The sequence below is a fragment of the Somniosus microcephalus genome, chromosome 14 (assembly GCF_052327205.1).
Source record: "Somniosus microcephalus isolate GS21.2 chromosome 14, FLI_Smic_1.0, whole genome shotgun sequence".
Taxonomy (NCBI): Eukaryota; Metazoa; Chordata; class Chondrichthyes; order Squaliformes; family Somniosidae; genus Somniosus; species Somniosus microcephalus.
In genome coordinates, this window is record NC_141000.1 from 102,158,467 (window position 1) to 102,230,555 (window position 72,089).

At 46.0% G+C, this 72,089-nt stretch overlaps 1 protein-coding gene across 3 annotated transcripts; it reads left to right on the plus strand.

The window, feature by feature from the left end:
- Positions 1-8,702: 8,702 nt before the first annotated feature.
- Positions 8,703-58,772, plus strand: LOC147107775 (exosomal polycystin-1-interacting protein-like). 3 transcript variants are annotated; one of them, XM_086007076.1, is made up of 2 exons: positions 8,703-8,848; positions 50,934-58,772. In XM_086007076.1, exon 2 carries the CDS (start codon positions 50,990-50,992, stop codon positions 51,641-51,643), a length of 654 nt encoding a protein of 217 aa, XP_085863202.1. In that variant the 5' UTR covers positions 8,703-8,848; positions 50,934-50,989; the 3' UTR covers positions 51,644-58,772. The 3 variants fall into 3 exon arrangements, with proteins under 3 accessions (XP_085863202.1, XP_085863204.1, XP_085863203.1); XM_086007078.1 differs by lacking the exon at positions 8,703-8,848 and adding an exon at positions 25,835-26,109; XM_086007077.1 differs by lacking the exon at positions 8,703-8,848 and adding an exon at positions 45,864-46,487.
- The last annotated feature ends 13,317 nt before the right edge of the window (positions 58,773-72,089 follow it).

Below are 72,089 nucleotides of genomic sequence, written 5' to 3' on the forward strand. Positions count from 1 at the left end.
CAACCACTGTAACTGTAAGTGTGCAGAGAATGGAGGAGTCCATCTCAAACATGAGTAATGCCGTGGTGCACACAATGGCGAATGTAGGTGCCACCATGGAAAGGATGGCAACCTCCATGGAGGACATAAATCACCAGATGCAAATGAACATGGTGACTTTTCTAAATAGATGAGTTGCTATGGAGGATAGATGTACATCTATTGAGGAGAGGAACCAGAGGTACATGGACGTCCCCGTTTTGAGGACTGTCAGTACAGAGATGGGTCCTCATGGCCCCAATGATCTGTAGCAAGGTGCTCTCCAGCTGCTTGCTAGCAGTGAAGTGCAGCCGTCCCATGAGAGGGACGTTGGTGGTCGACAACAAGGAAGTGTGGGCTCCTCCCCAAGCGCTCACACTCCCATGCCACTGCGGAGCCCTCGGCCAGAGCCCTAGATTTCTCACCCAACTGAGGTGGCCGTCTCAGCCCCTGCACAGCCGCAGGAGGAGCAGACTGTTGCCGAGCCCTCCCAGACTCCCAAACTTAGAGGACGCCCGCCAAAGGTGTCGAAGCAGGAGCAGCATGAAAGTGAGCAAGGGGCCTCAACATCTGCTGAAGCCACAGGGGAAGCACCACATAGAAGTAATGTAATAAAACTCACTATGCACTTGGTTCGGGTATAAAGCAAGACTTTAATCAACTTGTTTCAAAACATGGAGGTCTAGTTATCTTTCACTAGTTCCTGTTTACAAAATGCCCTGGGCAAGCTGGGCCCACGCCCGAGTATTTATACTCCTTGGACGGCGCCACCAGCTGGCCATCCAGTGTTATTTCATGAGTCTTTCTTCATGGATCATAAGATTCATAACAGGTAGTCACTTGGGTGTTTTGATGTAATACAAAGTGAAGATTATCATTGTTATTTTAATTGTAATAAAGAAATGCGATGGCAAAGATTCAAAGAGTTGGCCTATGTGTGCCCAGAAATGGAAGTGTCACAGTGAGGTGTCAGGGCATCTTTCATCTGTAATGATGGTGGTGAGAGTGATAGGAACCCACAGTTTATTGTACAGATGGTGTATAGTGTGTTAAGAAGGTCGGCCAGACACTCATTTCCATGTGGCAGCCATATGTGTTTGCTTCATAAACTTAAGCGAATCTGGCATAGATTTGTGCATCTCTTGCCTCACGGTCAGCAATGTGCTCACGTGCTGGTGGAACTGGCACATCTGCCTCCGCAAGGTCTTCCTCCTCCTCCTCCACCTCCTCCCCTGAGGAGGCTGTGCACTGAGCCACTTGTTCCTCAGGCAGCAGTAAACCACGCTGCTGTGCGATGTTGTGCAGTGCACAGCAGAGCACGATGATTCTGGAGACCCTGGCTGGTGAGTACTGTAGGGCTCCACCTGATCTGTCGAGGCATCTGAATCGCATTTTGAGCAAGCCGATGGTTTGCTTGATGATGCTTCTGGTGGAAATGTGGCTCGCATTGTGGCGCTCCTTAGCTTCGTTTGATGGGCTCCTCATCTGTGTCATTAGCCACGTCTTCAGGGGATAGCCCTTGTCTCCAAGTAGCCATCCGGAAAGTTGGGTTGGCGGATTGAAGAGCTGAGGCACAGTAGACTGCCACAGGATGAACGAGTCATGGCAACTGCCAGGGAACTTGGCGCAAACATGCATAATATTCTTCCTGTGGTTACACACCAGCTGTACGTTAAGGGAGTGGAAGCCCTTGCAGTTGACAAATACAGCTGGGTTATGATGGAGTGCCCTAATAGCCACATGTGTGCAGTCTACGATGCCCTTCACCCTTGGGAAGCCTGCTATATTTGCAAAGCCAACCGCACAAGCGGTTACACTTGCTTCATCCGTGGAGAAGTGGATGTAATTGTGCGACTTTGCAAAGAGGGTATCAGTAACCTGCATGATGCAAGTGTGTGCGGCGAACTGGGAGATGCTGCTGATGTCTGCTGATGATCCTTGGAAGGACACTAAAGCAAAAAAGTTGAATGCGGTGGTGACTTTGACAACCACTGGTAAGGAGTGTCCACCCGCTCCTCTGGGCTCCAGGTGTTGGTGCAGCATCGTGCAGATGTCAGTGACTACCTCTCGCAAAAGTCTCAGCCTCCTTAGGCACTGCTGCTGAGTCAGGTTGAGGAAGTTCATCCTCGGCCTGTAAACCCTGTGTTGGGGGTGTCTCCTGCAGCGCGGTGCAGCCCTGCGCTGATGCCCTCTGCCCTGTGCCTTGTAGGCGGTGAAGGCACAAGTCAGGAGTGTAATGGAATACTATCCACTTGCCTTGTAGGTGGTGAAGAGGTTTTGGGGAGTCAGAAGGTGAGCCACTCACCACAGAATACCTGCTTTAGTAGCCGTGGCACTTATGTGGCTGCTGCAGTTGAGTTTCTGGTCAATGGTGACCCTCAGGATGATGATGGTGGAAGATTTGATGATTGTAATGCCATTGAATGTCAAGGGGATGTGGTTAGGCTCTCTCTTGTTGTAGCTGGCCATTGCCTGGCACTTGTGTGGCATGAATATTATCTAGCCTACACCTGGATGTTGTCCAGGTTTTGCTGCATGCGGGCGTGGACTGCTTCATCATCTGAGGAATTGCAAATGGAACTGAACACAATCATCAGCAAACAGACCTACTTCTGACCTTGTGATGGAGGGATGGTCATTGATGAAGCAGCTGAAGATGGTTGGGCCTAGGACACTGCCCTGAGGAACTCCTGCAGCGATGTCCTGCTGCTGGGATGATTAGTCTCCAGCAACCATGGCCATCTTCCTTTGTGCCAGGCATGATTCCAGCCACTTGAGAATTTCCCCCCTGATCCCCATTAACTTCAGTTTTACTAGGGTTCCTTGGTGCCACCCTTGGTCGAATGCTGCCTTCATGTCAAGGGTAGTCAATCTCACCTTGCTCCAGGAATTCAGCTCTGTTGTCCATGTTTTAACCAAGGCTGCAATGAGGTCTGGAGCCGAACGGCCCTGGCGGAACCCAAACTGAGCATCATCGAGCAGGTTATTGGTGAGTAAGTGACGCTTGATAGCACAGTTGGCAACTCCTTCCATCACTTTGCTGATATTTGAGAGTAGACTGATAGGGCGGTAATTAATTGGGTTGGATTGGTCCTGCTTTTTGTGGATAGAACATACCTGGGAAATGTTCCAATTGCAATCAGCAGGTTTTGTTTTAAATAGTATGAAACAATGGGAGGAAGGTTTCCTCCAGTCACTATGTGTTATAGATATCATAAACACAGTGGGAAGATTTCCTCTGAACACTATTTCTAGTGAGATCATAAAAGTGTCTAAAAGATCAATTTTCCAATTTTGCTAGAAACAGTGATGAAAGGAAATCTTCCTGCTATGGTTATATAGCGAGCAAAAGTAATCACCCCCTGTTGTGTATGTACCTTTAAGGGAATAACTGGTCTCAGACTGCAGTACCGGCAGTGACCACCCCTGTATAAAAGGCCCTAGCGGGCTTCTGTAGTTTCAGTTTCCAGGTTGTCTCCATCCAGTAAAGACTTGTTATAATCAACTCCTGCAGTCCGTGTCTCAATTATACACGGACATAATATTGGCGACGAGCAGATACGAACTTACCTACAGTCTGCACCACCTCATGGGGATCCATCCCTGAAGCGAAGTTAGCAGAGGTCGAGGCCAGAAGGAAGAAAGAAACAGTAGAAACGGGCGTCGACTGTGGGCATCCGCCTCTGAGTCAGCGGAGTTGAAGATTTGCAGGAGAGGCTGTCGAGAGCGGGGCTTGGTTATCCTGTCGACGGTGCTTCAGCTAATCGGGCTGGTGGCAGGTAGTACACTGATCCTTCCTGGGCTGCGGCGGTCTAGAACTCGAGCGGGTGGCTTGCAACGGGGCCGAGCAGCGTTGTCGGGAAGAGGAGAGAGAGAGAGGGTGGAGCACACAGGGTGCTACGAAGCCAGGCAGCGTACAGACCCGAGAAGAGGGAGGCAAGAGTCCCGTAGGGTTGTTCCGACGACGGGAAAATAATAAAATAAAAAAATTAAACGCGCAGAAAGCCGCGAGGAGCTGCAGTTTGCCACGGAAACCGCGGAAAGCAGCACTAGCAACAGCGGAGAAGAAGGCAAAGCGCGGGAGGCGCCATCTTAATCCAGCACCATCTTAGATTTTCAAGATGCCAAAGACTGGCTATATCACTGCCTTCGATAATGCAATAGAAGACTGGACCACGTATGTGGAAAGAGTCGAGGTATATTGCGAGGCAAACGAAATAGCCGATGAGAAAAAGGCATCGGTATTGCTAAATTTAAAGGGCGCAAGAACGTACGGCCTATTGCGGAACCTGATTACTCCAGCCAAACCGAAGGCAAAGAGTTTTAACGAAATTGTTGCTATCCTACAGGAACACCTAAACCCTGCACCGCTGCTGATAGCAGAAAGATTTAAATTCCACAGGAGAAATCAGCATAAAGATGAGAGCAATGCTGATTACCTTACGGAACTACGCAAGCTATCAAAACACTGCCACTTCGGAGCAGGACTGGCAGATACCCTACAGGACAAATTTGTCTGTGGACTCCTGAGTGAAGGAACCCAGAAGAGGTTACTCTCAGACAAAGAGCTGACACTAGATAAGGCTTTCAGCGTGGCAGTATCATACGAAGCAGCAGCCAGGGGAGCTGCGGAAATACAACAAAAGCCACAGGAATACGGCACCCACGAAATGACACAGGGATTTGCAAAATGTTATCGCTGCGGCAGAACAAACCATGACCAGAAGGACTGCTGGTCCAAGGACAAAATATGCAGGCAATGCGGAAAGATGGGACACATTGCATGAGTTTGCAGGTCTGGGAAGAAGACCAACGACAACAAAAAGGCTACTAAGGAACCGTACAGGAAAGTACAAAAGATGACGGACAGTAGTTCCGAAGACCAGATGAGCGATAGTGAATCCGGCAACAAGAGACTAAGCTGTCTCAAACTTCACAACGTAATCGCAAAAGAGGATCACCGAACCATTTGGGTCACCCTCACGATAGCAGGGTCCCAAGTCAAAATGGAATTGGATACAGGATCAGCTCTAACCGTCATGAATCGATGAGACTACGAGCGACTATTCTCACACATACCCTTGAGAGAGACATCCATTGTCTTGAGGACGTATACGGGGCAAAAAGTATACCCCAGAGGAAAAATAAGGGTGCCTGTCGAATAAAACGGCAAGAAAATACGGAAATTGTATCTCTACATACTGCAAGATGGTGGACCACCGTTATTGGGACGTGAATGGATCAGAAAGATAAGTTTAGACTGGCACTCCATTCAGGCACTGACGGTGGCTGGTAAAAAGGATGACGACATCACTCCTGGATGATTCTCAACAATCTTAGCTGACGCCAAAGAGGTATTTCAACAAGAACTGGGCACTCTTAAAGGCGTAGCCGCCTCGATAAAAATAGAGGAGAATGCAATTCCCAAGTTTTTCAAAGCAAGACCGATAGCATATGCAATTCGCCCAGCCGTCGAGGCAGAGCTGGAGAATCTGGAGAATGCAGGCGTGTTATCTAAGGTAGACTGGAGCGAGTGGGCGACACCCATCGTTCCTGTCAAGAAGAAAACGTTAAACAATAAGTCTGAGGAGCCAAGGAAGGTTCGCATCTGTGGGGACTTCAAGGTGACGGTGAACCCAGTCCTTCACACAGTACAATATCCTCTTCCAAGGATAGAAGATATCTTCGCTTCACTATCTGGAGGGAAGCGTTTTACAAAAATTGACCTAGCACAAGCATATTTGCAGATGGAGGTTGAAGAATCCTCTAGGAAGTATCTCACGATAAACACTCACAAAGGTCTTTACCAGTATAATCGACTGGTATTCGGAGTAGCATCAGCTCCGGCGATATGGCAAAGAGCGATGGAACAAGTCCCGCAAGGGATTCCGGGGACTCAGTGTTACTTGGACGACATCCTAGTGACAGGTGAAGATGACAGTGAACACCTTGCCAACCTAGAGCAGGTGCTCACTAGACTACGTGAACATGGGCTACGAGCCAATCGCCCCAAGTGCGAGTTTTTTAAGAAACAGATATCGTATTGTGGCCACGTGATTGATGAAGAGGGGTTGCATAAGTCCCCGGACAAAATTGAAGCGGTAGTTAAGGCTCCAGCGCCTGAAAATGTGTCGCAACTGAGGTCATTCCTCGGATTGGTGAATTACTACCATAAGTTTTTGCCGAATTTGTCCACAATTCTGCACCCACTGAACGCCCTACTACGAACGGGAGTAGCATGGAAATGGAGCGATGAATGTAAGCGGGCCTTTCAGAAGAGTAAGGACCTAATCACTTCAAGAGAAGTATTGGCTCACTACAACCCATCACTACCGATAAGACTGGCGTGTGATGCGTCTCCCTACGACATTGGGGCGGTACTGTCACATAAATTCCTTGATGGTTCAGAGAGGCCGATAGCTTTTGCGTCACGCTCGTTAACTTCAGCCGAGCGTAACTATGCCCAGATTGACAGAGAGGCCCTCAGCCTGGTGTGGGGGGTGAAGAAGTTCAATCACTACCTGCACAGTCAGAAATTTACTCTACTAACTGATCATCAACCTCTTGTCTCCATTTTCAACCCTCAGAAGGGCGTACCGATAATGACAGCACAACGGCTACAGAGGTGGTCCCTTTTCCTAGGGGCACACCAATATGACATCGAGTACAAAAGAATTAAACAGCATGGGAATGCTGATGGATTGTCGTGCCTACCGTTGCCGACGGTGGAAGAAGAACTTGCAGTGGATCCAGTGGAGATATTCCACTCGACCATAGTCGAATGTCTCCCTGTGACGAATGCAAACATAGAAAAGGAAACACGAAATGACCCGACACTCTCCTGGGCCTATGATTTAATGGTGAAGGGATGGCCAGCACATGGCGAACCACTGCTGCCAGCATTCTCGCCGAGAAGAGAACAGCTGTCAGTGTGCAGAGGAACCTTGATGTGTGGATCCAGAGTAGTAATTCCACCCAAATTGAAGGATAGAGTGCTCAATGAGCTTCATGAGGGTCATCTGGGAGGGGTAAAAATGAAGAACTTAGCCAGAGCGTTTGTGTGGTGGCCGGGAATCGATAGAGAAATCGAAGAGGTGACCAAGAGCTGTACAGGATGCCAGAAGGTCCAAAACGCCCCACCATAAGCCCCTCTACATCCATGGGAGTGGCCCTCATCTCCATGGCAAAGGGTGCACATTGATTTTGCTGGTCCCTTTATGGACTCGATGTTTTTAATTGCGGTGGATGCACATTCAAAGTGGCCAGAGGTAATAAAAATGTCCTCAACCACCACAGAAAAAACTATCACAGTCTTACGAACCATATTCGCCAGAAATGGGCTGCCTGAACAGATTTGCTCTGACAATGGACCACAGTTTGTGTCTGAAGAGTTCCAGAGGTTCTTAAAGAACAATGGTGTTAAGCATTACACATCCGCCCCATATCATCCAGCCACTAATGGATTGGCCGAGAGGTTTGTTCAAACATTCAAGAAGGCTATCAAGGCAATGTGTAATGAAGATATACCCCTACAACACAAGGTGGATAACTTCTTGTTTGCCTACCGGAATGCGACACATGCGGTTACCAACCAAACTCCAGCCATGATGTTCTTCAATCGAAGACTACGATGCCACTTGGATTTGTTTAAGCCAAACATCAGAAGAGATGTGGAGAACAGGCAGTTTCAGAATATGAATGAAAGGCCGACCAGGAGTTTTAAGATAGGTCAACCAGTTTTGGCCCGGGACTACCGCACAGAGAAATGGCAGCCAGGAACGATCTGTACACGGCAAGGACCTCTAATGTATACCGTGGACGTTGGAGAGAGCATTGTAAGACGCCATGCTGACCAGATTCTAGAGTCACTGGAAAACGTCAACTCCACACCACGATCTGATACACCTGGCGATGAAATCGAAGTACCAATTGCATCTACCGCAGAATCGGTGATATTGGAAGCAGATGAACCAAACAACGACATTGATCCCGACTCAACTTTGCCAGAAGAACCTGATACCCCAAAGAGGCGTTATCCAGACAGAATCAGGAAGCCTCCTCAAAGACTGAACTTATAATTGCTTAAATTCAACCAATGTATCTAGCAACCGTAATTGTAATTGTAATTAGTTATCATTTCGTTGTTAAATGAATGTTATGTACTGTTTATCTAAAAGGGGAGGAATTGTTGTGTATGTACCTTTAAAGGAATAACTGGTCTCAGACTGCAGTACCGGCAGTGACCACCCCTGTATAAAAGGCCCTAGCAGGCTTCTGTAGTTTCAGTTTCCAGGTTGTCTCCATCCAGTAAAGACTTGTTATAATCAACTCCTGCAGTCCGTGTCTCAATTATACACGGACATAATACCCCCTGACATTGTTTATTAATTTCAGACATGCTGATATATTTTATTGCTACTGTTCTCTTTATCTTTGTGACTATGTGTTTTGACTGAGTTCAGTTAGTAAAATTGTTATGAGTACTGTAAACTCTGAATGAACTTCAGATGTTTAATAGTCTGAGGCAATGTAAATTAGGAAGTTAGAAGCAGTTAGAATAAATGAAGGATACTTGTCACCCTGCTGTGTTAATAATTAAATTGTGGGCTTTGGACTGCCCTTCTTCTCAAAACTGTAGCTATGGCAACAGCTGGGGGTTATGGCCTCCAGTGAGCATTGAAAAAAGCAAGTCCAAGATCACAAAGCACATTCCATTCACTGCTAGATTTATAAGACTGTCAAAGGGGATAGTTGGTGTGAGGCATGAGATAATATAGTTGAAGAAACTGATTTAGGTTGACTAGATAGAGAAAACTAAACATAACGAAAGGTAAGTGAAGTACATTTTTTTTGTCTGAATCTACTACCTCAAGTTTTATGGTTTGAATGCTTTTATTAGATCGTTTTTTATTACTGTTACTTTTCCTTCATTCGTAATCAACATTTCAGAGTTAAAAATGAGAAAATGCTTTCTTCGAGGAGAAGGCAGAGGGTTTAAGTGGATTCTGTTGCATCTGGATCTAGGAATTACTTCTTAAAACAGTAAATATTATAAGTGTCTGAGTTATTTATGTGTTGTAAGTTACATAACAAATTGTTAAATGTGTGACTGTCATCACGGATTCTAAGTGGGAAATCCTTCTGGGATAATAACATTAGTATAAAGTAAGGGCAAGCAGGTTCCTTCTTGGCTCATTTGTGCTCCAGATTTTGGGAATATTTTCACTCATTGTGGTTATTTGAACACCATGGTGTAGTCCAGATGGCTTGGCTCACCGTGAAGTTGCAATGAGTTATCCTCAGTTCCCGTGTGTGCAACCATTTTATACTGCAGTTAGTGTTCTATATAAAGCAAATTGCGTGTTGCTCAAATGCATCGAGTTATGTTGGCTTGGTCAGCCAACAAGTAAAAAGATTGGTTTTAAGTGAGCGACATGGCATTGCTATTCGATCATCAACAATCCGCCACTTTCTTTATTTATTAATTTCCATCACACTAGTGCTCCTTGTATCCTGTTGTGGATAACATTTGGTTACGGATGGGTTTAGCCGATTACAACTGCAAATTCACGCCAACCTGCAACCTGACCCCATTCCCAAGCATGCATGGGACGCATTCAATAAACTCACTTTCACAGAAATGACTACCAACTTATGGTGAAACTTTGAGAGAGCAGGTCTGAGGTTCACTGACAAAAGTAATTCTTGCCACTTGTTACAATTTTCTCCCTGGAAACAAACTCCTCAACTCCTTGAAGCATCCACGGGAGATCTCGATTTTGATGCCGAATTCCTGAAACTTAAGATGGCAAATTCACTTCGTCTTTTATAAGCCAGCCCACCATTTCAAATTTCCCATGTTTCAGAGAATTGTACCATCAGTTAAAATGGCTCCATAGAACATAAGAAATTTAAATAGTCTGTTTTAATCCTTGCGCATGCTGCCAATGAGTTGCTTTGCCACCGACTCTCTGACTCCGAAGCAAGCTATCAATCTATGAATGCGTAAACCGATTAGGAAATATTTTTCCTGGTGATACTGGTAGGCTGGCTTACTAATAAAGGTTTTGCACAGTTTCCATGCCAGCTTGACAACATTAAGGTCAGCAATCCAACAAATTAGTCCTGGCTGCGACTGAAGGTGCCCAACAGTTTACCACTAGGAGTGGGTGTGGAGCTAGGGGCCAGTATCCACTGAGTGCTCAAATCAAGGCAACGGTCATCCTCTCAAACTGGAGAGTGCATTACACCCCTAATACCAACACTAGGGGTGCAGTCGCTTGCCTTAGGCCAACCAGGTTTAATCGCAGCCGTCACTCCAGTCGATCTGAAAGAACACATGATGAACTGGTTCAACAGGGTACCAGATTAGTTATGAAAACAAAAGATTTAACAAGATATTTCTGCCCTCTGGAAAAATCAGATACAACCCACTCTTAAGTAGCTGTAGATCGCAATCACATTTCTTTACAGTCTCTACTCAAATGTTTGTTTATACATTACTAAATCATCAGTCTGTCTGAGTCACTACATAAACTCCTCTCAGATGTCACCTATGCAATGCTAGGGAGTTTATCAGCAGTGTCATTTCTTGGAAGAGCATGCTTTGCATATGCCATCACTATGGCAACACTGACAATCCATGTCCATGGCACATTTTCAATACAGTTTTTCTCTAAAAATAAGATAAAAATAATACATTTGTAGCACAGGACATGACCAAAACTATACCCTCTCTGTATATAAACACGATAAAGTGTCTTACCAGACCATTGCCATCTGTTTAAGGAATTCAATTTTGTAAAGGCTGATAGAGGTTTTTGACATTAAGCATGTAAAGGTTAAACCACTTTAAAGACTTTGATATTGCTACTGGGGGGTAGTTTGTAGGTATTATTGTAGATTTAATTATATTTGTCTTGCACCAATCACATCAAAATTTAAATTTACAAACTGTCTGGGGAAGCTAGGGTCGAAAGGAATGGGGTTCGAGAAAGAGCTACAAAATTGGATCCCAAATTGTCCTACCTGCACTCCCTCCAAGTACAACTGTCACTGGGAGCACAGAATCTCAAAATTAGCCCTTTTAAGTAAGCATTGTGGCAACTATTGTTGCAGTGAGCTGTCCGTGCCAGCAAAAAGAGAAAACAGATTGATAGGTTACTGATGCAGCAACCTTTCCCCTTGGAGCAGACCACCTGTATCCCAAGCTCCACTGATAGTTCTCTATATAAAAATATAAACTTGGAAATTAGTGCAGCAAAATTGGTTTTGCCGACAAGAATTGTGCACATGGGGGACAGTAAATCCTGATTTCAAGAAACCACTAGCTTCCTGCCCACTCTGTTCTTTATGTTATTTTCCTATCCCTATCGACTGGCAGCAATGCACTCTCTTGCACAGAATGTGAGAGCCTTCTTTCAAGTACAATGCAAATCAGCTGTTAATAGGAAACCAATAAAATTATTGTTTGCTTGCAGCAATTGGCAGTGTACCCAGGCCATTTAAAATAAGCACTAAAGGCCAGCCAGGTTTTGTCCAATTGAGAAAGAATCCCATAAAGCTGCCCATATCATTTAATTTTGTTACCATTCAATTGTAAACTATAGGGATTGCTTTTAGTGCTCCCCTATAACTGGATATAATGCATGGGGATGAGGAAGAACAAAGAAGGCTACCATCTTCAACCATGGCTAATAATGCCCTAACAGCAGCCATAGACAGAAGCAAGGGCCCATGCAACTACTAGGTTCATTATTGAGCATACCACTGATACCACTGGTACCTTAAAGCAGTGCTTCAGTTGTCTTGAATGTCAGGACGTACCTTATAGTGGAGCTCCATCAGGCTCTCCCAGCAATACAAAGAGACCTAACCATGGAGAAGGAAAAGACCAATGCAAGATCAAGGCCAAAGTAGGACACAGACACTGACCAAAAAGGATGTTGCTTCAGAAACACCAGTGAAGCCAAGAAGACTGGTTTTCCAGGAGCTCATCTCAGAATACTCCATTAAGTGTCAGACCTACCTCTTCAAGAAATCCTATTAACCAGATTACACTGAAAATGTGGCTCTATCAACATTCTAAAATACTGTCCTCTGAACATCCTCAACTAACATTAATGGCCATTCTTTGCTGTGCTGCCACCTTCTACAACCCAATTAGCAAGAAAATCTCTGGACCAAGTTAACATACAGTACAAGCAATTTATTAACCTATTTTATGTCATGTGTCAGTGATGGTTGTGTCTTTTCCCATGGTTCTTTGCTTTATTGCTAATGTATCATGTGTAACTTCGAATTCAAGGTACAATAGTTTAGTATTGGACTAGAAGCCTAGAGTAGAGATCCCATCTTAACAAATTGTGAAATCGAATTCAACAATTCTGGTAATTTGTAGGCTGCAAGATTGTTGTAAAAACCCAACTGGTTCTCTAATACCCTTCAAGTCTGACCTCCAGATGATGCCAGTGCACTTTGTGCTTGACTCTTAATGCCCTCTTACGTAGCGAGCAAGTTATTTAATTGTAAAAACACTCACTAAGAAACACAGGGCTAAAGATTCAGGGGTTTAGCGCCATCCGTTACCGCCAAATTCGGGGTAAAAATGGTGACTGCGCGCATGCGGCTTTGTGGGCGCTACATAACAATCCTGAGGTCGTCTGCAACCGCAAAGGCTACCACACACTTAATGTCCAGTTGGTGCGCGACCACGTCCAGCGCTTCCTGATGATCAATGCCCACTATCCTGGCAACAGCCATGATGCCTTCATCCTGCGTAAGTCTGGTGTGTCAGCAATCTTCCAGCCACCACATGAAATTCGAGGGTGGCTGCTCAGAGACAAGCGCTATCCGTTCTGCACCTGGCTGATGACTCCCCTCTGCAACCCCAGCACTCGTGCCTAGCACTCATATAATGAGAATCAAGCTTCCACCAGGAACATTATCGAGCAAACCATTGGGCTACTGAAGCAACGGTTCCGCTGCCTTTACCACTCGGGAGGAGACCTCCAGTACTCGGCAGAGCGGGTGTCCCATTTCGTGGTGGTCTGCTGTGTGCTGCACAACTTGGCCATCATGTGGGCACAGCTCTTGCCACCACGGATTGCGGAACCACATCAGGAGGAGGACGAGGGAGAGGAGGAGGTGGAGGAAGAGGAAGATGAGCAAGAGGAAGAGGAAGGGGAGGAAGGGAGGAGGAAGAGGAAGAAGGGAGGAGGCAGGCAGCCAATCCCCCTTCCAGACGGACTGTCCGTGAATGCCTCATCAGACTCCGATTCCAATGAATGAAACCCCAGATCACCGTTGCTCTCCACATCCCCATCATACCATCCCGCTGTCACGGAATATCACAGCATCCTGCTACACACAAAGCTGAAATGAGATCCACCACAAAAGATTCCAAGCAAAATTAATAAATTTATCAATTTACACATACGATATGAATTAATCACCCTTGTGCAATCCCTTACTGCCTGTCTTTGGATGCCGTTTCCTGATCTAGTGCTTCTACAAAGTGCTCCCCCAGTGGCTGCAGCATGGTTGGTAGAAACATAGAAACAACAAAAACATAGAAGATAGGAGCAGGAGTAGGCCATTCAGCCCTTCGAGCCTGCTCCGCCATTCAATGAGATCATGGCTGATCATCCAAATTCAGTACCCTGTCCCTGCCTTCTCCCCATATCCCTTGATCCCTTTAGCCTCAAGAAATATATCCAACTCTTTCTTGGATATATTTAATGAACTGGCTTCCACCGCCCTCTGTGGCAGAGAGTTCCACAGGTTCACCACTCTCTGGGTGAAGAAATTCCTCCTCATTTCAGTCCTAAATGACTTACCCCTTATCCTTAGACTATGACCCCTGGTTCTGGACTCCCCGGCCATCAGAAACATCCTTCCTGCATCTAGTCTGTCCAGACCTGACAGAATTTTATAGGTTTCGATGAGATCCCCTCTCAATCTTCTAAACTCCAGTGAGTATAAGCCCAATCGACACAATCTCTCCTCATACGTCATTCCTGCCATCCCAGGTATCAGCCTGGTGAATCTTCGCTGCACTCCCTCCATGGCAAGAACGTCCTTCCTCAGGTAAGGTGACCAAAACTGCACACAATAATCAAGGTGCGGTCTCACCAAGGCCCTGTACAACTGTAGCAAGACATCCTTGTTCCTGTACTCGAACCCTCTTGCTACGAAGGCCAACATACCATTTGCCTTCTTAACCGCCTGCTGCACCTGCATGCTTACCTTCAGCGACTGATGCACAATAACACCCAGGTCTCTTTGCACTTCCCCTTCTCCCAATCTATTGCCATTCAGATAATAATCTGCCTTCCTGTTTTTGCCACCAAAGTGGATAACCTCACATTTATCCACATTATAGTGCATTTGCCATGTTTCTGCCCAATCACCCAACCTGTCTAAATCGTACTGGAGTTTCACGACATCCTCCTCACAGCTTACCCTCCCACCCAGCTTTGTGTCGTCTGCAAATTTGGAGATATTACATCCAATTCCCTCGTCCAGATCATTAATATATATTGTGAACAGCTGGGGTCCTAGGACCGATCCTTGCGGTATCCCACTAGTCACTGCCTGCCACTCGGAAAACAACCCGTTTATTCCAACTCTTTGCTTTCTGTCCGCCAACCAGTTCTCTATCCAAGTCAATACCTTGCCCCCAATCCCATGTGCCTTAATTTTGCACGCTAATCTCTTATGTGGGACCTTATCGAAAGCCTTCTGAAAGTCCAAATACACCACATCCACTGGTTCTCCTTTATCTATTTTACCAGTTACATCCTCAAAAAATTCCAGTAGATTAGTCAAGCATGATTTACCTTTTGTAAATCCATGTTGACATTGTTCGATCCTGTCACTGCTTTCCAAGTGCTCTGCTATTACATCTTTTATAATAGACTCTAGCATTTTCCCCACTACCGATGTCAGGCTTACCAGTCTATAATTCCCCGCTTTTTCTCTACCACCTTTTTTGAATAGTGGAGTAACATTAGCTACCCTCCAATCCATGGGTACCGTTCCAGAGTCTATTGAGTTCTGGAAGATGACCAGCAATGCATCTACTATCTCTAGGGCCACTTCTGAATTTCCATGGGGGAGACTTCAGATGGCCTTACAGGATGACCTTGAGCAGCTCAGGCCCTAGAAGGCCGGGCTGTAGACTGTGGTGGGAACAGAGGACAGTAGGGTCCTGCTCCACTGACCCACTGCCATTCCCCGGGGCGGCGCCTCAGCATTCCTAGCAATCTGTTGGAGCACAGGTTGCTGGGCTGCTGCGACACACTGTAAGCCCCAGTCAACAGTCGTAAACCCAGCCACAATGGCAGCAGTCTGAGCTTGGGTGGCCGCAAGCTGAGACTGCAAGAGAGCGCTCTGCACTTCCACTGCAGCACTAAGACGTTGGATCACGTCCCGCCTGTGCAATCACGACATCACCCATCACATGTAGCATCATGTCTGGGTTGACACGGTCTCTTCGGGAGTTTTCCATCATTTCCAGCCTGGAAATCCTGGGCTCCAAGCTCCGCACAAAGCCCCATGCAATGTTGGAGGCAGACTCCTCCATGCTCCTTGACATTGCCAAGTGGCACTCTGGCAATCTTGCCATTGCACCTAGAAATTCGTTGTGCAAACTCATCACCCGTCTTCTGAAGGCCGCCCCATCGATGTCATCATCTAAGTCCTATGCAGCAGGAGTCGCACGCAAACTCGCCCGCCGCTTGCGCGTTCTGCTGCACAGGACTCAGATGAGGACCTCGATGGGGAGGTATTTAGAAGAAGGGTGATGGGCATGCACACGGAGATGATAGATGTAATGGCAAGGGTGCCCGAGTGCCTCTTGGAAATGATAAGGAGCATGGAGGAGTCCGCCTCCAACATTGCACAAGGCTCTGCACACACCATGGAGCCCATTTGCAGTCTGCAAAGGATGGTAGACTCCCAGAGAGACCGTGGTGACCCAGACCTGATGCCGCATGTTATGGGTGATCTGGCAGCTTCCATTGCAGCATAGGCGGAAGTGATGCAACGTCTTAGTGCTGTAATGCAGTCTATGCTTGGTGACATCCAATCTCAGACTGCTCTCATGCAGTCTCAGCTTGATGCCACGCAAGCTCTGACTGCCGCCATCGTGGTTGGGTCTTCCATCGTCGACCGGGGCTTTCACGGTGTCACAGCAGGCCAGCAATCTGTGCTCCAACAGATTGCTAGGGATGCTGAGGTGCTGCCCCGGGGGAGTGGCAGTGGGTCAGTGGAGCAGGAAGCTGCTGTCCTCTCTCAGGATGACAGCACTCCTACTCCCACCACTGCCACTCCGCCATTGCCCTTGTCATCCAGCCAGCCCAGACTGCTGCCGCCCATGCTGAGGTGGTGCAGTCTACAGCCAGGCCTTCCAGGCCCAGGGCTGGTCGAGGGCATCCTACAGGGCCATCTGAAGTCTCCCGCACGGACACTCAGCAGCCTTTCACCAGCCCTGCTGCAGCCACTGGGCCAACACTTCGTAGGAGCACTAGAGTAGGCAAAGGCACAGTAACGTGAGGCACTAAGGATTGCACAGGGGTGAATAGTTAATATTTTTGTTGTAAATATGTGTTCACTGATTTTTGCTAAATGTATTCATTCAGTTACCATTCTTTTGTGGTGTCTGTCATTTCAGCTTTGCGGTGTGAAACGGCTTGCGAGAAGGATGAAATGATGGGGGTGTGGTGAGCAAAGGGGATGTGGGCTTTAATTTATCCTGGTGTGAGGCTGCAGGTCTGTTTGGAGGAGGTGGCAGAGTTCTGTGACCACCTCCTTGGTGAAGCGGAGCCATCTAATACACTGCTCCTCGCTTCATTGAAGGTAGGAGAAGTGTCATAGGGGGAAAAATTCAGTTGGTTTGCGCTTCCCCTTAAGGCGCAAAGGCCGAGGAGCGAGGCGCTACCTCAGAGCGCTGGCGAAGCTCATGTGATGTCAGTCAGCAATGGAACACAGACACAATGGCGCCGGCCAGTTCTTAAAGGGGAGGGTTGATCTTGCTCTCCATCCACATCCTGCTCATTGCAGCCTTGAATCTCGGCCTGGAGAGACCTGTACATCAAATCTGCTGGAAAGAACAATGGAGAGGCCATGGGAAAGAGCTCAGATTGCAGCCCCCACAGTCTCTTCTAAATCGATACAAGGAAGGGCAAATCAAAATGAACCTGCAAAGTGCTGCTCAGTACCCAAAATTTCTTCACACAGCTTTGAATCTCTCCAGAAGTCTCTCTCTCTCTCTCTCTCAGAATGCGTGGTGCAAAAATGTCACCAACAAAAAAAGGCAGGAAGCGGTCGCCTTTAAATAGTGCTCCCCAGTCCCTTCCTGACTGCAAAACGCTCCCCTCAACCTGTTGTTGCTAGCGGCAGGTGGTAAGGCAGGGGGAGCCACTCAATATCCGGTCCGGGGCGCCACCAGGGCGTTGCACACTCGATTGATGTCACGATCTGCCGGCGCAGGAGATCGTGGCGGTAGTGTTTAGCGCCGCCGCAAAATGTCTACTTAATTTCATGAGCGGCGCAAACATCGCCGCGCCTGGGCACTAGTTGCTTTGTGCCCTATTAGCACCCTCTTAAGGCACTAACAGGAGGTGCAAACCAATTGAGTTTTTCCCCCATAGAATTATATAGCACAGAAAGAGGCCCTTCGGCCCATCGTGTCCATGCCGGCCATCAAGCCCTGTCTATTCTAATCTCATTTTCCAACACTTGGTCCGTAGCCTTGTATGCTATGGCGTTTCAAGTGCTCATCTAAATGCTTCTTGAATGTTGTGAGTGTTCCTGCCTCTACCACCCTTTCAGGCAGTGAGTTCCAGATTCCAACCACCCTCTGGGTGAAAAAGTTTTTCCTCAAATCCCCTCTATTCCGAAGTGCTTGCGGAATACTATTGGAGGGTAAGGCCTCCTGCTGAGAGCCCTGATGTCTGTGCACATGTTCCCATCATTCTCGCTGCTTACGCTCCCTCTGCCGTAGATCCTGGAGGGTGAGGTGACATGCAAGTACAGCCCCCATTAATGTTACCAAGTGTAGCAGTTTGATTTTTCTTAGAATAAATAAAGCTACTTTTTAGTTGCCACAACACTTCTGATACAAAATAACCTTGAAAGTACTGAATGAAACTGTTGGACTATGTGAAACTGACAAGAAACCACTGAAACTCCACTAATCTGACAGCTGCGAGTCATGACAGATGATCCCTTTAAATAACGTCCCTGGAGCCGGCTTCCTGTTGCTTCACGCCAGCTCTCGCTGTCGCTGTTTCCTCCAGGCGTTAAGATAGGTGGCGACAATCAATTTCGCCGATCGGGCGGTCAATGAGTGTTGCATGCTCACTGATGTCATAATCCAGTTGGCGCTGAGGCTCCGGCGATAACTGTTACCGGCAGCGCTGCGGGGGAACGGGATTTGGCATGCACCGTCGGATTCACCGCGCCCCGATGCTAAAGCTCTAGAGCCCCGTTAGCGCCATCTGCTGGCACTAACGGGAGGCACTAAGTTACCGAATCTTTCCCCCCAAGCATTTTATCATTTTAATGAGGACTGAGCACGAATTTTGCGTGCTACCTAGACCATTTTGACCTGGTGCAGCTTAACATTGTTGGCCCATGACACTGCCCGTTTTGTGGCCATATCAAATTTTTAGCCCACAATGTGGTCAACAAGGGATGGGCAATAATTTTGGCTTTGCCACTATTGCCCAAATCCCAACAACTGCTAATCTGTGGCTTCTTCTAAGTGATTTCCCAATGGAAGGAGTAAGTGTGAGGACCAAAATGCCCACCGACCTGCTGTGTTTCCAGCATTTTCTGTTTTTATTTCAGATTTTCAACATTTTACTGTATTTCTTTTTCATTTTAAAATGTGATGGCCGGCCGCTCACTTTCAGTGGGAATCATTTGGGATTCAGAGCTCTGTACCTCCTTGTACTGGTTCAGTAATGGTCCTGCAACTGTTCTGCTGTGCCCATCACTGCTGTGGGAGTCTTGTGACCTGGACTGCTCTCTGCCACATGGTTTCCAAAGAGACAGCAGGCACAGGAAGCAAAGAGCAGAAAATCTCTCCAGTGAGCAATCTTAAAGTTGCTGCAATACTGGTGTAGCTACAAGTTACTATCAAATATATAAGACAGAGATTCTTATGGCCTGAAACAGTTTGGATCCATCACATAAGCATCTAAATATATTTTGAATAACCTCTGTATTTTACCCTCCATCCCTTTGGTAGATTATGTCAATCATTTTTCAGTTTTGAGAAAAGATGTTTTTCCTGACATCGATTCTAAATTTACTTTTCACTAATTGTCAGTAATGTCAGTTGGCTCTGCTTTCCAAGTGAACTTTTTTTAATTCATTCATGGTATGTAGGCGTCACTAGCAAAGCCAGTGTTTATTGCCCATCCTTAATTGCCCCTGAGAAGGTGGTGGTGAGCTGCCTTCTTGAACCACTGCAGTCCGTGTGGTGAAGGTGCACCCACTGTGCTGTTAGGTAGCAAGTTCCAGGATTTTGACCCAGCGATGATGAAGGAATGGCGATATATTTCCAAGCCAGAATGGTGTGTGACTTGGAGGGGAACGTGAAGGTGGTGGTGTTCCAATGCGCCTGCTGCCCTTGTCCTTCTAGGTGGTAGAGGTTGTGGTTTTGGGAGGTGTTGTGAAAGAAGCATTGGTGAGTTGCTGCAGTGCACCTTGTAGATGGTACACACTGCAGGCATGGTGCACCGGTGGTGGAGGGAGTGAATGATTAAGGTGGTGGATGGGGTGCCAATCAAGCGAGCTGCTTGGTCCTGGATGGTGTTGAAATTCTTGAGTGTTGTTGGAGCTGCACTCATCCATGCAAGTGGAGAGCATTCCATAAAACTCCTGAGTTGTGCCTTGTATATGGTGGAAAGGCTTTGAGGAGTCAGGAGGTGAGTCACTCGCCGCAGAATACCCAACCTCTGACCTGCATTTGTAGCCACAGATTTATGTGGCTGGTCCAGTTGAGTTTCTGATCAATGGAGACCCCCACCCCCCGCCAAGATGTAGATGGTGGGGGATTCAGCGATGGTAATACCATTGAATATCAAGGGGAGGTGATTAGACTCTCGCTTGTTGGAGGTAGTCATTGCCTGGTACTTGTGTGGCGCGAATGTTACTTGCCACTTATCAGTCCAAGTCTTGCTGCATGTGGGCACGGACTGTTTAATTATCTGAGGAGTTGTGAATGTAACTGAACACTGTGCAATCATCAACGAACATCCCCATTTCTGACCTTATGATGGAAGGAAGGTCATTGATGAAGTTGCTGAAGATGGTTGGGCCTAGGGCACTGCCCTGAGGAACTCCTGCAGTGATGTCCTGGGGCTGAGATGATTGGCGTCCAACAACCACAACCATCTTCCTTTGTGCTAGGTATGACTCCAGCCAGTGGAGAGTTTTCTCCCTGAATCCCATTGATTTCAATTATACTAGGGCTCCTTGATGCCACAATCAGTCAAATGCAGCCTTGATGTCAAGGGCAATCATTCTCACCTCACCTCTGGAATTCAGCTCTTTCGTCCATGTTTGAATCAAGGCCTGGAGCCGAGTGGTCCTGGCAGAACCCAAACTGAGCATCGGCGAGCAGGTACCGCTTGATAGCACTGCCGACGACACCTTCCATCACTTTGCCAATGATTGAGAGTAGACTCGTGGGGCAGTAATTGGCTGGATTGGATTTGTCCTGCTTTTTGTGGACAGGATATACCTGGACAATTTTCCACTTTGCTGGGTAGATGCCAGTGTTGTAGCTGTACTGGAACAGCTTGGCTAGAGGTGCGGCTAGTTCTGGAGCACAAGTCTCCAGCACTACAGCCGCGGAGTTGTTGGGGACCATAGATTTTGCTGTATCCAGTGTGCTCAGCAGTTTCTTGATATCACGTGGAGTGAATCGAATTGGCTGAAGACTGGCTTCTGTGATGGTGGGGACCTCAGGAGGAGGCCGATATGGATCATCCACTCGGCACTTCTGGCTGAAGAGGGTTGCAAACGGTTCAGCCTTGTCTTTTGCACTCATGTGCTGGGCTCCACCATCATTGAGGATGGGGATATTCATGGCGCTTCCTCCTCCCGTTAGTTGTTTAATGGTCCACCACCATTCACAACTGGATGTGGCAGGACTGCAGTTCTTTGATCTGATCCATTCATTGTGGGAGGGATCACTTAGCCCTGTCTATAGCATGCTGCTTCTGTTTTTTAGCATGCATGTAGTCCTGTGTTGCAGCTTCCCCAGGTTGGCCCCTCATTTTTAGGTATGTCTGGTGCTGCTCCCGGCATGCTCTTTTGCATTCCTCATTGAACCAGGGTTGGTCCCCTGGCTTGATGGTAATGGTAGGAGGAGGAATATGCTTGGCCATGTGGTTACAGATTATGGTGGAATATAATTCTGCTGCTGCTAGATCTGTTCTGAATCTAAGTTTTTCCCTCGTGTTGATTCTCTCACCACCTGCCGCAGACCCAACCTGGCAGCAAATTCCTTCAGGATTCGGCCAGCTCGGTTAGTAATGGTGCTACCGAGCCACTCTTGGTGATGGACATTGACGTCCCCCATTGAAGTACATTCTGTGCCCTTGCTACCCTCATTGCTTCTTCCAAGTGGTGTTCAACATGGAGGAGTACTGATTCATCAGCTGAGGGAGGGCGGTAGGTGGTAATCAGCAGGCAGTTTCCTTGCCCATGTTTGACCTGATGCCCTGGGGTCCAGATTCAATGTTGAGGACTCCCAGGGCCACTCCCTCCCGACTGTATATCAGGACATACCCAGGGATGGTGATGGAGGAGTCTGAGACATTGGCTGAAAGGTATGATTCTGTGAGTATGACTATGTCAGGCTGTTGCTTGACTAGTCTGTGGAACAGCTTCCCAATTTTGGCACAAGTCCCCAGATGTTAAACAGGGCTTGGTGTGCCGTTGTCATGTCCAAATCTGGTGTCTAGGTTAATGCTGGGTGGTCCATCCGGTTTTGTTCTTATTACTGTAGTGTTTTGGTACAACTGAGTGGCTTGTTAGGCCATTACAGAGGGCAGTTAAGAATCAACCACACTTTGGCCCCGATTTTCTGGCCGCCGTCGGGCGGCTTTTCATGCGGCCGGGGGCCAAAAATCGGTGAAAAAGCGGGTCGGGACCCCCCCCCCGCCTGATTCCCCGCCCCATCTGACTTTCGGACCGCCGTTTCCACGCGCCCCGCTTCAGTCCCGGCCGCCGCTGGCGGGACTGCTCGTCGGAGCACTAATCACCAATGATCACCTTGTTAAGGAAGATTTTCCAGGGCCGTTGCGACTTTGGGGCTTTCCCCACATGAAACACATCTGCGGGGAACCCCGCCAATGAGAGCTGGCGTGAAAACAGCTGGCTTGCTTGCTTGCAGCAGCAGGTCGCTGAGGGCTGAAGAGATTTAAATAGGCAGCATTTGCAGGCTGCAGGACCTTGTTGATCAAGGCTTGGGGGAACTTTTTGAAGCCTTAGGAGCAGCTGTAGAAAGTTGGAGCCTCACACACTTCTCCAGTGTGAGCCCCTGGGAAGCCCCTCTCACCACCCTAACTCAGCGCCCCCTCAACGGAGGCACCTGCCAGAAGCATGGGAGGCCTTTGGTACCTTCCCTTCCTGGCATTAGAGGATCTCCAACAGCAGAGGCGGCAGCAGCAGAACCAGGAACAGCAGGATGAGCACCAGGAGCACCAGGCTGCTGCTCACTCACCTGAAGCTGCACAGGCCAGAAGGGGCCAGCGCATGGAAGTGGCTTGAGAGCACCTTGCTGCGCTTTAGGGGGCCATGGGGACCTGTTTCTGCACTGGCAGTCCTACTCAGAAGGACTTCCATGAAGATCTGGTTTCTCTGTTCAACAGATGGCCAATGCTCCTCAAGAGATGTCATTCTCTTATGAGCACTCACCATGTTTTCCATACCCTGGCGAGTTATCTCCTCCATGGAGGTTGCCAACCTTTCCATGGTGATGCGTTCATGCGCCAGTGACTCCACAAAGGCTCTGCTCATGGTCGCTATGGACTCCTCCATTCGCTCCACACTCGCAGCGAGACAAAACCTGCCAGAGGCTCCTGCATCTGTGCATGGAGATCCATCACCTCTTCTCTTGCGGATGGACCCAGAGGCAGAGGGTCGACATGCAGCGCAGCTGAGCTGAGCTGGCAGAGTCCTGCGCCCTCCGACGAGGACTCTCCACTGCTGTCCCTGTCTCCAGAATCTGCTGAGGCTCACTTGTGAGCTGTGAAACACCAGGTGACAACACTATTCTATGTCCCGAAGGTCCCCCCGAGGTGTGAGTGTCTGCGCTGGTGCTGGGTGCGCTTACTTCTGCTGACGCTGTGCCCTCAGAGGTTGGAGCTTCCTCTGAGGAGTCTGGCTGCACAGCCTCTTCCTCCTCCACAGTGAGGATGGGGGCTCTGGATGGTACTGTGGGGGAGTAAAGGAAGGAGTTTGAGATATAATGCCAAGGTTCTTCTGGTGACTTCCAGCGAGTTGGCATCTGCTGACACCTGCACCCATGCAGCATTGGTCTCAGTGGGAGGCCTCTTCCTCCCTGACCTAGGGAAGAGGACCTCCCTGTGGGCTCTAACCCCATCCAATAATGCCTGCAGTGAAGCCTCGTCGAATTTGAAGGCAGCTCGTGGTCTGGCACTGGCCACAGCTGCTGCAGGCTCCTCTGCCATCCTGTATGGTTCGTTTGGAAGCCTTCAGAGGATGCAGTGCTTGCTATGGACCTTAAAAGCACCACGAATTATGACATCATACTGTGGGGATTTCTGACTCGAATTGGACAATTAGCAAGGCTTCCCACATGCTGGGAATTAATTGGCCAATTGAGGGAAAATTGCGTGGAGCTGGCTGACACTTTTTTATGTGTGTTAGAAACCCCACATTCGGGGAAACCCAACCATTTCCCACACAAGCTGAAAATCGGGGCCAGTGTGTCTGAAAATCTGTTATGGGTGCACGCCAATGAAGCAATTAACTGACTGCCCCAAAATTTCTTCCTAACCATGCATAGCTGAAAATACAACTTTGTCCTTGTGCAGGGAGTAAATCCAAGGGGCCAAGTGGAAACTCTGGCCAGCAGGTCCAGTTTAAAAGAATTTGTGCACATAAAGGTAAATGATTGCATATGAGGACAAATATTAATCAGGCATTAACAAGTCAATATCATGTACTTGCCAACTTTGCTCAAGGCTGGGAGTGGAAGAAGAGGCAGGCACAAATGAAGTGAATGGAAACCCAGTGTGGAGGCACAGAACAAAAAAACAGCGCCCAGTTCTCTGTTTGATGGATGACTCAATGGACATGCAGCTGCAGGGTACTTTCCACAGAGGACACCAGTGCACAAATCTTGGCAGCAGGTAGTGAGCAAGCTCAATACTGCGCAAAAGGACCTGTAGGACCTAGGAACAGATGGAGAAGAAGATGGCACACTTAATTGGAATCTGGCAACAAAACAATAGCCAACAGTATCAGGTATCTCCTGGATGGCGCAAAGGTTACTTCCAACAAAGGGTTGCCTGCTCTACAAGTACTCCTCACCCATGCCAAGCTGAAAGGATCGAAATGGATGCGGATATAGCCCCAGCTAGAAAAAGGGGTCTCAGGTCAGATTGGCTGCTGGCTCTGATGGCACTCACCCAACAGTGCTCAAGGAAGTGGGAGCTGCGCTCCGGGAGCCCCTTGCTCATATATTCAACAGCTAGCTAGGCTCTGGGATGTTCCCAGGGACTGTAGGGAGGCCCATGTGGTGCCAGTATTTAAGAAGGACAATAATTCAGAAATGGGAAATGACAAGCCTGTTAGTTTGACTTCGGTTATAGGCAAATTTTGAAGCGATCATGAGAGATACACTGTGCACTGACAGAGAATGGGTTAATAGAAAAGTTCAACATAGCTTCTGGGAAAGAAGGTCTTGCCTCATCAACTAGGGTGGCAGTTGTAAGTAGCCTAGAAATTGGATCACACCGTGCCCGTTTTACACGGTCCATATAGATAAAGATTCCTCAATACGCGTTCAAGGCGCGCTTGTGAAACAGGGGTTAGCCACTTTGCATATGCAGATAGGGAGCCAAATGCCTGTCTGAGGCTACCGTTGCAAAATTGGATTGTGTATGCTGCAATCAATCACCTTCAAGAAACTGGGTTTTTTAAAATTCAAATATATCCCTGATGCAAGACATTAGCGATGCACAGGCATCCCTTACACTCAGAGTTGCTAGGGCGCAAATGATGGGAAATGCATTGTATGACATGTTTCCTTCATTTGCAAGGCACTGTAATACATGGGCCTATCACGCACGTGCCGCCAGTTCCAACATAATTTTTGACGGATGCAAAAAGGGGGAGGGACCAAGGTGTAACAAGTTCCCACCCCATTTAGCATCCCTACCCACCCAGATTACACCAGTTTCCTGGCACAATGATGGAGGAAGTTCAAGGCAACAATCATTTAATGATGTCCAGTTGGCATGCAGTTTGTGCATATGTCTGTCACTGTGCATGTGTAGCTTCAACATCTAATCACTCGAGACAAATTTTTCTGCTGGTACAACAGGTGCCACCTTGAAGGCAATATACCAACCTGCAGAAAGGCATACTTGGTCAATTGTAGATTCCCAAGGAGCTCCAACAGGGCCTGTGGACCCACCAACGTGAGCAAAGCACCTCAGGTATAGGAAGCCCACCCTCTTAGGAAACCTCCATTGTTTTGTAACTTCTTGCGGGCAAGAGGCATTTTGAAAAGAGTGGCTATCCTACCCAGGTGGCGGATGTGGCATATCTTAGTGAGCCACCCCTTACTGATGGTAAGAAAAAAAGTCTAAATTAAAGTACAATGCAAAAAAAGCAGAGCAGATGAAGAAATGAAAAAGGAAATGAAAAAAGCCAAGAAAAACACCTACCAATTCACTACGCAGACAGCTTTAAGAAAAACAGGAAGCGATTTCTGCTGCCTCTGCACTGTTACTAACTTCTGTGTGTCTTTTTTTAAGTGTGCAGGCACATGATGGTGCTCAAAGCCGAAACGAGCAGCAAAACCATGTCTGGGAGGTACGGCCACTATTTACGTCTATTTGGTCCTATAATAAGACTTGGTCCATGAAGTATTAAGAGCCTCCTATTCCCACCGCACTGCCTGGGCAGAAACCCCCCGTGCAGCTCATCCACAATACTTTTGTTTCACGAGGGCTCTGTCCTTAAATTTCCTCCTGTCCTTTGCGCCCTGTGTACGAGAGCAGGTTTCCAGTCCCAGAGTTTTGTGTTGTTATGAGTGTGGGGGGGGGGGGGGGAGAGATTCAAAAGTCTGTAATGAAAAAAATCATTAGCTTTAGGACAATTGTGGCTCTGCGCTAGTTACCTCTGCACAACCATGGTATAAGAAGTTATGAACAGACTGGTTTTAGAGATTTATGGTCGGGTGTTCTGGTTTTTGCTTTTTTTTTACTCTCCTCTTTGTTTTCCATTCTCCTCATGCCCATCCAGTCAATCAATCAGGTGACCTGCTTCCAAGCCATTGCCCATGTCACCCTGCAGTCAGTACCTGCCAGGGGGCCCATTCAAACAGAATCATTAACAGGATGTCACACAGTATTAAAAAGGGTCTTTCTAATTAAGATTCAAATAATTTTGTGTTTTGAAAATCTTACTCCAAATTTGAATGGCATAACATAATGCATTATTTCACATGATACACATGCATTTATATTGACTAGTAATCCTAACGAATTTAGATTTCCAATCCAGTTTCTTGTTCATTCCAAATGTTTCACATAAGTTTAAGCAACACCAGACTTTGTGAATGGTTAAACGCCGCAAGAAAATTTTGGCTCAATGACTACATGGAAAATACAGAGGGAAATGAAAGAGGCAACTGTTATTAATAGAACGGCTAAACATAAGACCTCAGAAGCACAAAGGCAGCTCTGCCCCAGCTGTAGTTGTACTGTGATGGACACCCAACCTAATGACCACAAATTTTTAAAAAAACAGCCTTGAATGTTATTCAGTATCATCGGCCCTCGGTGGGTGACTTGGTCAGGCTCCTGACCTGTTCATGGCCAGGCTGCCAGTGCGGAACGGTATGCCAGTAGTCTGCCTCACTCAAGGAAAGAAAACTTGGCAGGACCAATTTCATCCCAGGGAGCAATCTGCCAGCCAGACTATCAGACTAATTCTGACTGAAAGCCAAAGGTGGGTGATAAGAGGCAGCTGTAAAATCCCTAAAGAGTGAAGACATACCTAAAAAGAAATAAACAAATCTGCAAATAAAATATTAATTCGCGAGCCTATTGATGTTCGAGTTTTTGCTTTCTTTTAATTAAATTCTGCAAGGCACTGAGCGCTGCATACTAGGCATTGGTGGAATTTCTTTTCAAAATTCTCCTGCATATTCAGAGGAGGCAATGTTTACAACAATGTTCGAATTAGGCAATTATAACCCATCCAAACTTCTTAAACTGTCCAATGTGACCTTCACATAGAACAAAATACATGCTGCATCGACTCAGGCCTTGAATCATGGCATTTTAATCATTATTTTTTTGCTGAGCAGAATTTAAAAGGCTCTCCCAATGAAAAAAATAGTCGTTGGAGTTCTGCATAGAAGCGAATGAGATTTGCACTTGCTACTGATTGTGTATTCGCAAGACAGGCCTCACACTTATCTACTACAACAACCACATAGTGAAATATCCCAAGGAATTTCACAAGAGATGGAGGAGGTGGGGAAACGGACACCAAGCAGGAGTTGAAGGAGGTTTAGGGAGGTGACAGAAGGCAGGGTTGACAAGATTGGTTTTGCAGTCTTTTGAAAGTGGTTAGAGTTGTGGTAAGGTGGAGGGATATAGAGAGAATATTCCCGAGTACAGAGTTCTGATGGCTGATGGCTCTGCCACCAATGAAGGGAGAATGGAAACTCCCATCCAAGTGAACATACCCTAAATAATCTTAGTCCTTGCAACTGATGCACTTGAAATACGACAATTCACGTCATGACACTCGAAGAGACATGACAATTTTTATTATAATTATAATGACATCATTAATGAAATCAGAGGAACCAACAACTTTTCTGGTTTTGCTTTCAATTAGGAATAAAGATGAGTTCTGAGTTCCTTATAAATGTAAATGCTGTCTGACTCAAAATAAGATACAGTTACTTCATGTTTTCTTTTTATTTGTGATTTTTCCTTTTTAACAGCGGGATTGCTCACCTCTATCCATTCTCTATTCACCAGGGTTAAAACTTTACTGTGATATTCACAATTGGTAAACTTATTTCACCATTGCTTGTTAGAGACTTTCCATTTATCGTTATGGGCTAGATTCAAAAACCAATCTCAGATGGTCTGGGAACCCACTGCACTATGCAGGGCGTAGTTTTAAATTAATCTTTGTAAATGTGTTGGTGCAGTCACACACAATGATACTGTCCCACCACTGGCAATGTCACTTTAGTTCCAAGCCTGTTAAATTATCCAACGATGCTGGCTGTTTAACAAATATTGTCAAATTATTTCAAATTTCCAAAATTTCCATGTCCAATATTTTGAGCTGTGCTGTGTTTTTTTTTGTGTCCTTTGGTTTGAGACAGGGTTCATAAGAGTTAGGGAAAATGATAATTTTAGGGAATTCATTAACCACAGCTAAAGGATGATGAATATATGTGTAAGAATGTGGCTGGAGAAGCAGGCCACGTGCAGGTTTTCTCCTCCGCTGTCTGTGTATTCAGCTCTCATACTATGCTTGCTGACTGTAGTTGTAGGGTATCAGCGCATATAATGTTTTTGCTTTCAAAGTTACCTCAGGACATTTTAGAGTCCATGGAGTAGATTTTCCTGGAGCCGTCAGGCGGGGTTTCAGGCATGTGGCGGGGGGGGGGAGAATCCCGAATTCGGGGGTCCCGACACCATCCCGCCCAAAATCCGCCTCCATGTAAGTTTCACAGGAGGCGGGTACCCGCCCCGCACTGGGACCCGCCGACCCGAGGCGGGAAGGGATTAGTGCCAATTAACTGCCTGTTAACAGGTAGTTAACAGGCAGTTTTTAGCCTAATCCCTATTTTGAGGGGTGTCGTGTGGGATTCCCAACGGCTCCAAACCACGCCAGGTTAGAGCAGTTGGGCCATCGGGTTGAAGGACTTGGAGGGGTCCGAGATGTCGGTGTTCAGGTGAGTGATGGGTGCATGAGTGCAAAGGTAAGTGTGTTTGGTGTGTCTAAAGTGTGTAAAGAAGTTTAAATTACCTGTACTTACCTTAACAGCCTTTCTTCCTCTAGGCTGCGGGAGCCCATCACTCAGCCGGAACTGAAAGTTGAACGGCTGCGATCTGTCAAAAGTGACAGCCTTCAGCTTTCATTGCCAGTGACAGTTCTAACTGAGTCTGTGTAGAAGGACTCAGGTTAGAAGTCAGACTGTCAGTGTTTGACAGCTTCAAACAGCTGTGAAACACTGATATTTCATCTGTCAAGAACTCTTGACAGATGAAATTTCAGTCTGTGACGTCACCTGTTGCCGGGTGGCCCTTAATTGGCCTGCTGAGCCCGCTGGGCGGGCTCAACAAGGTCAATCAAGGGAAAATCGCGCGGCTTGGCCGGACGTCGATGTAGGTGGGACTAAAACTCGAAAGTTGTAGTCCCGCCTCCTTCCCAACAGTTTCAGGAAAATCTACCCCCATGCTTTAACTTGTTCTGATGTCTTATACAATTAAAAAACAATCCAATTACTCCTAAAAATGGTTCCGCTAGCGATTTTTTTCTCAATAGCTTTCCATCGAAGGGGGCAAGGGTTAAAAGCAAGTCTTGGCATGCTCGGTGACTGGTAAGTCTTGCTATAAATCTTTAAAAATTCTGTAAGTTCTACACACAGGTACACACTGGGAGCTGTAATGTGCTGGCTTGAATAGGTAAGCTTCTACAGTACTTATTTTAAGGTCTCTTCCCCTGTCTGCACTTCTTTGTTCCAATCTCCCTCCCTTCCACTGTGCTCCACTTCTCGCTCCTGGCTTTGTTCCACCCCTGACCCCCCCCCCACACTGTGCGCCACTCTCCAACCGCGCCCCCCCACCCCCGCTTCCTGTGCTCCACTATCTATATGCACACTGTACTCCACTCCCAGGCCACCTGTCCTCCACTCCCCAGCAACCTCCTGTGCTCCAATTGCCTGCCCTCCACTGGGTTCCACTCCCTGGCCCCTCTGAGTTCCATTCCCTGTCTTGAAATGGGAGCATGCAAAACATCACAATGATGTTTCAGATTCCGGACTGGCCATAAGCAATTTCCTGAGCGATCTGCTAATAATTTGCTAAATATTTTAGTGCAGGAACTAAAATATGTCACATTAAAAATTGGATTTCCACTCGGGAAAGTAAATGAAGGAGGACCAGCAGCAAAAGATCACCATGGTGATGAACATGAACAAACAGCATACCAAGGCCTTCATTAATTGAAAGAAAACAGAGCAGAAAGTCCAGTATGCACTGAACCAGCAAAAGCTGCATGTTTGGGATTTGAACAGATCATTAAAGCATTTGAGCAGTTTGTATTCAATTATTCAAATTGTAAGTCGTTGCTTTAAAAAATAGGATACTTACAGCAGTCTTGTATCTGTAATGCTGGAGTTTTTGACCCAAGCACAGATCTAGGCGGTTGGAAAGTAAAAAGAATTGCAGTTATATATCGCCTTTCACAACCACCAGACATACCAAAGCACTTTACAGCCAATGAAGTACTTTTTGAAATGTTGACACTGTTGGAAACGCGGCAGCCAATTTGCACACAGCAAGCTCCCACAAACTGCAATGTGATAATGACCAGATAATCTGTTTTAGTGATGTTGATTGAGGGATAAATATTGGCCAGGACACCAGGGATAACTCCCCTGCTCTTCTTTGAAATAGTGCCATGGGATCTTTTATGTCCACCTGAGAGCGCAGACAGGGCCTCAGTTGAACGTCTCATCTGAAAGTCAGCACTTCGACAGTGCAGCACTCCCTCAGTACTGCACTGGCATGTCAGCCTAGATTTTTGTGCTCAAGTTTCTGGAACGGGACTTGAACCCACAACCTTCTGACGCAGAGGTGAGAATGCTACCCACTGAGCCACGGCTGACACTGCGAGGAAAGTACAGAGATAGGGAAGGAAAAGGCCATGAAGGGACTGAAATATTAATTTTAAATTGGAGGCATTCGAACCCTGAGCTAATGTAGGTCAGCAAAGACAGGAACGATGGGTAAGTGGGACTTGGTGCAGGAATAGGACACGAGCAGAAGAGTTTTCAATGAGCTGAAATTTGCAGAGCCTGGAGGATCGGAGGTCAGCCAGGAGAGTAGCGGAATGTTCTGGAGGTGAAAAGGCATGGATGACGGTTTCAGCAGCAGATGGGCTAAGGCCAAGGGTGGAAGCTGGTGATGTTTCAGAGATGGAAGTAGGTCATCTTTCTGATGGACATGACACAGAGTGGGAAGTTGCGAAAGGTCTGGTTCAAGTTTTTGTTGGGGTCTGAAGACAACGGCTTTGGTCTTCCCAATGTTTAACTGGAGGAAATTGCGGCTCATCCAAGACCGGATGTTGGTCAAGCAGTCTGGGAGCACAGAAGCAGTGTAGGTGTTGAGAGAGGTAGAACTCAGTCCACATGTGGAATCTGACCCAATGTTTTTGGATTATGACGCCAAGGAGCAGCACGTAGCTGAAGAAGAGGAGGAAGCCAAGGATCGATCCTTGGGGGATTTCAGAGGTAACTGTGCCGGGAAGGGAAGCATTTCTAGAGATACTTTGGCAATGAACGGATGGGTAAGAGTGGAACCAAGCAAGGGCAGCCCCACTGAGCTAGACAACAGAGGAGAGACATTGGAGGAAGATGGTGTATATGACTGCGTCAAAGACTGCAGCGAAGTCAAGGAAGATGAAGGGGGAAAAATGCAACACGGTCACAACCACAGAGGATATCATTTGTCAAGGGGCAGTATTAGCCTCTGCTATGGAAGAGGAAATTTGCCACATGGGGAACGATGGTCTCAATCCCATATCCATTCCATTCCATTACTCAGCATGATTACATCCAAATGGACCATTTCCAACAGATCATCTGATAACTTAATGATTTTTGGATCACAGGGCTAGCAGGTTCCCCGAGCTAAATATGGACTGTAGGGAGTTTGTGAAGGAATCTGAATCCAAACCTTAGAGCTACAATCAGAAGAGTGAAATTCCGTATCTATCTTTAAAGCTCAGAACTGTACTGCACAATCATTTCTCCCATTCATTACAGAGCGGGCTGTCAAGACCTCTCACAACTGTCAAGTCATTGGGCTGGATTTTGATAATGGAGGCGTGTAGGAGGCGGGACTACAACTTTTGGGGTTGTAGTCCCGCCTCCATCGAGTTGTGGCCAACCCACGCGATTTTCACTTGATTGACCTTGTTGAAGCATAGAAACATAGAAACATAGAAGATAGGAGCAGGAGTAGGCCATTCGGCCCCTCGAGCCTGCTCCGCCATTCAATGAGATCATGGCTGATCATCCAAATTTAGTACCCTGTCCCTGCCTTCTCCCCATATCCCTTGATCCCTTTAGCCTTAAGAAATATATCCAACTCTTTCTTGAATATATTTAATGAATTGGCCTCCACCGCCCTCTGTGGCAGAGAATTCCACAGGTTCACCACTCTCTGGGTGAAGAAATTCCTCCTCATTTCAGTCCTAAATGGCTTACCCCTTATCCTTAGACTATGACCCCTGGTTCTGGACTCCCCGGCCATCAGAAACATCCTTCCTGCATCTAGTCTGTCCAGGCCTGACAGAATTTTATAGGTTTCGATGAGATCCCCTCTCAATCTTCTAATCTCCAGTGAGTATAAGCCCAATCGACACGATCTCTCCTCATACGTCATTCCTGCCATCCCAGGTATCAGCCTGGTGAATCTTCGCTGCACTCCTTCCATGGCAAGAACGTCCTTCCTCAGGTAAGGCGACCAAAACTGCACACAATACTCAAGGTGTGGTCTCACCAAGGCCCTGTACAACTGCAGCAAGACATCCTTGTTCTTGTACTCGAACCCTCTTGCTACGAAGGCCAACATACCATTTGCCTTCTTAACCGCCTGCTGCACCTGCATGCTTACCTTCAGCGACTGGTGCACAAGAACACCCAGGTCTCTTTGTACTTCCCCTTCTCCCAATCTATTGCCATTCAAATAATAATCTGCCTTCCTGTTTTTGCCACCAAAGTGGATAACCTCACATTTATCCACATTATAGTGCATTTGCCATGTTTCTGCCCAATCATCCAACCTGTCCAAATCGTACTGGAGTTTCACGACATCCTCCTCACAGCATACCCTCCCACCCAGCTTTGTGTCATCTGCAAATTTGGAGATATTACATCCAATTCCCTCGTCCAGATCATTAATATATATTGTGAACAGCTGGGGTCCTAGGACCGATCCTTGCGGTACCCCACTAGTCACTGCCTGCCACTCGGAAAACGACCCGTTTATTCCAACTCTTTGCTTTCTGTCCGCCAACCAGTTCTCTATCCAAGTCAATACCTTGCCCCCAATCCCATGTGCCTTAATTTTGCACGCTAATCTCTTATGCGGGACCTTATCGAAAGCCTTCTGAAAGTCCAAATACACCACATCTACTGGTTCTCCCTTATCTATTTTACCAGTTACATCCTCAAAAAATTCCAGTAGATTAGTCAAGTATGATTTACCTTTTGTAAATCCATGTTGACTTTGTCCGATCCAGTCACTGCTTTCCAAGTGCTCTGCTATTACATCTTTTATAATGGACTCTAGCATTTTCCCCACTACCGATGTCAAGCTTACCGGTCTATAATTCCCCACCTTTTCTCTACCACCTTTTTTGAATAGTGGGGTAACATTAGCTACCCGCCAATCCATGGGTATCGTTCCAGAGTCTATTGAGTTCTGGAAGATGACCAGCAATGCATCTACTATTTGTAGGGCCACTTCCTTAAGTACCCTGGGATGTAGATTATCAGGCCCTGGGGATTTATCGGCCTTCAGTCCCATCAATTTTCCTAACACCATTTCCCTACAAATACTGATTTCTTTCAGTTCCACCCTTTCATCAGACCCTATGTTCCCTGGCATCTCTGGGAGATTATTTGTGTCCTCCTTTGTGAAGACAGAACCAAAATATGTATTTAGTTGGTCTGCCATTTCTTTGTTCCCCATTATAAATTCCCCCGATTCTGACTGCAAGGGACCTACGCTTGACTTCACCAATCTTTTTCTCTTCACATATCTATAAAATATGAGCCAGCGGGCTCAGCAGGCCAATTAAGGGCCACCCGGCAACAGGTGACATCACAGACTGACATTTCATCTGTCAAGAGCTTTTGACAGATGAAATATCAGCATTTCACAGCTCTTTGAAGCTGTCAAACACTGACAATCTGTACTCTAAGTTAATTCCTTCCTCTCAGTCTGATTTAGAGATCTCTCCAGAACAGAAAGCTGAACGCTGCAACTTTTGACAGCTCGCGGCCATTCTGCTTTCTGTGCCAGTGAGATGAGGGACTCCCGAGACCTGAAGGAAGGAAAGCTGTAAAGCTAAGTAAAGGTAATTAAACTTCTTTAAACACTTTACACACAGCAAACACACTTACCTCTGCACTCATGCACCCATCACTCACCTGAACACCGGACATCTCGAACCCTCCAAGCCCTTCAGCCCGACGGTCCGCCTCGCTAACTTGGCGTGGTTTGGAGCCGTCGGAAATCCCACACTTCAGGAATAAAAATAGGGATTAGGCTAAAAACTGCCTGTTAACTACCTGTTAACAGGCAGTTAATTGGCACTAATCCCCTTCCCGCCTCGGGGAGTCGGCTCCCAGCACAGGTCGGGTATCCACCTCCTTTGAAACTGGCATGGAGGCGGGTTGAGGGCGGGATGGGATCATGCCCCCCGATTTCGCGATTTTAACCCCCCACACGCCTCCAATCCCACCTCCACGGCCCAATGAAAATCCTGCCCATTGTCTCAGAACTGTAAAGGCCTCTTCGACCAAGCCTTTGGCCATTCCTTAGAATCTTCCCTCTTTGACTCAGCATCCATTTTACCTTACACCTCTATCTACGTTGTAGGCGCTATATAAATGCAAGGTGTTACTGTTGTTGTTGCTGTTCTATAGCTAATATAATTTTTTCCACATGGACAATGGATAATATCAAGACTCTACTATAGACAATACAGGGCGAGGGGGCAAGCAACCTTCTGTGATTCAGATTCTCAAGGCATGATGAAGCCCAGCACCATGTTACCACTTTCCAGCCTCATTTTTCAGAAAGGGGGAAAAATCTAGAAAGACCATCCGTGTCTTATAGAGGGGGTGGGCGGGGTGGAGCAGTGGGGAACTAAGGACAAAATGATTGTTCAAAATATATGATAATTGTTGGTCTGTTGAAATCATTGAAGTTAATAATGATCAGCGTCAGTGCATACTTTGGAGAATGGAACATGGTTCCCCCCCACACCCTGCGTAGGCAGTGTGGGAAAGGTTTGTGTATGATCTGTAGTAGATGGGCTTCACATCCCTTCTTTGTGAGGTGTGGAGAAAAGGATTGTGCATGGTCTGTAGTACAAGTCTTGGCATCACCCTCTGTACTGTGTGGGAGAAAGGATCATGAATGATCTGTTCATAGAATCATAGAATCTCACAGCACAGAAGGAAGCCATTTGGCCCATCGTGCCTGTGCTGGCTCTTTCAAAGAGCTATCCAATTAGTCCCACTCCCCTGCTCTTTCCCTCTTGTACAGTTTTGACCACAAACTTGTGCCACAATGTATCATGAGATATCAACAATTGGATCCAAGGAAAATGGCCAAATGAGAAATCAGTTTGGAATGTTATATGGAATATAGAACTAAAGGTAATATAAAATAAGGAAAGCAACATCCCAATAAACAGGAAGTAGTATCATGCTTATTTTTACATTGTGGTGTTTGTGAAAATAAAAGTTTTGTGGCTCTCTATTGAATAGCATACAGTACTGCATGATGGGAAAAAAGCATTCCATTCCAAATGTTTGAACAGTGCAACAGACACACATAAGTTGTGTACAAGGTGCAGCGGCTTTTAAAATGACCTTAAAATGCTGAGCATTTGTTTTTTGTCTGCTCTCTGAGCAGTAGCGAGTGATTTCAAGAACTGAAAGTTGTAAAAGATCTTGCCACAACACTTACACCTGGACAAAGCTATATTTAGATTTAAGCAAGAGAAAATGGGACCAACAATAACAAATAATTCTGTCTGCATTGCTAGTTTACATTTTAACTTTAAGCAATTCATGTTGGGCAGCAACTTGTGAAAAGTAATTAATAGTATAGGGTAATATTTAGCTTTATAACAACCAGAACTTAAAGCTATTCTGGGAGTTTTTATTGGCCAGAGCTGGCAGGTGAAAGAGCTCAATGCTAGAAATGTAAATTCTTGATTTAATTTCTCAGCTAACCCTAACTTAGAATCATTCAGCAGTGAAGGAGGCCATTTGGCCCATCGTGCCTGTGCCGGCTCTTTGAAAGAGCGATCCAATTAGTCCCACTCCCCTGCTCTTTTCCCACAGCTCTGCAAATTTTATCTTTTCAACTATATATCCAATTTCCTTTTGAAAGTTACTATTGAATCTGCTACCACCACCCTTTCAGGCAATGCATTCCAGATCATAAAAACTTGCTGCAGGAAAAAAAGTTCTCCTCATCTCCCCTCCAGTTCTTTTGCCAATTATCTTAAAAATGTATCTTTTGGTTACTGATCCTCCTGCCAGTGGAAACAGTTTCTCCTAAGTTACTCTATCAAAAGATTGTTTCCCCTGGCTGGAGCATCTAGAACTAGGGGGTATAGTCTCAGGATAAGAGGCCGGCCTTTTAAGACTGAAATGAGGAGGAATTTATTCACTCAGAGGGTTGTGAATCTTTGGAATTCTTTGCCCCAAGGTGCTGTGGATGCTGAATCATTGAGTATATTCAAGGCTGAGATAGATAGATTTTGGACTCCAGAGGAATTAAGGGATATGGGGATAGGGTAGGAAAGTTGAGTTGAGGTCGAACATCAGCCATGATCTTATTGAATGGTGGAGCAGGCTCGTGGGGCCGTATGGCCTACTCCTGCTCCTAATTCTTATGTTCTTATGTTCTTAAAACCCTTCATAATTTTGAACACCTCGATAAAATCTCCCCTTAACCTTTTCTGCTCGAAGGAGAACAATCCCAACTTCTCCAGTCTCTTCACATAACCGAAGTCCCTCATCCCTGGTATAATTCTAGTAGATCTCCACTGCACATTCTCCAAGGCTTTGACATCCTTCTTAAAGTGTGGTGCCCACAATTGGACATAATACTCCAGCTGAGGCCTAACCAGTGATTTATAAAGGTTTAGCGTAGCTTCCTTGCTTTTGTCCTCAATACAAGGTTTTTTTTCCTGTTGAACTCACAATTGAAGCAGCATCACAATAATCACTGGATCTTAATCCAGCCCACCATGTTTATGTCAGGAATGCAATCCTTGCTGTAGATATCTAATTGTCAAATTTCACATGTGGCTAAATCCCTTATCTGCACTCACGGTGCACAAAACTGCACCAGCAGCATTAGGACAATATTTACCCTTCATGCAAAAATATTTAAATGAATATGATTTTTAAAAATCAGCTTTTGCACTAGGATTACATTCATTCCCTACAAATTTGCTTTTGCACTGGAGCTCTTATGGGAAACAGGCCTTGGAACTTTTTATTTTGCAATGTTTACAGTGTCTTTTTAGTACTTTGTTGTTTTTATTAGTGATCTTTTTTCAATATTTCTGAAATTTTTGATTACTAGAAGTCTGTAGAATTATATTTGAGACAGCAATTTTTTTTTTTACTTATTATTGGAAAGTTTGTTTTTAAATGTCCCCAAAAAAGTCCCTTATTTCCCACTAAGTCAGTGGAAAATTGACCATAATTGAATCATTTATGGGGCTTCAGCAGAACAGGAACAGATTTTAAAAATGGCATACGAAAAGAAGCTCTTTCAATATGAACTATCACAGATGCTCAGGGAGTTGTAACATAAATATGTTGCAAGCTGCAGAGTCCCATGGAAGCAGCAAGTGAAAGTAAAATTTATGATGGGGGCTTGGCTTGGATGTGCCCCAAAATACAGAACTTCATAGCTGAAGTGGCACAAGATGAATGAAGGCGTACCAGGATGATCAGCGGGCACGTAAGCTACACTGGTTGCACCTACCATGATTCCACCAACCATACCTTCATATCTTGACATAACTATCTGCCAATGATTGAAGACAACTGCCTCCATAGGCCCCAGGTCACCAGGGAACCAGCTGCAGTGCTTTGCATCTGCTGCAGCCAACCTGAAATATTGGTCCGGTATTGCTGGTAGTTGTGAAAGTCACTTCAGCCCTTACTTTTTACCCTTCATACTTATTGCAGACATACTGTACTGCTGCCAAATCGAATGCTAATCAGGGTAACCTTTCTTGCACCCACTTCATACAGCATAACATTCAATTTACCAGACATGAAACAAGAGGTGGTATGCAGCACCACTCCATCACTTGCCTCCAGACTGCATATCATGCCTCCATATCGGATTTCTTTTCACACATTTTTGCCTGGCTCTTCTACCAGACAATTGTCACAGACAATACCTTTGCCTCACCCACCCAATGCATTAACAGTCCTCCCCAAATCTAGCCAGAAATGTAGTACACTCACTGCATGTTTGCGAGCACCCTATCTACTTAGGAGTCACCCTTGACCGATGCCTCACCTTCAAGAACCACATCGAGAAGACAAAGGCAAAAGTGAGCACACGAAACAACATCCTGAATAAGCTCACTAACACAAGATGGGGAGCAAGCCCGAAAACATTGCGAACCAGTGCACTTGCTCTTTGCTATTCCACTGCCAAATACGCCTGCCCTGCATGGGAAAGGTCTACTCATGCCAAGAAGATGGATGCCATTCTGAATGCAAGCTGCCAATTTATCACAGGTTGCTTAAAACCAACAAACACCAACAGCCTATATATCCTGGCGGGTATCGCTCCCCCTGATATAAGAAGAACGGTAGCCAGCAAGAAAGAGCGACTCCGTCAAACATCAGATGAGAGGCACCCTCTGCATTGTCATACACCTATACCCAGCCGCCTAAAGTCAAGGAAGAGCTTCATGAACAGTGTTGTTCCATTACAATCAACCTCATCTGAAGCCCGCATCGCCTTGTGGAAAGACCGGCTCGCCAGTCTTGAACAACCCCCAGCGATGGAAATTTTACCTGATGAAAGCCTTCCCCCAGGAGCTAATTGCAACTGGACAATCTGGAAGTGTCTTAACAGACTTAGGACCGGTGTAGGTTGCTCAAAGGTGTCACTAAGCAAATGGGGATATTCAACCAGCCCGACAACTTGTGAATGTGGAACTAAGGCACAGACTATGCAACATCTCCTGCAATGCCCATCGTTAGAGGAACCCTGCACTGTTGCAGATCTTGCCGAATTCAACAACAAGGCGCAAAAATGTGTCCAGTTCTGGCTGGGCTATGTATAGACTGTCCGTGGACATGATAAGAAGAAGCTCATTTCCATAATTATTTACAGTTCCCAGTCAATTACACCTTCACCAACATTTTGTGGAGCCAATCCAAGCTGCCCACCTAAATCCTCTGGGGTAGATGTACCTGTGTTGCTGCTTGCAGCAGGTGGAGTGAGTGACTCCAAGTGTTGTGAGATACTTTTCTGCCAATCTTTAGGGACACCTAAAGAAACAGAAGAAGAATATGATACAATGATGCCTGAAAAGTATTCCATGAAAATAAAATTACATAAGTAATAACAACAAGCTGCATTTAAATATCGTCTTTACTAGAAAAAATGTACCAAAGCACCACAGATAAGCAGAAAAAAATAGATGCGGGTGGAGGAAGGCAGAGATTAGGAGAGGTGACCTAAAGCTTCATCAAAGAACTGGGTTTTGAGAAGGCTTTTAAAGGAGAAGTGAAGTGGAAAAATTCAGGGAGACAATTCTAGAGAGTAGGACTCAGGAAGCTGAAGACTATGCCACTAATGTTAAAAGAAGAAAGAAAGAAAGACTTGCATTTATATAGCGCCTTTCACGACCACTGGACATCTCAAAGCGCTTTACAGCCAATGAAGTACTTTTGAAGTGGAGTCACTGTTGTAATGTGGGAAACGCGGCAGCCAATTTGCGCACAGCAAGGCCCCAGAAAAAAGATAATCTGGTTTTTTTTGTTATGTTGTTTGAGGGATAAATATTTGCAAGGTCACTGGGGATAACTCCCCTGCTCTTCTTTGAAATAGTGCCATAGGATCTTTGACGTTCACCTAAGAGAGCAGACAGGGCCTCAGTTTAACATCTCATCCGAGAGACAGCACCTCTGACAGTGCAGCTCTCCCTCAGCACTGCATTGGAGCATTAGCCTAGCTTTATGTGCTCAAGTCCCTGGAGTGGGACTTGAACCCACAACCTTCTGACGCAGAGGCAAATGTGCTACCAACTGAGCCACAGCTGACACTTGTTGGAGCAAAGAGAGAGGGAGATACACAAAAGGCTAGAGTCAGAGGAACAAAGTGTTCCGGGAGGGGATCTAGGGTGGGAGGAGATGGCAAAGATGGCATGGGATGAAGCTATGAAGGAAGTTAAGGATGAGGATGAGGATTTTAAGTTTAATGCATTTGGGAATGGGGAGCCAATGTAGGTCAGTGAGGACAGGGGTGATGGTGGGTGGACTTAGTGCAGGACAGGATAAATTCAGAAGAGGTTGGAGTATATGGAGGATAAAAGACCACCAGGGAGATTGTTACCCCAAATATAATTCGACAATTTCATATTCATCAGAAGACGAGCATTAGAGTAGTCAATGGAAATGACAATGGCAAGTATTGGGGTTTCAGTGGCAATGGGGAGAGGTAGGGTTGGAGACAGACAATGTTGCAGAAGTGAAAACAATTGGCCTTAGTGATGAAGAGGATATAGGATCTGAAACCTACTTCAGTCAAACAGAAAGTCACGGTGTATAAAGGTAAAGAAGTCATGCCTCAGCTGTATAGAGCCTTGGTGAGACTGTAGTATCTGGAGCACTGCATTCAGTTCTAGGCACTGTACCTCAGGAAGGATATATTGGCCTTGAAGGGGGTGCAGCGCAAATTCACCAAAATGATACCGGGGCTTAAAAGGTTAAATTATGAGGACAGGTTGCATAAACTTGGCTTGTATTCACCTGAGCGTAGAAAATTGAGGGGTGATCTAATTGAGATGTTTAAAATGATAAAAGGAAAGGGTAAAAGAAAAAGGACTTGCACTTATATAGCACCTTTCGTGACCTCAGGATATCTCAAAGTGCTTTTGGAGTGTAGTCATTGTTGTAATGTGGGAAACGCGGCAGTCAATTTGCGCACAGCAAGCTCCCACAAACAGCAATGTGATAATGACCAGATACAGGAAACTTTCTGGTATCCGGCACTGACGGGACCAAGCTGGTGCCGTTAGATCAAAACTGCCGCAGAAACCAGCGCTAATGTTAAAACATATGGAGCTCAGAGCTCCGTGTGAAGCAACAAACCCTGTTGCTTAGCAACAAACCCTGTTGCTTAGCAACAGCTTCAAAACAGTCGGCGCAGCTTGCAAGCGTCTAGCTGAAGCTGTTGCTTAGCTACAGAGATGCTTGCAGAGCCAGGACTGGAGAAAAGAAGCAATGAAAAGAAAAAAAATGATCTGAACCGACTCCTGAATTTTGCCGGTAGATAGAGCTTTCCGGACATTTAACCTCCGGATAAACAAAAGTTTCCTGTAATCTGTTTTTTAGTGGTATTGGTTGTGGGATAAATATTGTCCAGGACACCCGGGAGAACTTCCCTGCTCTTCTTCAAAATAGTGCCATAGGATCTTTTACATCTGCCTGAGAGAGCAGCCAGGACCTCAGTTTAACGTCTCATCGAAAAGACAGCACCTCCGTCAGCGCAGCACTGCCAAGTCTCTGGAATTTGAACCCACAACCTTCTGACTCATAGGCAGAGTGCTAACTACTGAACCACAACTGACACTGTAAAAAGAAATATTTCTGTTGGTGGGGAATCCAGAACAAGGGGGCATACTCTTAAAATTAGAACCAGGCCATTTAGGAGTGAAATTAGGAAGCAATTGTTCACGCACAGCGTAATGGGAATCTGGAAATTTCTCCCTCAAATGGCATTGGATGCTGGATCAATTTGAAATGTTGATTACTGAGATTTTGTTGGGTATCAAGGGATATGGAAGCAAGACGAGCAAATGGAGTTGAGGTACAGATCAGCCATGATCTAACTGAATGGCGGAAGAGGCTTGAGGGGCTGAATGTCCTACGCCTGTTCCTATTTACAAGTAAAAGATAACATAATTTTCTATGAAAACACTGCTTACACCACAGGACAGCAAACTTGTTATGGTTATTGAATATTAAAACTATGTTTCCAAAATATCTATTGTATGATACAATGCAAATCTAAGAATGCTGAACAAAGTCATTTGCATTTATTTTACTGTCATGGTCCATTGCTTTTAAAAGGGTGTTGTCACTCCTTATAACTTTTTACACAAGTTATTTGTAAACATCCAACACAATAATGTCATTGTGTCCCACTGGCAGAATTTGTGTTATGAAAATGTGTCATAAATACATCATTGCTATCGCTTTCATGTGATACTATTACTATCATATCACGGGAAAAGTTTATAATGGAATGTCTAGTTTGGCTATCCTTTCGATGGCCTCCTGAGATGCCAAGTGGAGAAATGAGGTGCCTCCCGCAACAGATCTTAGTGGGCAGGTTGATGTGATGTGTTCCAAAGTCTGGGACTCCTGGCCAAACAGTTGCACTTCGGGTCATCCCTTGTCTTCCACTTGTGGAGCAGGTGGCCGCGGTTTCCATGCCCTGTGCGGATTGGGTTGCGCTCTGTCCACTGTCTTCGAGGGAGGTCAAAGCCAGGGACCTTTGCTGTTGAGTCAGTGATGAGGTGTTGGTTCTTTATATTGCATGCGTCCCAAGATCCCGTCCATCTGGATAGTGGGTCGATACCAGCTGCACAAATATTGGCTGCTGTTTCCCAGAATGGCCGGCGCAATTTTAAGCGCTTTTGTGGTGGGTTTTTCAGGTTTTCGTGACTGGGAAGGTTGATGTTGCTCATGATTTTTTCCAGCTCACAGAGCACGGTAGCATCAGGGCGGATGGCAGGCAGGGCAATGTGGGTCAGCACTAGGAGCCACTCAGTTGGAGTGGACTTGTTGCGGTGCAAAGTGTTTTGGCTGTGCTCCCCCATGACGTTCCAGCGAGTTTACGGCATGTGATAGAGCTGCTATAGTTCTCTTCTGGGCCCTATTCACCTCCAAAACGGTAATGATACCCCTTTAAATGGTTAGCCTGTTTATCGCCTTATTCGCTTCTCAAAAATAGTGAGATTGTACAATTCTTTTCATGTTTTTAATTTTAATGGAGTGTATTCTGAAATGTAAACTATTTGATATTGTAATTAATATTAATTGCTACACTTTAGTAGATCTTACAGATAGCAGAAGCAGAAGCACTCTTCTAAAAGTATGTAATTTGGACTATAACCCTGAAAACTTCTGGTTTCAAAACATTATCAGCTAAATTAATCAGTTACATGAATTAATACAACAAATGTAGACAGAAAATAGTTTGAAGTTAAAGGTGCTAAATTAGAAAGAAAGACTTACATTTATATAGCGCCTTTCACGACCACCAGACGTCTCAAAGCACTTTACAGCCAATGAAGTACTTTTGGAGTGTAATCACTGCTGTAATGTGGGAAACGCGGCAGCCAATTTGCACACAGCAAGCTCCCACAAACAGCAATGCAATAATGACCAGAAACTGTTTTTGTTCTGTGAATGGAGGGATAAATATTGGCCAGGACACCAGAGATAACTCCCCTACTCCAAGGGATCTTTTACGTCCACCTGCGAGAGCAGACAGCACTCCCTCAGCACTGCACTGGAGTGTCAGCCTAGATTTATGTGCACAAGTCCCATGGAGTGGGACTTGAACCCACCACCTTCTGACTCAGAGGCAAGTGTGCTACCCACTGAGCCACAGCTGGCACCTCAGTCCCTAGGTTTGGAAAGGAAAAAAAGAAATTGGAAAATACCAACCACAGGGTTGCCACTCCTAATGACGGTTCAGCAGGCACACATGATGGTGTAGGCCAACAGCAACATTCACTATACAACTGAAGCATGGCAATGGCAAGGCACCACAGGCTGGCATGAAGCACTTTCAGCAGAGAAAGGTGAGAGGAGGATCAGAAAAGGTTTCAAATTTCTAGACACTGATAGGGAGGAAACTGTTTCCACTGGTAGAGCAACCAAAGGGCACAGATTTAAGATAATTGGCAAAAGAACCAAAGGGGAGATGAGGAGAATTTTTTTTTCCTGCAGCGTGTTGTTATGATCTGGAATGCACTGCCGGAAAGGGTGGTGGAAGCAGATTCGATAGCAACTTTCAAAAAGGAAATTGGATAAATACTTAAAAAGGGAAATAATTACAGGGCTATGGGGAAAGAGCAGGGTGTGGGACTAATTGGAGAGCTCTTTCAAAGAGTCAGCACAGGCACGATGGGCCAAATGACCCCATTCTGTGCTTTAAGATTATGTGACTCTATGGGTTTTTTAACCTTAACATTGAAGCACTAAAATGGTCCCATTCTGAAACACTAGTGGGAGCTGTAGAAGCCTGCCTAAATCTTGAGTGTTTTTCCTAACTTGATCCATTTTGAAGTTAGCCACATTTTCACAACGTGGATCTGTTCCAATTTGTGTGCTCATGTTGCTGACTTCTGCTCTCCCCCTGTGTCCTAGCCAGGTGATTGCCAAGAATCAAGGAGCAAGAGAATGGTGATCAGCAGCAGGAGTACACAAACTGCACACTGCAGAAATTTTAACCCACTGCCAAAATCTCGCTGTAACAACCTGTTGCCAGAAAACTTTTTTAAAAAGACAAACAAATAACCTTCTTTGGCTCCCACCTATATACCATTAAAAAAAACATTTTGCAACAGCTATGAGCCACGACAGCTTCAGTACAGTCGTCTGGTTTCTGGATTAAGACAGACGACAGTGTAATTGGAACCATCCCTATATATTTCCACAGTAGACACATAAGCCAGCTGCCAGCAGGTTACTATGAAAGCAGTAATTAAGTACCCATGCAACAAGAAGCAGATGCAATTGGAGAAAATTCTTCTTCCGTCTGATGACTTAACAAAGTTGCTCTACCTATATTTTTATATTATTCGAAGATGCTGAAGACGACTGATTCATAATTTGACAATGTTTTATCTGCGTAACGTAAGACATATGCTTTTTCACTTTAATGCGTGTGCTGCCTGTGGATCTTGCTGCCTGGTGTGTGTGCTGGTTCAAACTTCAGAACTAACACCTCCTCCTTCCAGCTAGCTACAGACTTTGTTAGATGTTAATGTGTTTAGCAATTTGATATTTCACAATTATTTAGCTTTTCACCCGTTTACACGTGTCGAATTTTCCATCAAAATATGTGGCCTTTCTGAAAATTATCCAACAGAAACCATTTATATGAGATAAGTTAAGTGCTTTGGTAAAAGCTCCTAAATTGCGGGGAAGACTTCACTCCATCTACCCTGACGGCTCAGTGGGTGAATGGACCGCATAGTAGGACACTGAACCATGACGGTCAGGAAGATCCCAGGTTATATCCATGGTCTGTGCTGAATTGGTTAACATCAGCCAAAACAACAGTTGGGAGTTTGACAGTTGGGTTAGTTAGGGGAGGATCTTCTAGGATGCCAGATCACATCCTAGAAGTGTGATTATGCGTGTGGATTCCGGGTGAGGACAGGATTGGGTTCAGTTTTCATGTCACCGTGGCTAAATGCCCTGCTGTGACTCACCTAAAGACCTCTCATATCATTTACACATAAACAGTGGCCACTTGGCCTAGATACCAGAGGGCAGCTGGTGCCTGTGAAGCCATAACCCAACATGAGCCGTTGCTTTCAGGAGAGCAGGGAGAAAAAATTGGAACAAATTAAGAATTCATCACCGACACTGATCAAACTAAAATTATGACCCCTTCTGCATAATTCAGCTGGCAACGGCACGACGTGAAGCCTAACTGACAGCCTTTTCTGATCAAAGTATCAGTGGGGTATGTCAGAGAATTGTCAATGGATTTGTGAATGATCAGCCCTGTGCCCTTGAATTAATGCACATCAATGCTTTTCTGGAATACTTCAAGAAGACATGTGGTATATGATTGGAATCATGTTGAAAAAACGACTATAGTTGAAGAAACAAAAAGAAAAACTAGCATGAAGGTCGTTTTTCTTACTGTGGTATCTCCTCTGCCCAGGTGGGTCTAGTATAATATAAATTTAGCTCGGAAGATCACACTTTGAAATCTCCTCACAAAATGTTTTATTGTAGTAATTGAAATAGATTTATGTTTACTAATCTGGTATTTTGCCTGTACTGAGTTAAAATAATTCTGTGGATACAGTTCGGGCTGTACCAAGGGATAATCACAATGGTTCCTTCCACTGTCCTTGAAGGATGAAAAATAAACTTGTAGAATCTAGCGACTATGGTGATCACGCCTCCGTATTTTCCATTTGAAGTAACTGTAGAGATGACCTTTGAAGCCATCAATGACATGTTTGATGAATGTGGTTAATGTTTAAGTTGGAGTCACTCCTTTGGTTAAAATTTAGGTTTGTATTGAACCAGATTGCTGTTTAGAAACTAACATATTAAGAGCAAATGTTGGGGGTGGATTTTGTCGGCATCTAGATTGAAGTACAGATATCTCACCTCCTGCTACTGGTCTGGAAGCAACTGCACTGTGAATAGGTTCAAATCAAACTGGGATAACTATGAGTCTTTCCTGCTGGAACACACTGTGCTTTCACTGCCAATAGAGCTTCAGACTGCAATCTGTTGTTATGGTCCCTATGTCCCAGTTCCAAGCAGGCGAAACAAAAGGAAGGTAACATTTAGTTTGGATATAGTAGTTCAAACTTAAGTAAAACTGGTTAATTACATTCCAATAATCCCTTGAAAAGCACAGTTACCATCACCAGACCCACCAATTGGCATAGTTGTGGCGTACCGACCACAGAAAGGACACAATCCGCTTTTCGGTCCGTAGGCTATAAATCAGGCGTCATGCCTTTAAGAAGGATCACACCTTTAAGAAACTCGATCTGCAGCATAGTTAAGCCCAGAGCGGGGGAGGAGCAGTCGAAGCTGTGGACTGATGAAAAGCAGTCAGACTTGGTGTAGGCTCTGACGCCATTTTGTGTTCAACATGCAGTCTCAAGAATTAAACCTTTTCTGTTGAACCTCTCCGAGTTCAGTATTTTTTGCTAGGAGTACGTAGACTCCTACATAGTATTCATTGTTTCATTGAAGAGACGACAGTCTACTGAAATTTTTATTGAAATCTGTTAAATTTTTATTGGTAACACTCTTGTGAAGTGCCTTGGAACATTTTGCTATGTTAAAGGCACTATATAAATGCAAGTTGTTGTTGTTCTTAAAAGGAAGGAGTGAAAAAAGGGAAAATGGGTGACAGATATCGAAAGGAGTTGGAAGCAAAGTCATTCAGACTATAGGTGATGTTATGTTTCATCAGACTGCTCATTACAACCACTGCACAACTCATCGAAACTAGTGGGGTAATTTTAACATAATCCGCCTGGCAGAAAACTGACAGATTCCCATTAGCGGCCCGTTTTATACCCCACCCGTTGAAGTCAATGGGCATTAAAATCGAGCAGGGTGTAAAGCGAGGGGTCAATGTGAACCCATCAGTTTTCCGCCAGCCGGGTTAGGCTAAAATTATCACCCCCCGCAACACCGCACCCCCCCTCGCCCCCCCGGTTAAAAACCCATATGTTACTGCAAAATTATGATCACATATAACAACACTTTTTTAAGAACACAAGAAATAAGAGCAGGAGTAGGCCATACGGCCCCTCGAGCCTGCTCCGCCATTCAATAAGATCATGGCTAATCTTCGACCTTAACTCCACTTTCCCGCCCGATCCCCATATCCCTCGATTCTCCTAGAGTCCAAAAATCTATCTATCTCAGCCTTGAATATACTCAAAGACTCAGCATTCACAGCCCTCTGGGGCAGAGAATTCCAAAGATTCACAACCCTCTGAGTGAAGAAATTCCTCCTTATCTCAGTCTTAAATGGCCAACCCCTTATCCTGAGACTATACCCACTAGTTCTAGACTCTCCAGCCAGGGGAAGCAATAGCTGGATTTTCCCAGGTCCCACCCGCACGGTGCGGGAGGACCCGGGAACTCCACAGCGTGCGTGTGACGTGAAGGGTGGGTTCCCTGCCCAGAAGTCAGCCTAATTGACAGGTTGGCTTCCAGTCGTGCGGGGAACTTGAACAAGGAGACCACAGGACCAGGTAAGTGCTGGGCCCAGGATGATGGCAGGGGAGGAGCGGGGGGCGTGTGGATTCGAAGCCGTGGCGGGGGTCCAATCCCCCGGGGAAGGGGAGGGATCTGATCGGCAGGAGTGGGGGTCCAATCCCCGGGGTGGGGGTCCGATCCCCGACCCTAGGGCTGAGTCATGATCCTGGGGGGTGTTCCAGGCCCGGGGAGGGGGGAGACCGATCCCCGACCCTGGGGCCAAGTCGCGATCCCGGTGGGGGGGGGGCATGTTCTAGGCCCGGGGAGGGGGCTCCGATCCCTGGGGTGTTCGATCCCAGACTCCAGGGTGTGCAGGCTGCTGATGGGGGAGCTTGGGGAGCCGGGAGGAAGCACTCCTGCTCCTCCCATCCCACAAGGATTGCTCCCCGAGTCTGAGGCCTCCTTGTTGCAGCCACCGGGAATCCCGAGCCCTGGGTTTCCCAGCCGCCCGCAGTAAAACTTCCAAAGCGGGTTAAAGTAGAGGCTTCAGGCCTCATTACCATATTTAAATTGCCAACCTGCCTCCTGGCAGCAGGTTGGCAGCCCGTCCCACCTGAGTGAAAGGTGAAAGTGGGCTGGTTGGAGGCGGGTTGGGGTCGGGTTTTACATTTTTACAACTTTCACTTCCCCCACCCCGCCTCCAACCCACCCGCTCTTACCTGTGAAAATTCCGGCCAATCTCTCAGCATCTACCCTGTCAATCCCCTTCAGAATCTTATATGTTTCAATGACATTACTTCTCACTCCTCTAAACTCCAGAGAGTATAGGCCCAATCTACTCAATGCAGATTCTTGTCCAAAAATAAATATCAGTAACTTAACAAATGGAACTGACTAGACTTACTGGGATGGATCTTGACTTTGGGAGATAGTGTAGAACGGGTGATAGTGAATTGGCTGCCCGTTTTACACCTCTGCCAATATTTATTTCCATTTGAGTATGAGGGAGCTAAATTAATGTACACAGTTGAAATGACAAGGTCCTAAAGCCCCCCAGTTTAATGAATAGCTTTATCAACTAATATGTTTGTAACCTAAAAGGAACTAAGATATCTCAGATGGTTGTAGGGCTGGAGGAGATTAAAGAGATAGGGAGGCACGAGGCCATGGAGGGATTTGAAAACAAAAATGAGAATTTTAAAATTGAGGCGTTGCTCAACCGGGAGCCACCGTAGGTCAGCGAGCACAGGGGTGATGGGTGAATGGGACTTGGTGCAAGTTAGGACATGGGCAGCAGAGTTTTTGGATGACCTCAAGTGAATGGAGGGTAGAAAATGGGAGGCCGGCCTACCTACCTTAAAGACGCTATATAAATGCAAGTTATTGTTGTTGTTGTTGTTATTATATAGCGCCATTCACGACCTCAGGAGTTCCCAAAGCAGATTACACCCAATGAAGCACTTTTCAAGTGTAGTCACTGTTGTAATGTAGGAAAGATGGCAGTCAATTTGTGCACAGCAAGCTCCCACAAACAGCAATGCGATAATGACCAGATAATCTGTTTTTTTTAGTGGTGTTGGTTTAGCAGTTCACCCACCCTTTAATTCTTTATGTATAAGCTTAAACAGCGCTTTTTTAAAATTTGTTTATGGGATGTGGGCGTCGCTGGCAAGGCCAGCATTTATTGCCCATCCCTAATTGCCCTTGAGAAGGAGGTGGTGAGCCACCTTCTTGAACCGCTGCAGTCCGTGTGGTGAAGGTGAAGAAGCCGTGGCGAGTGAGTTGCTGCAGTGCATCTTGTAGATGGTACACACGATCATCACACCATTCAATTGTGTAGGTCCCACACAGCCAAGCCTGAACCTAGCCTCAGCTAACATCTACACAAACCCATTTTCTACCATAAGTTCATGATTTATGATCAGGACCCCTGGGTGAGTTTCCCCTCACTAGCCCAGGGGCATTGATATCAATTGCACTGTCTCCCATCACCGCCTTCATTAAGATCGGCTAATTCAACACAGAACAGAGATTGAAGTTGAGACGTTAGATTTTTAAGAAGTGAACTGCTGATGAGACATTTTGTACCCGAAAATCCTCACATGGTTCACAGCTTTGAATGAGCCATTGGGACAGGGTACTGAGCAGAGCCTGTGTACTTTGCAATGGAAGGGAATGGGGCTCAAGAAATCAGTTACCCCGGTTCCTCCCACACAGAAGTAGGCTCAGGAGTGGCATTTGCAGAGATCTGGAAGTGCAGGAACTTTAGAGAGTGAATTTGGAAGAAGACGTTGAGGTAGCAGTTGAATCATTGTGCTCCCCGCACCCCCCCTCCATATGACAAAGGGATTTTATCTGTATTATTTTTAAATGCCTGTACAATGATGAAGAAATAGTCACAAACCATTTCCTTTTTTGTTTGTTTCAGGCCCTGTGAGAGAATGGAAAATCTATGTTAGGCTGTACAACAATTATGTTGTAAAGATGAAGGTGTCGACCCAGCTGGCGCTCTTTGCACTGTGGTGCTGTGCCTTCGTTGCTGTGGGAAGCAGCAGTAACCACACACTTATCTTTCAAAAAGAAAGCAACTTCCGCAACTGCAGCTGCTTCTCCAGCATCCCAGACTGCGGGTTTGCACTTGCCAACCTCGTGTGCAACTGTAAGACTGTCTCTTCTAAAGATATCGACAAAGCCAGCCCAGCGCTCAGCTACGGAAGTGAATTAGTCGTGTGGGTGTCAGATACCGCGACAGTGGGGCTGCTGCTGAACTACTCATCGGTCCCAAACCTCAAGCTTTCTTTGTGCAGCCCCGATGCGGTACTGACGGAATACCTCGTAATCTTTGGCCTGAAAAAGCTCTGCGTGACAAATCCGAAGGCGAACGCCTATCCACTGCAAAACATAACGATATACAGCACGGGCAACACTGCTCTCAAGTCATCCTTGCAGAATAGCACTGGGTTCTCATTTTACATTTCATTCTTAAACATGGCTCTGTTAAACGGAGATTCTAAATTAAAAGCGTACTCAGTGCCAAATGTCACAAACATAGCAGAATATTTTCCAGATCTTCAATACGACACCACCTCTCTGCCTTCGGAGGCCAGCAATTCTTTTGTCACATTCATCTATGTTTAGAAACCGCGCAGCAAATTCACTTTCGGACAGTCGAAAAAAAGTGCAACTCAGAGGCTGAGTTTGCAAAAATCTATTTGTGCACAAGTTTGGGGGAATTTTCAAGCGCAGATGTTCCCTTATTCATTTCAGTAGCCTTCATTTCTGTTTTATGTGCAAACTCTGAATATGGACATGAGGGGAAAAAAACAAGATCAGTATATGGCTACTTCTATGCAATCAAATGGCTTCACTGTAAAAGTCAGGTTAGGAATATAACTTTGAAGGCAATGTTAGTCTGTGATAGTAACTTTCAAGGCTTCGTGCGTGAAAATATATCACATTACGAAAATCTATTTTTTTTCACTTTACAGCACCTCAAATTGGCATTAACACCAACGTATATAACACTGACACTATTATAATATATTTAATTCTATTTCCACCAGGCTTGTAGTAGTGCAAGATTTCTGTGCCGTTCCGCACCTTATTCCTATAGAGATATTTGGGACAAATCAACCCACTTTAATGTCACATGAAAAAGACTATTAACAGTAGCATATATACTGTACTTGTATATAAGTTAACCCTTCTGCAAGATAACCTCCCTCCTTTCCAGCCAAAAACCTAAAATAATCTATGCCCTATATATAAAGTACACCCTCATTCGCCACACTCTGCAAAGGGAATTTGATTTGAATGCATAGCAACTGTTCCACTGCTGCTCACAGAGAAGGAGCCGGAGACAGGGAACCTGAGATAGATGAGCAGGAAATCTGGAGTGTGTGAGAGAAGAGAAAAAGAGACTAGGAGGCTGAGAGAAGAGAGCAGCACTGAAGAGTTCAACGTAGAAGGGAGAGCAGGACTGGGTTAGTGGCAAATGCACTCCCCAGAGTGAAACCATACGCTATAATGAATTACATATAAGATGACCCACTCCTATTTTCAACCCCCAAATTCCTAGTCTTATACACAAACATGTACAGTATTGTTCCTGTTGACAGCACCAGATTTTGCACTGACAGTACAGTTTGGTGACAGTGTAGAGAAGACCTGACACTGGAATTCTAATGATCTATCCACGTGGGAAAAAAACTGTTATTCTATATGTTAATCCCAACGGTACAAAGTTTCAACGTGGCTTTTATGTGTTAAGAAAGAAAGAACTTGATTTTATACTACACTTTTCATGACCTCAGGATGTCCCAAAGTGCTTCACAGTCAATGATGTATTTTTGAAGTGTAGTCACTGTTGTAATGTAGGGAAATACAGCAGCCAATTTGTGCACAGCAAGCTCCCACACACAGCAATAAAATAAATTACAAATAATCTGTTTTACTGGTGTTGGAAGAGGGATAAATGTTGGTCAGGTCACAGGGAGAACTCACCTGCTCTTCTTTGCACAGTACCACAGGATCTTTTATGTGAGCGAACACTCCAAAAGATGGCATATCTGACTGTGCAGCACTAGATAGGTATGGCAGTAGATAAGCAGTGGCTACCATTTAAAGAAATATTTCATAATTCTCAACAAAAATACATTCCATTGAGAAACAAAAACTCCACTGGAAAAGTGATCCAACCGTGGCTAACTAAAGAAGTTAAGGATAGCATTAGATTGAAAGAAGCAGCTTATAATGTTGCAAAGAATAGTAGTAAGCCTGAGGATTGGGAGAGTTTTAGGAACCAGCAAAGGATGACCAAAAAATTGATAAAAAGGGAAAAAATAGAATATGAGAGCAAACTAGCAAGAAATATAAAAGCAGATTGTAAGAGCTTCTACAAGTATGTAAAAAGGAAGAAAGTAGCAAAAGTAAATGTTGGTCCCTTAGAGGCTGAGACAGGAGAAATTATTATGGGGAATAAGGAAATGGCAGAAACGTTAAACAAATATTTTGTATCTGTCTTCACAGTGGAAGACACAAAAAGCATACCAAAAATGGTGGGGAACCAAGGGTCTAATGAGGGTAAGGAACTTAACATAATTAATATAAGTAGAGGAAAAGTACTAGAGAAACTAATGGGACTAAAAGCTGACAAATCCCCTGGACCTGATGGCCTACATCCCAGTGTTCTAAAAGAGGTGGCTGAAGAGATAGTGGATGCATTGGTTTTGATCTCCCAAAATTCCCTAGATTCTAGAATGGTCCCAACGGATTGGAAGGCCACAAATGTAACACCGCTATTCAAGAAAGGAAGGAGAGAGAAAACAGGGAACTACAGGCCAGTTAGCTTGATATCACTCATCAGGAAAATGCTGGAATCCATTGTTAAGGAAGTGGTATCAGGGCACTTAGAAAATTAAAACATGATTAGGCAGAGTCAACATGGTTTTATGAAAGGGAAATCGTGTTTGACAAATTTATTAGAGTTTTTTGAGGATGTAACTAGCAGGGTAGATAAAGGGAAACCAGTGGATGTATATATTTGGATTTCCAAAAGGCATTCGATAAGGTGCCACATAAAAGGTTATTACACAAGATTAGGGCTCATGGGGTTGGGGTAATAGGGTAGCATGGATAGAGGATTGGTTAACGGACAGAAAACAGAGAGTAGGGATAAACGGATCTTTTTCAGTTTGGCAGGCTGTAACTAATGGGGTGCAGCAAGGATCAGTGTTGGGGTCTCAGCTATTTACAATCTCTATCAATGACCAAGATGAAGGGACCGAATGTAATGTAGCCAAGTTTGCTGACGATACAAAGCTAAGTGGGACAGTAAGCTGTGAGGAGGACACAAAGGGCAGGATTTTCATTGGGCCGTGGAGGCAGGATTGGAGGCGTGTGGGGGGTTAAAATCGCAAAATCGGGGGGCACAAACCCATCCCGCCCCCAATCCGCCTCCATGTCAGTTTCAAAGGAGGCGGGTACCCGACGCGCATTGGGACCCGCCTCCCCGAGGCAGGAAGGGGATTAGTGCCAATTAACTGCCTGTTAACAGGTAGTTAACAGGCAGTTTTTAGCCTAATCCCTATTTTCATTCTTGAAGTGTGGGATTCTCGATGGCTCCAAACCATGCCAAGTTAGCGAGGCGGGCCGTCGGGCCGAAGGGCTTGGAGGGGTCGAGATGTCCGGTGTTCAGGTGAGTGATGGGTGCATGAGTGCAGAGGTAAGTGTGTTTGGTATGTTTAAAGTGTTTAAATAAGTTTTACTTACCTTTACAGCCTTCCTTCCTTCAGGTCTCGGGAGTCCCTCATCTCACCGGCACAGAAAGCAGAATGGCCGCGATCTGTCAAAAATTGCAGCATTCAGCTTTCTGTTCCGGAGAGATCTCTAAATCAGCCTGAGAGGAAGGAATTAACTTGGAGTACAGATTGTCAGTGTTTGACAGCTTCAAAGAGCTGTGAAACGCTGATATTTCATCTGTCAAAAGGTCTTGACAGATGAAATGTCAATCTGTGATGTCACCTGTTGCCGGGTGGCCCTTAATTGGCCTGCTGAGCCTGCTGGGCGGGCTCCACAAGGTCAATCAAGTCAAAATCGCGTGGGTTGGCTACAACTCGATGGAGGCGGGGCTACAACCTCGAAAGTTGTAGTCCCGCCTCCTACCCACCTCCTCAATGAAAATCCAGCCCAAAGAGTCTGCAAAGGGATACAGATAGACTAAGTGAGTGGGCAGTAAGGTGGCAGATGGAGTATAATGTAGGGAAATGTGAGATTATTCACTTTGGTAGGAAGAATAGAAAAACAGAATATTTTTTAAATGGTGAGGAACTTTCAAATGTTGATGTTCAGAGAGATTTGGGTGTCCTCATGCAAGGAACACAGTTAGCATGCAGGTACAGCAAGCAATAAGGAAGGCAAATGGCATGTTGGCCTTTATTGCAAGGGGGTTGGAGTATAAGAGTAAGGAAATCTTGCTATAATTGTACAGGGCCTTGGTGAGACCACACCTGGAGTACTGTGCACAGTTCTGATCTCCTTATCTAAGGAAGGATATACTTGCCTTGGAGACGGTGCAACGAAGGTTCACTAGATTGATTCCTGGGATGAGAGGGCTGTCCTGTGATGAGAGATTGAGTAGATTGGGCCGATACTCTCTGGAGTTTAGAAGAATGAGAGGTGATCTCATTGAACCATACAAGATTCTGAAGGGGATTGACAGGGTAGATGCTGGGAGGTTGTTTCCCCTAGCTGGGGTGTCTAGAACTAGGGGGCATAGTCTCAGGATAAGGGTAGGCCATTTAAGACCGAGATGAGGAGGAATTTCTTCACTCAGAGGGTCGTGAATCTTTGGAATTCTCTGCCCCAGAGGGCTGTGAATGCTGAGTCTTTGAGTATATTCAAGGCTGAGATAGATAGATTTTTAGTCTCTAGGGGAATCAAGGGATATGGAGATCGGGCGGGAAAGTGGAGTTGAGGTCGATGATCAGCCATGATCTTATTGAATGGCAAAGCAGGTTCGAGGGGTCGTATGGCCTACTCCTGCTCCTATTTCTTATGTTCTTATGTTCTAGGTTGTGTGCTTATGTCCCTGGAGTGGAGTTTGGACTCACAACCGTCTGACCCACAGGCAAGATTAATACTTCTGAGCCAAGGGTAACACCCAAAGCATTTTTTTTAATGTCTCCTGGTGACTCAGTGGGTAAATGCACTGCATTGAGGGTCTGTTCACCTTGAGAGGTGAGCAGGGGAAGGGTTGGTGGGGGTTGGGGGGGGAACGTTAGCAAGGTCTCTTTAGGATCCAAGATGACACACATTGCAATCAACTCGCTGTGGTAGATTCACTAATCCGATACCTAAACCCAGCTGGTCTACAGTACGCTACTATGATGACTGACCAGCCAGCCTGGTTTATTAAGGGAGCCTGAGGGGTAGACCTGTCACTGGAGACCAGAATTCTTTCAACTCAGTTCCCAGTAACCCTGCAAGCCAATACCCCATAGTGTAGGATGATTCTACCTGGACAAGCAACAAGAAATAGCTCTGCTAAGCTGCACAGTTTTATCTGGTTAAACTCCAGCAGTACTCTTGCACACACTTGGGAGTCCCTAAGCCTTGGTAGTCCTGTAGCTACTCATTGGATCAGTACCATCACTGTTCTCAATGCCACTCCATGAACAGCTGGCATGATGTTACAAATCTTAGCTTACTGCTGACTCACTTTACTTGCAACACAGAATAGTTTGTTTTCAAATTCTGCTTGATTCAGTGGCTACACAGGGAACAGTGGAACATCATCTATATGCACTGTGATTGGATGATAGGCAGCCCCATGACTCAATCTTGTGGCAATGTGGTTGGGAGTCAAGTGCACAATCACGTGAACTTTCCAGATTGCCTCATAGGTTTTAAATATTTTTAGTTTTCTTTTTCTTTTTAATTTTTCCCCTTTTTTAATTTCCCAGGTCCTCCCATGCCATTAACTGTTCCCAAAGCCTCTCCTAAATCACTCTGTCCAGTTCTGACGAAGGGTCATCGGCCTGAAGCGTTAACTCTCTTTCTCTCTCCACGATGCTGCCTGACCTGCTGAGTGTTTCCAGCATTTTCAGTTGTTATTCCCAAATCACTCTTGTGCCAGCCATGAAGTGTGCACAGACTGAGATATTGTTAAATTTTTCTCTCCCATCCAAGCTGCAGGGAAACATCTCACCTCCCACAGATGGGAGGGGCAAAGATAATTAAAAAAACACAAGTTCCACCATTTCACCTAGCAGCACTGCTGTGCATTGGACAGCAGACTATGCTTTTCAGTTCACAAAAAGGTATACAAAAAAGTGTGCTAGAAGCTGAAAAACTGCACCCATAACACTCTTGACAACAGCCCAAATAACATTCTCATATAAGCCACAGTGAGTGGTTGAGGCAGAGAATATTGCTTCATTTAAGGCTAAAGCAGACAAATATTTAAAGCAAATGAAGGTATGAGGAGAAAACAGAGCAATGGGCCAAGTGGCTTCCTTCTGTCCTGTGCGCTTCTAGGATTCTAAGCCTGGAAATTACTATTGCTGATATTAGCAGATGAATGCTTAGCACATTTGCACGACGTTCCTTCATATGCTATTTTTATTAAAATAAATGGGTTACCTCATGCATTAGAATAGCAGAGGAATGTTATACAAACACATCGGGGGTAATTTTAACTTATATTGGGCGAAACACGTCTGATAGCGAATCGTCAGCCTGGTGAAATCAATGCAAAATAAAATCAGGCGAGCTGTAAAATGGGCTGCCAATTCGTTGTCACCCATTTTTCGCCTGGCGATAAAAGTTAAAATTACGCCCATTAAGTGTTCTTCACTAGTATCAGCAACAGTCATTTTAAACTGTAATCTCCACAGTCCTTGTAATTATCCTTTTAACCATCTTAAATTGAAATGCTGTGTGTACCTTTGACAGTACACGAATCACAGACAATCTACTGTATGTCCAAGCAAAGAATGGAGGAAATCATTCTTCACAATTTGTAGGATTTTGGGCTGTGTGGGTGGCGTAGCAAAGCAATGCAACATGTGGTTGTGGATTTAACCACCTAATTCTTCAAATGTAGGTGTGGCACTAACCACTGAGCAGGCGCTTTCACAAAGAGAGGGAGGAAGAGACACTCAAGGCTGCTCTTAGCGACTAGCTCAAGAGCAGAATGGCCAAATGCCTAAAAGCAGGTCACGTGTCAACTATTGCAGCTAGAAAATGGTGCATTGTAGCATCATGGAATATTACAGCACAGAAATACGCTATTTGGCCCATTAAGTTAGCACTTATTTTTCTCCATATGAGCGACCTGAGTCAGAAGGTTCTGGGTTCAAACACCACTCCAGACACTTGAGCACAAAATCTAGGCTGACACTTCCAGTGAGGGAATGCTGCATGGTCGGAGGTGCCGTCTTTCAGATGAGACATTAAACCGAGGCCCCATCTGCCCTCTCAGGTGGGCTTAATAAATACTATGACACTATTTTGAAGAAGAGCAGGGGAGTTATCCCCGGTGTCCTGGACAATATTTATCCCTCAGCCAACAGCACTAAAACAGATTATCTGGTCATTATTGTGGTAAACCACTGTATTGTATATTGCCACCTCTGGGTGGCGCTGTGTATGGAGGCATGCCTCAGCTGACTCCACCCACCACTGTGTGGGTTTCGTTCAGACTTGTTCAGTCACTCACGAAGAAGCATGGTCTCTTCTTAGCTAATAAAAGCCTTATTCATCTCTTCTTTCGACTCGTCATCTCTTCTTCGACTCATCACCTTTTATGAAGTAATTGATAAGCGTATCAATTTTATTAGCTAAAAGTTAAATGGCGACACCTGAGGAGCAACAACAGCAACGGATACAGCAGACATTGCTGAGAGCCCTCAGACCACCACGCCTGGACCTCGACCCTCAAGAGGTGGGTGCATCAGCCAAGTTTGAACACTGGCTGAGCTGCTTTGAATCCTTCCTCGCAATCTCACAGGTTACAGAGGAGGATCACAAACTGAAAATTTTGACCGCCCAGGTGAGCCATCAAGTATATATGCTAATCCGGGACTCTAATACGTACGTGGCGGCCCTCGAGCTACTAAAAGGGCAATATACGCGCCCAGTGAACACAATTTACGCCCGACACCTCTTGGGATCCCGCAGGCAGCAACCGGGAGAATCGGTAGGGGCATTTGCACGGGCGCTACTGGCACTCTGCAGAGACTGCGATTGTAAAGCGGTAACGGCTGTGGAGCACGCGCAGGGACTCGCCTGTGATGCCTTCGTCAGGGGCCTCCAGTCAGACCACACCCGGCAGAGACTGCTAGAAAGCAAGGAACCCGACCTGAAGACGGCCATTGCCCTTGCGCTCTCGTTAGAGGAGGCCCACCGAAACCTCGAGGCATACCCCCGTAACGGCGCCGAGACATGGCAATCGAAACCGTGGGACACGGGACCACCGCCCCCGGCACCAACCGCTGCAGCGACCCAACCGAGACAGCAGCCTCCGGTAAGAACTGCTTCGATGCCCAGTAACCAGGCCCAAAAATGCTATTTCTGTGGCCAGTTAAAACATCCCAGAGCGCACTGCCCAGCTAAGACAGCTACCTGCTCGGGCTGCGGGAAGAAAGGCCATTACGCTAACGCCTGCAAGGGGAAGCCAGCCAGCAGCGCAGCGTGCGGGCCGTGGGAGCAGCCATCTTATCCGCCATTTTGTGTACCCCCGGCCGCATGGCATCCGCCGCCATCGTATCCAACGCACTCAACCGCCATTTCGTCACCGGAACCGACCACCGTCTCGGCGGATGACTATAGTGACTCACTAAGCCACATACTGGCCTCCGCGACGCTGGATCAAGCCCTCCCTCACCATCTATCCAGCTCCATGATGGATATCGCGGTAAACGGCCGCGCCACCAGTTGCCTGATCGACAGCGGGAGCACAGAGAGTTTCGTCCACCCCGACACGGTACGTAGCCACTCCCTCACGATTCTGCCAACGCACCATCGCATTTCTATGGCGTCCAAGTCCCAGTCAATGGACATCAGCGGCTACTGTGTGGTGACCCTGTCAGTAGGGGGCACTGAATATAAAAAATTTAAACTGCTAGTCCTGCCCCGTCTTTGCGCTGCCGTCCTGCTAGGGTTGGATTTTCAGTGCCACCTTAAGAGTGTCACACTAGCATACGGTGGACCCCTCCCCCCACTCACAGTCTGCAACCAACAACTTTTAAATCGCCCGCTGCAAACCACCTGCAGCCTTTCCACATTAAAAGTCCCCCCCCCTCCCCTGTTCGCTAACCTCACCCGCGACTGTAAACCCATCGCTACCAAAAGCAGGCGGTACAGTGCCGGGGACAGAGCTTTTATCAGCTCTGAGGTGGAGCGGCTATTGAAGGAGGGCATTATCGAAGGTAGCACTAGCCCCTGGCGAGCCCAGGTTGTAGTCGTTAAAACCACTGCAAAACGCCGCATGGTAATCGACTACAGCCAAACCATAAACCGGTACACCCAGCTGGACGCGTACCCCCTCCCTCGCATATCTGATATGGTCAATCAGATTGCGCAATACAAAGTATTCTCCACCATCGACCTTAAGTCAGCGTACCACCAGCTGCCCATCCGCCATGAGGACCGCCAGTATACTGCCTTCGAGGCAAACGGCCGCCTCTACCACTTCCTTAGGGTCCCCTTCGGCGTCACCAACGGGGTTTCGGTCTTCCAAAGGGAGATGGACCGAATGGTTGACCAGAACGCGCTGCGGGCAACCTTCCCCTATTTGGATAACGTCACCATCTGCGGCCACGACCAGCAGGACCACGACGTTAATCTAGCAAATTTCCTCCGTACGGCCCAACGGCTGAACCTAACGTACAATAAGGAAAAATGTATGTTTCACACCAAGCGCCTGGCCATCCTCGGCTGCGTGGTGGAGAACGGAGTCATCGGGCCCGACCCCGACAGAATGCGCCCCCTAATGGAGCTACCCCTTCCCCACTGCCAAAAAGCACTGAAGAGATGCCTGGGGTTTTTCTCCTACTACGCCCAGTGGGTGCCCCTCTATGCAGACAAAGCCAGGCCCCTCATCAAAGCCACCTCCTTCCCCCTGACACCAGAGGCGTGTGCAGCCTTCACTCTTATCAAGAACGATATCGCGAAGGCCGCAATGCACGCGGTGGATGAGTCCATCCCCTTCCAAGTGGAGAGCGATGCCTCCGACTTCGCCCTAGCCGCGACCCTTAACCAGGCGGGCAGACCCGTGGCCTTTTTCTCAAGGACCCTCCAGGGCCCCGAGACGAGACACTCCTCCGTCGAAAAGGAGGCCCAGGCTATTGTAGAAGCGGTGCGTCACTGGAGGCATTACCTGGCCGGGAAACGATTTACCCTGCTCACTGACCAGCGTTCAGTAGCTTTTATGTTTAATAATAAGCAGAGGGGTAAAATCAAGAACGACAAGATCTTGAGGTGGAGAATCGAACTCTCCACCTACAATTATGATATCTTGTATCGGCCAGGGAAACTCAATGAGCCCCCAGATGCCCTATCACGTGGTACATGCGCCAACGCGCAGAGTGATAGGCTGCAGTCCCTCCACAATGACCTCTGCCACCCGGGGGTCACCAGGTTTTTCCATTTTATCAAATCCCGTAACCTGCCCTACTCCATCGAGGAGGTCAGGACCATGACCAAGAGCTGCCAAATCTGCGCCGAGTGCAAACCGCACTTCTATAGGCCGGACAGAGCAAGCCTGATCAAGGCCACCCGCCCCTTCGAACGCCTGAGCGTCGATTTTAAAGGGCCCCTCCCCTCCGCTGACCGCAATGTGTACTTCCTCAACATAGTTGATGAGTACTCCCGTTTCCCCTTTGCCATCCCTTGCCCAGACATGACCAGTACCACGGTCATCAAGTGTCTGAATGACATCTTCGCTCTGTTCGGGTTCCCCAGCTATATACATAGCGACAGGGGCTCATCGTTCATGAGCGACGAACTTCGGCAGTACCTGCTAACAAGAGGTATCGCCACGAGCAGGACCACCAGTTACAACCCCCGGGGGAACGGCCAGGTGGAAAGGGAGAACGCGACGGTTTGGAAGGCAGTCCTCTTAGCACTAAAATCTAAGGGCCTTCCGACCTCCCGCTGGCAGGAGGTCCTCCCTGCAGCGCTCCACTCCATTCGGTCACTGCTTTGTACTGCCACTAATGCGACCCCTCATGAGAAAATGTTCGTTTTCCCCCGGAAGTCTACATCGGGAACCTCGCTACCGGCATGGTTGACTTCTCCTGGGCCTGTCCTACTGCGGAGGCACGTGAGGACGCATAAAACGGACCCCCTGGTCGAGCGGGTGCACCTCCTACACGCCAACCCCCAGTATGCCTGGGTGACATACCCAGACGGGCGGGAGGACACGGTCTCCATACGAGATCTCGCACCCTCGGGTACCCCTGAATTACCACCGTTATCCCCCTTACCACCGTTATCCCCCTTACCACTGTTATCCCCCACCACCCCTCCCAACCCAACCCCTGCAGACGGCATGCCAAAGCCCCAGGAATCTTCGCCAACCACCCAGACACCAGACCCGACGTCGGATGCTGCAACACCACCGCCGCCACCACGACGATCAGGACGTCAGACAAGGCCTCCTGATAGACTTAACTTGTAGTACCCTTCACCCCGCCGGACTTCACATTAAACAAGGGGTGAATGTGGTAAACCACTGTATTGTATATTGCCACCTCTGGGTGGCGCTGTGTATGGAGGCATGCCTCAGCTGACTCCACCCACCACTGTGTGGGTTTCGTTCAGACTTGTTCAGTCACTCACGAAGAAGCATGGTCTCTTCTTAGCTAATAAAAGCCTTATTCATCTCTTCTTTCGACTCGTCATCTCTTCTTCGACTCATCACCTTTTATGAAGTAATTGATAAGCGTATCAATTATCACATTTATGTTTGTGGGATCTTGCTGTACGCAAATTGGTTGCTGCGTTTCCTACTTTACAAAAGTGACTACAGTTCAAAAGTACTACATTGGCTGTAAAGCACTTTGGGGCATTCTGTGGTCATGAAAAGCACTATATAAATGCAAGTCTTTCTTTTTTTATCTAGTCCAACTTTTCTGTTCACTCCCCATATCAATTAATCTTCCTCTTTTTAAAGAAACTATCTAATCCCTTTTTTAAAAATGTATAAATTCTGCTTCAACAACAGTTTATGTCAGAGAAGTCCGCATTCTAACTAATCTACATGTATAGAATTCTTTATCTAGCCCCTCCTTAATTCTTTTAATGATTATTTCAATGATTGCTGGAAATAATCTGTCACTATTTACCCTATCGTAACCCTTCATGACCTCGAAGAGCTCTATCAAGTCACCCCTTAACCTTCGCAACTGCAGTGAAATAAGCCCTAACCTCTAAGTCTCTCTCAATAACGATAACCCTCCATCACCTTTTCTATTCCTTTGATATCTTTTTTATAATGGGGTACCCAAAACTGTACACAGTACTTCAACTAACTAACTAACATCTTGTCTAACTTCAACATTACTTCCTTGCTTTGTATTCTATGCCTCTGGAACTGCTAACGTTGTACCATTGTTTAAAAAGGGAGGAAGGGATAAACCGAGTAATTATAGGCCAGTTAGTTTAACCTTGGTGGGAAAATTACTAGAATCAATTCTGAGGGACAGTATAAACCTTCATTTAGAAAGACACAGATTAATTAAGGACAGTCAGCATGGTTTTGTTAAGGGAAGTTCGTGTCTAACTAACTTGATTGAATTCTTCGAGGAGGTAACAAGGAGGGTCGATGAGGGCAGTGCATTTGATGTAGTCTACATGGATTTTAGCAAGGCTTTTGACAAGGTCCCACATGGCAGGCTGATCAAAAAAGTAAAAGCCCATGGGATCCAAGGGAGAGTGGCAAATTGGATCCAAAATTGGCTCAGTGGCAGGAAGCAAAGGGTAATGTTTGGGGGGCGTTTTTGTGACTGGAAGGCTGTTTCCAGTGGGGTTCCACAGGGCTCACTACTCAGTCTCTTACTTTTTTAGTATATATTAATGATTTAGACTTAAATGTAGGGGGCATGATAAAGAAATTTGCAGATGATACAAAAATTGGCCATGTGGTTGACAGTGAGGAGGAAAGCTTTAAACTGCAGGAAGATATCAATGAACTGGTCAGTTGAGCAGAAAAGTGGCAAATTAAATTCAATCTGGAAAAGTGTGAGGTAATGCATTTGAGGAGGGGCATCAAGGCAAGGGAATACACAGTTAATGGGAGGATACTGAGAGATGTGGAGGAACAGAGGAACCTTGGAGTGTATGTCCACAGATCCTTAAAGGTAGCAGGACAGGTCGATAAAGTAGTTAAAAAGGCATACGGAATGCTTTCCTTTATTAGCCAAGGCATAGAATATAAGAGCAGGGAAGTTATGCTAGAACTGCATACAACACTGGTTAGGCCACAGCTTGAGTACTGCGTGCAGTTCTGGTCACCACATTACAGGAAGGATGTGAATGCACTGGAGAGGGTACAGAGGAGATGTACGAGGATGTTGCCAGGACTGGAAAACTTTAGCTATGAGGAAAGATTGGATAGGCTGGGATTGTTTTCCTTGGAACAGAGGAGGCTGAGGGGAGATTTAATTGAGATGTATAAAATTATGAGGGACCTAGATGGAGTGGATAGGAAGGACCTATTTCCCTTAGCAGAGGGGTCAAGAACCAGGGGGCATAGATTTAAAGTAATTGGTAGAAGGATTAGAGGGGAGATGAGGAAAAAAAATTTCACCCAGTGGGTGGTGGGGGTCTGGAACTCACTGCCTGAAAGGGTGATAGAGGTAGAAACCCTCATCATATTTAAAAAGTGCTTGGATGTGCACTTGAAGAGCCGTAACCTACAAGGCTACGGACCTAGTGCTGGCAGGTGGAATTAGGCTGGGTAGCTCTTTTCCAACTGGCACGGACACGATATGCTGAATGGCCTCCTTCCATGTTGTAATTTTTCTATGATTCTATACAAAAGCAAGAGTTTTGTTTGTCTTTTTATGGCTTTATCTATTTGTGCTGCCACCTTTAATGGCCTATGAATCTATCTGCACACCAACATCATTCAGCTCCTCCAATCCATATTTGAAACTAAATGGATGATTCTGCGATCTAGTGCTTCCACTGGGAAGTAGCACTCACAGGACATTATGTGTGCTATGCAAAATCCAATAAATAATGCACCATGAACAAAAATGCTTCATATTTGTCACAGAAGATAAAAACAAATAATTACAGTGCTTGTGGTTAGAAATAATTTTGTGGGAACCTTGTTATGTAAATATAACCACAATACTTCGGGTATATGCCAATGCTAAGCAGTGATATACCGCCAATATAATTCCTTATGTATCAATTCTCCGTTTTGTATGTTAGTAGAAATCAGGCAATTGTTTTATTTGTGCAAAATATTTAAGCATTGTACATCACAAAGTCACCATTTTTCCTAATTAGAAGTCACATTTTAAGATTTTTCATCATTCTTCTCCTCACAGGAAGCATTTAGGAATAAATTATGTTTAAGAGTTGTGATTTAAAACAAAGTGAATCTGCACCTTTTTTTTTAAGAAAGTGACGGACATGTGTATTAAAGCCAGTTTGTGGAACATCACAGTTTACAATCTATTTCAAACTAATATAATGAGGGTTAACTGTGTCATTCCAGATCTATTAAACTAGGATGTCCCTTATTCATTTTGAGAACAGAAGATGTTTTCACTCAACCCGCAACTGAAGCGAGGTGCATGGTAACTGGTTTTATTGACGTATCACTGATCAGGGAATGATTAAAGTAATGGCCCTTTCACTGGCTGGATGCACAGACAGAAAGGACAAAGAAACATGGACAGTCAGTCAGACAAGTCAGGGGAGGCAGCCTGTCCTAGCAAGGGGAAACTCACCCATCTTAAACCCTAAGCCAGTCAAAATCAGAATGGCTGATCACAAAAAGTTAAGCAAGCCTGCTAATATAATTTAATAACCTTTCTTGTTCTCAAGAAGGGTTTTGTAGTTAGTTGAATCAGAGTGAGATTTGATTATATCTTTTACTCTATAGGTTCACTTGCTGTCTACAAAGTAAAGCAGCTTAATGATTCATATCTGGCCTCATCTGACTAAAATGCTCCAGTCCACCTTCGGAAAGATTAGAGAAACACCCATGAGGGTACATGCTCTCAGTGGCGAAGGAACGGCTTTCGCCATTCACCTCACTGACAGTTGCCCAAAGACTTTTTGCGGGCTTGTCAGCGGAGATTACCACTAATACGGCATCTGTTTCAGTGCAGCGCCCTCAACAGGGGATCTGTGGCATCTGTGAACAGGGAAAGCAACAGCGAGACTCTTCAACCAATCAGATTGAAGATTCATCACGAGTCCAAACCAGGAAGTATAAAGCAGAAAATATTAATTAGATTCACATCATGTACAGAAAGTGAAATAAAGATTGGGAAATACAATTAGAATTAAGGTAGAGAGATAAAAGAGACAGTCAGAAAAATTTCTTTAAAAACATTTTTTCTTTTTTAGATTTGCAACATTAACTTTCTTCTGAGGGAATGAGACTCCAGACTTGCAAAATTAATTTTTCAGAGTGAGAGAGGTTGTTCAGCAGCAATTATCATTTATTACGGCGTTAAAAACTCACTTACTCATAAATGTACGAGCCCTAACTTTTCCAGCCATTTTTAGTGCAAAACTAGGAGGCAAGTATCCCAAGTTCATGTCATTGCAGTCATTTTATTGCCGAGTCGATTGGCGAGTACTACAACAGCGCACCCTGTGGAAGAGCATGGTATTTCTGACAGCAACTTCACTAACGTCCTTTAGGGAAGGAAATCTGCCGTCTTTACTTGGTCTGGCCTATATGTGACTCCAGTCCCACAGCAATGTGGTTGACTCTTAACTGCCCTCTGAAATGGCCTAGCAAGTCACTCAGCTGTAACAAACTGCTACAAGAAACAATAATAGGAATAAAACCAGATGGACCACCTGGCATCGACCTAGGCACTGGATTCGAACACGACAAAGGCATACCCAGCCCAGTCGACCTTGCAAAGTCCTCCTCACTAACATTTGGGGACTTCTGCCAAACTTGGGGAGAGTTGTCCCACAGTCTAGTAAAGTAATAGCCTAACATAATCATACTCACAGAATCATACCTTTCAACCAATGTCCCAGACGCCACCATCACCATCCCTAGGTATGTCCTGTCCCACCGACAGGACAGACCCACCAGAGGTGGCGGCACAGTGGTATACAATCAAGAGGGAGTGGCCCTGGGAGTCCTCAACATTGACTCCGGACCCAATGAAGTCTCAGAATCACAGAATCACAGAAACCCCACAGTGCAGATAGAGGCCATTTCGGCCCATCGAGCCTGCACCGACACATATCCTACCCGATCCCTGTAACCCCTACACCAACACATATCCCACCCTATCCCCGTAACCCCACGTATTTAATCCCCCTAACACTAAGGGTCAATTTTTTATCATAGCCAATCAACATAACCCGCACATCTTTGGACTGTGGGAGGAAACCGGAGCACCCGGAGGAAACCCACGCAAACACGGGGAGAATGTGCAAACTCCACACAGACAGTCACCCGAGGCCGGATTCGAACCCGGGTCTCTGGCGCTGTGAAGCAACAGTGCTAACCACTATGCCACCGTGCTGCCGTCTCATGGCATCGGTCAAACATGGGCAAGGAAACCTCCTGCTGATTACCACCTACCGCCCTCCCTGAGCTGCTGAATTAGTACTCCTCCATGTTGAACACCACTTGGAAGAAGCACTAAGAGTGGCAAGGGCACAGAATATACTCTGGGTGGGGGACATCAATGTCCATCACCAAGAGTGGCTCGGTAGCACAACTACTGACCAAGTTGGCCAAGTCCTGAAGGACATAGCTGCCAGACTAGGCCTGCGGCAGGTGGTGAGAGAACCAACATGAGGGAAAAACCTACTTGACCTCATCCTCATCAATCTACCTGACGCAGATGCATCTGTCCATGACAGTATTGGTAGCAGTGACCCAAAGTCCCGTCTTCACACTGAGGACACCCTCCATCGTGTTGTGTGGCACTACCACCGTGCTAAATGGGATAGATTCAGAACAGATCTAGCAGCTCAAAACTGGGCATCCATGAGGCGCTGTGGGCCATCAGCAGCAGCAGAATTGTATTCCACGACAATCTGTAACCTCATGGACCGGCATATCCCTCACTCTACCATTAATATCAAGCCAGGTGACCAACCCTGGTTCAATGAGAAGTGTAGAAGAGCATGCAGGAGCAGCACCAGGTGTACCTAAAAATGAGGCTCCAACCTTGGGAAGCTGTAACACAGGACTACATGCATGCTAAACAATGGAGCAGCATGCTATAGACAGAGCGAAGCGATCCCACAACCAATGGATCAGATCAAAGCTCTGCAGTCCTGCCACATCTAGTCGTGAATGGTGGTGGACCATTAAACAACTGACAAGAGGAGGAGGCTCCATGAACATCCCCAACCTCAATGAAGATGGAGCCCAGCACATGAGTGGAAAAGACAAGGCTGAAGTGTTTGCAACCATCTTCAGCCAGAAGTGCCGAGTGGATGATTCATTTCAGCCTCCTCCTGAGGTCCCCACCATCACAGAAGCCAATCTTCAGCCAATTCGGTTCACTCCACATAATATCAAGTAACGGCTGAGCGCACTGGATACAGCAAAGGCTATGGACCCCGGCTGTCGTGCTGAAGACTTGTGCTCCAGAACTAGCCGCGCCTCTAGCCAATCTGTTCCAGTACAGCTACAACACTGGCATCTACCTGACAATGTAGAAAACTGCCCAGGTATGTCCTGTCCACAAAAAGCAGCACAAATCCAAACCAGCCAAATCCCGCTTCATCAGTCTACTCTCAATCATCAGGAAAGTAATGGAAGATGTTGTCGACAGTGATATCAAGTGACACTTACTCACCAATAACCTGCTCACCGATGCTCAGTTGGGTTCCGCCAGGACCACTCAGCTCCAGATCTCATTACAGCCTTGTTCCAAACATAGACAAAAGAGCTGAATTCCCGAAGTGAGGTGAGAGTGACTGCCATTGACATCAAGGCAACATTTGGCCAAGTGTGGCATCAAAGAGCCCTAGTAAAATTTAAGTCAATGGGAATTAGCAGAAAAAGCTCCACTGGCTGGAGTCATACCTAGCACAAAGGAAGATGGTTGTGGTTGTTGGAGGCCAATCATCTCAGCCCCAGGACATTGCTGCAGGAGTTCCTCAGGGCAGTGTCCTAGGTCCAACCATCTTCAGCTGCTTCATCAATGACCTTCCCACCATCATAAGGTCAGAAGTCGGGATGATCGCTGATGATTGCACAGTGTTCAGTTCCTTTTGCAACTCCTCAGATAATGAAGCAGTCCGTGCCCGCATGCAGCAAGACCTGGACGACATTCAGGCTTGGTCTGATAAGTGGCAGGTAACATTCGCACCACACAAGTGCCAGGCAATGACTACCTCCAACAAGAAAGAGTCTAACCATTGCCCCTTGACATTCAACGGCATTACCATCGCTGAATCCCCTGATATCAACTTCCTGGCGGTCACCATTGACCAGAAACTTAACTGGACCAGCCACATAAATACTGTGGCTACAAGAGCAGGTCAGAGGCTGAGTATTCTGCGGTGAGTGTCTCACCTCCTGACTCCCCAAAGCCTTTCCACCATCTACAAGGAACAAGTCAGGAGTGTGATGGAATACTCACCACTAGCCTGGATGAGTGCAGCTCCAACAACACTCAAGGAGCTCGACACCATCCAGGACAAAACAGCCTGCTTGATTGGGACCCCATCCACCACCTTAAACATTCATTCCCTCCACCATTGGCGTACCGTGACTGCAGTGTGTACCATCTGCAAGATTCACTGCAGCAACTCGCCAAGGCTTCTTCAACAGCACATCCCAAACCCATAATCTCTACCATCTAGAAGGACAAGGGCAGCAGGTGCATGGGAATACCATCACCTCCAAGTTCCCCTCCAAGTCACACACCATCCTGACTTGGAAATATATCACCATTCCTTCATCGTCGCTGGGTCAAAATCCTGGAACTCACTCCCTAACAGGATTATGGGAGTACTTTCACCACACGGACTGCAGCGGTTCAAGAAGGTGGCGCACCATCAGCTTCTCAAGTGCAATTAGGTATGGGCAATAAATGCTGGCCTTGTCAGCGATGCACACATCCCAGGAATGAATTAAAAAAAACTCTGGATTTCCACGTTTAACATGTGCAGACATTAGAAGTTGCTGTCAGATTTACCCTGTAATAACGGAGAGCGCTGATAGTCTCACCATTATTATTACAGCAAAATCTGGGCCAATATCCAGTTCAGAACACCAGGGGCTCCTAGTGTTACACCCCTGGGTTACACTACTGTATAATTAGGTATTGGGCAATACAGGCACACTTCTGTAAGACACTCAAACTGCTTATAGAAATGACCAGCACTGCTATACTGAGAGAATATCCAAAGCAGATTCAAAACCTGTAACAGCAGGCAATATGAAATTATTCATATTTTGTATGTTACACCTAGTATTGTCCATATACACTTTCACATTGGCAACATCATTGCACACAGCCATTTTAGTTCTTACAGTTTAGCAGACATAATATTGTTGCCCATTTTATCTTGGGAAGATAAAATGGGCAACAATATTGGCAAACAACGATGTAGCACGACAATGGGAAATATTTAAAACGGTGTTCAACAGAGTGCAGGAAAAATATATTCCGCTAAAAGGAAAGAACAAACTAAACACTAATGAGACACCATGGATGAATAAAGACATAAGGGAACAATTGAGGGTAAGGAAAGAGGCATACAGTAAATACATAGACAGCAGAGGACTGCATGATAAGAGAGAATATGAAGAGATTATGAGAGAAGTCAAAAAAAAAATTAGGAAGGCAAAGAGGAACAATGAAATTAAATTATCAAGGAACATAAAACAAAATAGTACAATATTTTATGGGCTCATCAATAAAAAAGGAAGGTTGGGATGGGAATAGGGCCATTAAGAGATAGACAGGACAATACCACAGGTAACGATAGGGAGATGGCACAAATATTAAATCATATTTCACTTCAGTATTTACCAGGGAGATAGAACAGGCGGACATGACATTGGATGATAAGATGAGTAATGAGATAAGTGCATTTAAAATAAAAAAAGGGGATATGTTAAATAAATTAATCAAATTCAAAGAGGATAAAACCCCTGGTCCGGATGGATTGCATCCCCGCATTTTAAAAGAATCTAGGGAAGAGATAACAGAGGCATTACAACACATATTTAATAATTTGTTAGAAAAAGGTGTAGTGCCGGAGGACTGGCGGATAGCTAACATAATACCTATATTTAAGAAGGGCGTGTAGGGGGTTTTGGTTTGGGGTTTGTGTCTGGCCAGTCAGGCGTATCTGAGCTGCTCCAGCCCCGTGCGGTTCGAATCGCTTCCCCTCTGGTTCTGACCACCGGACTTATTACGAGCAGCGATATAAACAAAACGAGACCAGTGGTTTGGTGCAAAGAAAACCAATGTTTATTAAAAATAGAGAAAAATAAACACTATGCAGAGAAAATCACTATGTATGTAACACAATTACACTTAGCGGGGGGAGGAGAAACGGACACATCGAGGGGAAATGACTAAAATGACTATTTTAGCAATCCCCTTAACTCCCACCCTTTACACCTATCTAAGTTGTCTTGCGATGGGCCAGAAAGTTTATGCTCACCAGTCTCGGATGGTAGAACGCCTGCTCTGTGCCCCGTTGCCTGCCGATGTCTTTAGGGTTTTCACCGCCCAGAGCAGAGATACCCCAGTGATTCAAAGGTAACTGTCAGTATCCTGCTTCCCTGGACGGGCTCTTCGCCGTCGATCTTCTTGATGGTAAGGCAGGGCACCGGAGTCCAGGCGAGAGAGAGAGAGATGTGGCTTCCCGAGGGACTACTTATACCCCT

What these genes read in the sequence shown, in the direction of transcription:
- LOC147107775 (XM_086007076.1), top strand. Translation starts at nt 50,990, where the DNA reads ATGAAGGTGTCGACCCAGCTGGCGCTCTTTGCACTGTGGTGCTGTGCC.